Source organism: Mobula birostris, chromosome 13, assembly GCF_030028105.1.
Source record: "Mobula birostris isolate sMobBir1 chromosome 13, sMobBir1.hap1, whole genome shotgun sequence".
NCBI lineage: Eukaryota > Metazoa > Chordata > Chondrichthyes > Myliobatiformes > Myliobatidae > Mobula > Mobula birostris.
This window is the reverse complement of record NC_092382.1, coordinates 45,399,663-45,471,751: the sequence shown is the minus strand read 5'-3', so window position 1 is coordinate 45,471,751 and position 72,089 is coordinate 45,399,663. Positions and strand designations below refer to the sequence as shown.

At 45.2% G+C, this 72,089-nt stretch overlaps 2 protein-coding genes and 1 long non-coding RNA gene across 6 annotated transcripts; 1 reads left to right on the top strand and 2 right to left on the bottom strand.

Moving 5' to 3' along the window:
* Positions 1 to 23,457: 23,457 nt before the first annotated feature.
* Positions 23,458 to 30,822, bottom strand: LOC140206754 (uncharacterized). 2 transcript variants are annotated; one of them, XM_072274954.1, is made up of 2 exons: positions 30,120 to 30,822; positions 23,458 to 26,099 (listed from the first exon to the last, which is right to left on the bottom strand). In XM_072274954.1, exon 2 carries the CDS (start codon positions 25,779 to 25,781, stop codon positions 23,964 to 23,966), a length of 1,818 nt encoding a protein of 605 aa, XP_072131055.1. In that variant the 5' UTR covers positions 25,782 to 26,099; positions 30,120 to 30,822; the 3' UTR covers positions 23,458 to 23,963. The 2 variants fall into 2 exon arrangements, with proteins under 2 accessions (XP_072131055.1, XP_072131056.1); XM_072274955.1 differs by lacking the exon at positions 30,120 to 30,822 and adding an exon at positions 29,037 to 29,399.
* A 17,387-nt stretch (positions 30,823 to 48,209) lies between these two features.
* LOC140206760 (uncharacterized) lies at positions 48,210 to 50,458 on the top strand. The gene is made up of 3 exons (XR_011888381.1): positions 48,210 to 48,361; positions 49,136 to 49,244; positions 50,216 to 50,458. It is a non-coding gene; the product is annotated as an uncharacterized lncRNA (long non-coding RNA).
* Positions 48,913 to 70,437, bottom strand: LOC140206759 (uncharacterized). Of its 3 annotated transcripts, none has more exons than XM_072274963.1 (4): positions 70,353 to 70,437; positions 64,262 to 64,428; positions 54,474 to 55,346; positions 48,913 to 50,408 (listed from the first exon to the last, which is right to left on the bottom strand). In XM_072274963.1, the coding sequence occupies exons 3-4, from the start codon at positions 55,020 to 55,022 to the stop codon at positions 50,340 to 50,342; spliced, it is 618 nt and encodes a 205-aa protein (XP_072131064.1). In that variant the 5' UTR covers positions 55,023 to 55,346; positions 64,262 to 64,428; positions 70,353 to 70,437; the 3' UTR covers positions 48,913 to 50,339. The 3 variants fall into 3 exon arrangements, with proteins under 3 accessions (XP_072131064.1, XP_072131066.1, XP_072131065.1); XM_072274965.1 differs by having other exon boundaries at positions 54,558 to 55,346; XM_072274964.1 differs by having other exon boundaries at positions 64,262 to 64,424; positions 70,353 to 70,435.
* Positions 70,438 to 72,089: the final 1,652 nt, after the last annotated feature.

The following is a 72,089-nucleotide window of genomic DNA, read 5'->3' as shown; positions in this document are numbered from 1 at the left end:
CCATGCAGCTGTATTACCCCTTAGGCTTTCATCTTCCAGATCAATAAAAAGGAGGTGCATACTAGGTACAGGCAGATAGGAACAAATGGGGTACATGCGAGATACAGGAAATTCAAGTGAACACTTAGGAAAGAAATAAAAGAGGGCATGACGTTGCCCCGGCAGACAAGGTGAAGGAGAATCCTCAGGGACTCTGCAGATATGTTAAGAGCAAAAAGATTGCAAGGGACAAAATTAATCCTCTGGAAGATCAGAATGGTAATCCATATGAGGAGACAAAATAATAGGGGAGATTTTTTTTCTACAGCCGTATTTACTCAGGAGATGGACACAGAGTCTATAGAAGTGAGGCAAGGTAGCATCAACTTAATGGACCCTGTACAGATTACAGAGGTGGAGGTGTTTGCTGTCTTAAGGCAAATTACCATGGATAAATCCTCAGGGCCTGACAAGTTGTTCCCTCAGACCCTGCAGAAGACAAGTGCAGAAATTGTCGGGGCCTAAGCACAGATATTTAAATCTGGGAAAGTGCAGGGACCGGATAAATAAGTATTTGGATAAATCTAGACTGATTAAGGATAGGCAACATGGCTTTGTGCATGGTAGGTCATGTCCAACCAATCTTATAGAGTTTCTTGAGGAGGTTATCAGGAAAGTGGATGAAGACAAGGCAGTAGATGTTGTCTACATGGACTTTAGCAAGGCACTTGACAAAGTCTCATATGGAAGGTTGGTCAAGAAGGTTCAGTCATTCAGCATTCAAGATGAGATAGTAAATTGAATGAGACACTGTCTTTGGGAGAAGCCAGACTGTGGTAGCAGATGGTTGCCTCTCTGACTGGAGACCTGTGACTAGTGGTGTGCCACAGGGATCAGAGCTGGATCTGTTGTTGTTTGTCATCTATGTCAGATATCTGGATGACAGTGTGGTTAACTGGATCAGCAAAGTTGTGGATGACACCAAGATTAGTGGTGTCATGGACAGCGAGGAAGACTATCATGGCTTGCAGTGCGATCTCGACCAGCTGGGAAAATGGTTTGAGAAACAGAAAATGGAATTTAATGCGGATAAGTGTGACGTGTTGCACTTTGGTCAGACCTAGACTGGTCGGGCAGTGAGGAGTGCTGTAGAAGAAAGGGATCTGGGAATACAGGTCTATAATTTACCGAAAGTGGTGTCACAGTTATATAGGATGGAAAGAAGTATTTTGGCACATTGGCCTTCATAAACTAATGTACTGGCAACAATAGATGGATGTTATGTTGATTTGTAGAAGACATTGGTGAAGCCTAATTTGGAATATTGTGTGCAGTTTTGGTCACCTACCTAATTGAAAGATGTAAGAGAGTTTGAAAGAGTTCAGAGAAAATTCACAAGGATGTTGCCAGGTCTGGAGTACTTGGGTTATAAGGAATGATTGAACAGGACAGGGCTTTATTCCTTGGAACGTAGAAGATTGAGGGGAGATTTGATTGTGACAGAGGGGCATAGATAGGATAAATGCAAGCTGGCTTTCTCCACTGAGATTGGGTGGGACTACAACCAGAGGCCATGGGTTAAGGGTGAAAGGTGAAACGTTAAGGGAACATGAGGGAAACCTCTCCACACAGATGATCATCTGGGTGTGAAATGAGCAACCAGCACAACTGGTGCATGCAAGCTCAATTTCAACATTTAAGAGGTTTGTATAGGTAGGGGTATGGGCGTAGACAGTTTAAATAGGTCAACACAAACTAGGTGGGCCAAAGCGTCTCTTTCTGTGTTGTACTTTTCTATGATTGTGACAAGAACATGAAATAATACTAATACTCACTCTAATTCCTTTTAACAGCTGTGCAGACGAACCATACATCTGAGTAGGAGATATTTACATGGCGTTAAAATTGTGGCACTTTAAATTAACAGTTCATAAAAGAAAATCCCAGCTGCACGTCAACTAAGGCTATTTGCATGAGGCTGTTTCAGTTACTGTGGAGCCAGGCACCCATGCAGCTCAGTGGGAAGAGGGAATAATACCAATGGAGAGAGTCAAACTGAGCCAGGTCACAGATTGGAGATGGCGGAAATGCCCCATACTTATAGAGACAGGAAGAGCATCAGAGAGTTTGATGGTCATTCCAGATACCAGCACTGTGCCCATTTAGAAAATAATTTCTCTCTCCAACATTGGTTGAACCTCTCTGTAACAATGTGATGTCAGATCACACCTTGACAACTAAAGTGATCTCATCTGAAATGTTGTTCTTCACCCATTGATGGATTTTGTAAATCTTTTTACAGGTTAAAAATGACAAGGAATTTGTCTACAGGAATCTCGAACACAACACACCTGTTTTGCTGTCTTTGTCCAGACATTTAAGAAATGGAGCAAGGGATTCACTCAATCATCCTTCCCACTCAGACTATGGGGAGGGATTCACTCACTCATCTGACCATCTAGCACACCCGTCATTTTACACAGGGGAGAGGCCATTCTCCTGCTCAGGTAATGGGAATGGATTCACTCAGTCATCTCAACTGAAGGTACATCAGCAAGTTCACACTGGGCAAGGACATTCATTTGTTCTGTATGTGAGAAGGGATTCAGTCGGTCTTCTCACCTGTGGACACACCAGTCAGTTCACACTGGACAGAGGCTATTCATCTGCTGAATTTGTGGGGAAGGATTCATTCGGTCATTTGACCTAATGGCTCATCAGCGAGTGCATACCAGGAAGCGGACGTTCACCTGCTCAGACTGTGGGAAGGGATTCATTAAATCATCTCAGCTACTGAGACACCTGTCAGTTCACACTGGGCAGAGGGATTTCACCTGCTCAATCTGTGGGAAGAGATTCTCTCAGTCATCCACTCTACAGAGACACCAGTCAGTTCACACTGGGGAGAGCCCATTCACCTGCTCAGACTGTGGGAAGAGATTCACTCACTCTTCCAACCTACGGAGACACCAGTCAGTTCACACTGGGGAGAGGCCGTTCACCTGCTCAGACTGTGGGAAGGGATTCACTCGGTCATCGGACCTACTGAGTCATCAGTCAGTTCACACTGGGGAGAGGCCATTCACCTGCTCAATCTGTGGGAAGAGATTCTCTCAGTCATCCACTCTACAGAGACACCAGCGAGTTCACACTGGGGAGAGGCCATTCACCTGCTCAGTCTGTTGCAATACGTTCACTCAGTCATCCCACCTACAGAGACACCAGCAAGTTCACACTGGGGAGAAGCTGTTCACTTGCTCAGACTGTGGCAAGAGATTCACTCAGTCATCCACCCTATTGGCACACCAGTCAGTTCATACTGGGGAGTGGCCATTCACCTGCTCAGAATGTGGAAAGGGATTCACTCGCTCTTCCACCCTATTGGCACACCAGCGAGTTCACACTGGGGAGCGGCCGTTCAGCTGCTGTGAATGTGGGAAGGCATTCACACGACCGTCTCATGTACTGAAACACCAGCAAGTTCACACTGTGTAGAGGCCGATCACATGCTCAGACTTTGGGAAAGGATTCTCTCAGCCATCCCCACCAAATGTGCATCATTGAGTTCACACTGGGAAGAGGCCTGCTGTAAATGTGGGGAGGGATTCACTCAGTTATCTAACCTTGTGACACACTACCGGGTTCACACCGGGGAGAAAGTTTCAATAAGCTGCATGCTGCATATTTATCCATCACCATTGCTGAATGCAATTTCGAGAGTGACTGTCAGTGCTGAACTCTGCAATTATTGCTGCTGCTCACCACACGCAGTTCTGCATCCTGGTCACTGGGCATGGGAGGAGTTTCTTCTGCTGCACATTCACCTTTAATAGGACTGGAGTCTAATATTCTGGATAAGAGACCAATAAATCAGTCCTATTTTAAACACTATCTATGGTACTTAGTGAATTTATAACACACCTAGTGTACAGTAGAGAGTCAACTCAGGCCGGCTGGACCCTGCCAGTGATTCAGTTCCACAACAGTCCTTTTAAACCCTCCCCTGTTGTTCATCTCTCACTCTCCCTGTGGGATAGGTTCCAGTCACCACTCTGTGGGTGAAGAGGTTTCCCTTGAACTTCCTGCAGACTGAAGAAGTCGAAAAGAAGGGAATCAACAGCGGGGAGTGGCAACAAGTGACAGAGTAGCAACATTTGGAAGCTGATTGATGGAGAAAATCTTTCGGTTGTCTGACTGGTGACACAAACAATACCTGTGGTGAGGTGCTCCACTGGTCGAGGAACATGTGTGTTGGGAATGGTTTTATTTATTGACTGTTGTGATTTTATTTTTCATGTGTGTTATTTCTCTTCCTCCTTCTATCCAAGGTAGTGTTAATCTAAGTGGGTTTGAGTGTAAATAGACTTTTCTAAACTTTTCTAAAGTTCTTATTTATCTTTGTAAATTTTACTGATTGAAATGGGACCAAGATATTTTTATATAAAAAAATCAATGTTGGTATTGATGAAAGTGTTTATTGCCTTCGTTGTATTTGTTAACTATTGAGCTCTGTTTGGCAGAGTTTTTTTTTTAAGCCTTCAACTAAATTTTGTCAAAGGTTTTCACAATTTCGACCTACTTTCTATTTTCTTTGCTTGTTGATATTCCAGATACGTGGGTATCAAGAGTCCCGATGAAGGGTCTTGGCCTGAAATGTTAATTCCCATCCATAGATGCTGCCTGACATGCTGAGGTCCTCCAGCACTTTGTGTGTAGTTCTCTAGATTTCTAGCATCGGCAGGTCCTCTCATTTCCCAGATACTTGTATGTTTCTTGAAAGAACAAGCCAAGAACAAGCTGGTAGTGGTGTTGTGTGGATCTGTTGGTAAAATATTAAATGAAATTGTGGAAAGACGTGGCATAGGGTTGGAATGTGCAGCATCTGTGGGTAGAATTAAGGAACAGCTAATGTAAAAAAAAATCCCTGATGGGAATTGTATAGAGACCTCCAAACAGTAGTGAGTATGTGAGCCACAAATTACAATGGGAGATAGAAAATGTGTGGCAAAAGGGCAATGTTACAATAGTCATGGGGGATTGTCATGCAGGTGACTAGGAGAATTAAGATGGTGTTGGTCTCAAGAGCAGGAGTTCCTAGAATGCCTACAAGATGCTTTTTTAGAGCTGTTGGTGGTTGAGCCCACTTGGGGATCAGCTATTCTGGATTGGGTGTTGTAATGAAGCGGAATTAATTAGGTCACTTAAGTTCAAAGAACCCTTTGGGGCAAGTGATCTTAATATGATCAAATTCACCCTGACATTAGAGAAGGAGAAGCTAAAGTCCGATGTGGAATAAAGAGAATTACAGAGGCATGAGAGAAAAAATGGTCAAAATTGATTTGAAAAGAACGTGGGCAGGGATGAAAACAGAGCAGCAATGGCAGGAATTTCTGGAAGCAATTCGGAAGGCACAGGATCTATACAGTGGCATGCAAAAGACACATCACAAAGAGGAAGCAGTATTCCAAAGGTAAGGTGACAAAACCGTGGCTGATAAGGGAAATCAAAGACAACATAAAAACCAAAAAGAGGGCATAGAGCAAAAATTACTCAGAAGTTAGAGGATTGGGAAGCTTTTAAAAACAAACAGAATGCAACTAAAATAATTAAGAAGGAAAAGATGGAATACATAGGTGAGTTAGCCAGTAATATTAAAGAGGATACCAAATTTTTCTTCAGGTAGATATAGTGTAAAAGAGAGGTGGAAGTGGACCACTGAAAAATGATGCTGGAGAGGTAGTAATGGGGTGGGGGTGCAAGGTGATGGCAGATAAACCGAATAAGTATTGTACATCACTCTTGTCTGTCGGAGATACTGGCAGGAATATGGAAGTCCCAGATGTCAGTGGTCAGAATGTGTAAAGTTTCGTTACTCAGGAGAAAGTTCTGGGAAACAGAAGGTCTGAAGGTAAATAGATCACCTGGACCAGATGGTGAACACGGCAGAGATCTGAAAGAGGTGGCTGAAGAGATGTGGAGGCAATAGCAATCATGTTTTGAGAATCGTTAAGGAAATTATATCCTGATAAGTTTTTTTCCTTCACTACTCCCCCTCTCCCAGTTTCACTGATCACCTTCCACTTCTTCCACCCCTCTCACCCCCACACTCTTCATCTGAGGTCTCGGCTTTTATCCCCCAGTCCTGGTGAAGGGTCTCGGCCCGAAACATCGACTGTTTACTCTGTCCCATATGTGCTGCCTGGCCTTCTAGGTTCCTCCAGCATTTTGTGTATGTGTTGCTTGGATTCCCAGCATCCACAGATTTTCTTCTGTTTCTGATAAAAACAAAAGCGGGGTCATATAATACAGCAAGAAAATGGTGGGAAGTTAGAGGATTGGAAAGCTTTTACATAACCAACAGGAGACAACTGAAAAAAAAACACAGGAGAGACAAGATGAAAAATGAAGGTAAGTGAGCCAATGATATCAAGTTGTTCAGATATATAAAGAGTAAAAGAGAGGCAAGAGTTGATATTGTACCGCTGGAAGATGATGCTGCTGAGTCAGTAATAGTTAAGAAATAGCGGCTGAGTGTAATAAGTATTCTGTGTCAATCTTCACTGTGTAAGACACTAGCATTATAAGACCATAAGACATAGGAGCAGAATTAGGCCATTCAGCCCCATCGAGTCTGCTCCGCTGTTCTATCATGGCTGATCCTGGTTCTCACTCAACCCCATGCACCTGTCTCTTCGGCATCTCCTGTAATGCCCTGACTGATCAGCAAACTATTAGCTTCTGCCTTAAATGTACCCACAGACTTGGCCCCCACCGCCGTCTGTGTCAGAGAATTCCACAGACTCACTGCTCTCTGACTAAATAAAATCCTCCTTAACTACTCTAAAAGGTGGCTCCTCAGTTTCGAGGCTGTGCCCTCTATTATGGCTACACCCACCATACAAAAAGTCCTTTCTTCATCCACCCCATCCAGACCTTTCCACATTCGGTGGGTTTCAGTGAGATTTACCCCCCATCATCTGCATTTATTAAACATGTGTCAGTGCAGGAGTACAGGCCCAAGGCTGGCAAATGCTCCTCATATCTTAACCCCTTCGTTCCCGGAATCATCTTCTTGAACATCCACTGGACTCTCTCCAATGACAACACACCTTTTCTGAGATATGGGTCCCAGATACTCTTAAGTGCAGCCTAAGTAGTGTCTGGTAAAGTACCAGCATTATCTCCTTGCTTATATGTTCTACTTCACTTTCAATAAATGCCAGCATTGCATTTACCTTCTTTACCACAGACTCCACCTGTAAATTAACCTTCTGGGAGTCTTGCCCGACGTCTCCTATTTCCTTCTGTACTTCTGTTGTTTGAACCTTCTCCCCAATCAGATAATAGTTCACTATTGTTCCTTTTGCCAAAATGCATTATCCAATATTGTATTTCATCTGCCACCTTTTTGCCCATTCTTCAAATTTGTCTGTGTCCTCCTGCAATCGCATTGCTTCCTCAGCACTACCAACGCCTCCACCTATCTCTGTATCATCTGCAAACCTTGCCACAAAGCCATCAATTCCATTATCCAAATGATTGACAAACAATGTGAAAAGTAGCGGACTGAATACTGACCCCTGAAGACCACTAGTCACTGCTAGCCAAACAGAAAAGGCTCCTTTTATTCCCACTCTTGGCTGTCAGCCATTCCTCTATCCATGCCAGTATTTCTTCTGATTGTTATCCTGTTAAGCAGTTTCATGTGTGACACCTTATCAGATGCCTTCTGAACATCCAAGTAAATGATATACACTGTCTCTCATTTGTCCATCCTGCTTATGACTTCCTCAAAGAACTTTAACAGATTTGTCTGGCAAGATTTCCCTGTACAGACGCTATGCTGGCTTTGACTTATTTTATCATTAGTCTCCTAGTACCCCAAAACCTCATCTGTTATAATAGACTCCAACACTTTCCCAGCCAGAGGTTAGTCTAACTGGACTATAATTTGCTTTGTTTTGCCTTCCTCCCTTCTCAAAGAGTGGATTGACATTTGCAATCTTCCTGTCCTCCGGGACCATGGCAGAATCAAGTGATTCTTGGCAGGTCATGACCAATGCATCTGTTATCTCTTCAGCAACCTCTCTCAGGACTCTGGGATGTAGTCCATCTGGTCCAGGTGACTTATCCACTTTAAGAACCTGAGTTTGCCTAGCACATTTTCCTTTGTAATAGCAATGGCACTCACTCCTGCTCCCTGACACTCACGGATCTCTGGCACACTGCTGGAGTCTTCCACAGAGAAGATGGATGTAAGGTACCTATCAAGTTCATCTACCATCTCTTCCCCATTTCTATCTCATGAGCATCATTTTCCAGTGGCCCAATATAAACTCTCACCTCCCTTTCACAATTTTATAATGGTTTATATTTTTGTCTAGTTTGCTCTCATATTTCATCTTTCCCCTTCAAATAGCTTTTTGTTTAGTTGCTTGTTGTTGGATTTTAAAAGCTACCCAATTATCTAACTTCCGAATCACTTTTTCTACCTTATATGCACTTTCCTTGGCTTTTTTTTACAGTCCTTATCTTCCTTTGTCAGCCACGGTAGCCTAGCCCCGCTGTTTGAGAACTACTTCTGCGGGACATATCTGTTCGGTACATTATGAACTATTCCCAGAAACGTCAGCCATTTCTGCTCTGGCGTCATCCCCACGAGTATCCTTCTCCAATCCACCTGGAGAATCACCTCTCTCATGCCTGTGTAATTCCCTTTGTTCCATTGCGATACTACGCATGTGACCTATGCTTCTCCCTCACAAATTGCAGTAGGAATTCAATCATATTATAATCACTGCCTTCTAATGGTTCCTTCACATTAACCTCCCTAATAAGATCTGGGTCATTACACGACACCCAATCTAAGATAACAGTTCCCCGAGTAGGCTCAACCATCAGCTGCTCTAAAAACCCATTTCATAAGCACTCAATACATTCCCTCTCTTGCAATCTCACACAAATCTGACTTTCCCAATCCTCCTGCAGATTGAAGTCAATTGTATCATTAAATTTAATACATAAATGCCTAACATTCAGGAGTATCTGGGGCAGAAGTGAGGATACATGCTTTTACCAAGGACAGAAGGTGTTTTGGAATCTGAAAGGCCTGAAGGTAGATAAGACTCCTGGACCAGAACGTGAACACCCCAGGGTTCAGAAAGAGGTAGCTGAAGAGATTATGAAGGCATTAGAGTCATAGAACACCACAACACAGGAAAATGCCATTCGGCCAATCTAGTCTGTGCCAAAGCTGCCGAGTTTCAACAACTTCCATCTGGACCATGGCCCTCCATATCCTTCTCATCCATGGCCCAAAGCAAACTTCTCTTAAAGGTTGAAATCGACCCTACCATTTGCTCTGGCAGCTCGTTGCACACTCTCCCCGCCTCTGAACAAATAATTTCCCCCTTAGTTTTCTCTTAAAGTAATGAGTAATTATCTATACGAATTACTAGATTTTGGAACAGTTCTGGCAGACCAGAAAGTTGCAAATGTCACTCCACTCATTAAGAAGAGCGGGAGGAAGAAGAAAGAAAATTATAGGTCTGTTAGTCTGATCTCAGTGGTCAGGAATATGTTTGAGTGTATTAAGTGTGAAATTTTTGGGCACTGTAATTGGGGACGAATGATGATGGCAGTTATATACAGGACAAGGTCAGCAAGATTCCTTTAGAGGAAATCATGTCTGACAAATCTCTTGGAATACTTTGAGGAAATAACAGGCAAGATAGATAAAGCAGAGACGGCGCATGTTGGTTGCTCAGACTTTCAGATGATCTTTAACAAGGTACCCCATGCAAGGCTTATTGAGAAAGTAAGGAGGCAGGGGATCCAACAGGACATTGCTTTGTGGATTCAGAACTAGCTTGCCCACAGAAGAGAAAGAGTGGTTGTAGATGGGTCATATTCTGCATGGAGGTTGATGACCAGTGGTGTGACTCAGGGATCTGTTCTGGGACCCCAAATCTTCGGGATTTTTATAAATGACCTGGATGAGCAAGTGGAGGGATGAGTTAGTAAATTTACTGATAACACAAAGGTTGGGGGTGTTGTGGATAGTGTGGAGGACTGTCAGAGGTTAAAGCTGGATATTGATAGGATGCAAAACTGGGCTGAGAAGTGGTAAATGGAGTTCAACACAAATAAATGTGAGGTAGTTCATTTTGTTATGCCAAATATGATGGCAGAATATAGTATTAATGGTAAGACTCTTGGCAATGTGGAGGATCACAGGGATCTTGACGCCGAGTCCATAGGACACTCAAAGCTGCTATGCACATTGACTCTGTGGTAAAGAAGACGTACAGTGCATTGGCCTTCTGTGGGATTGAATTTAGGAGCCGAAAGGTAATGTTGGAGGTTTATAGGATCCTGAATAGACCCCACTTGGAGTTCTGTGCTCAGTTCTGGTCACCTCACTACAGGAAGGATGTGGAAACCATAGAAAGGGTGCAAGGATGTTGCCTGGATTGGGGAGCATGCCTAATGGGAATAGGTTGAGTGACCTCTGCCTTTTCACCTTGGAGCGACAGAGGATGAGAAGTGACCTGATAGAGGTGTATAAAATGAGAAGCATTGATCGTGTGGAGAGACAGAGGCTTTTCCGAGGGCTGAAATGGCTGTCTCAAGAGGACACAGGTTTAAGCTGGAGGATGAGAGGTGACCTGATAGGGGTGTACAAGATGATGAGAGGCATTGATCTTGTAGATTGTCAGAGCTTTTCCGAGTGCTGAAATGGCTGCCACAAGAGGACACAGGTTTAAGGTGCTGGGGAGTAGGTACAGAGGAGATTGTCAGGGGTAAGTTTTTTACACAGAGACTGGTGAGTGCATGGAATGGGCTGCCAGCAACGGTGGTGGAGACGGATACAATGGGGTCTTTTAAGAGACTCCTGGGCATGGAGTTTAGAAAAATAGAGGGTAGCCCTAGGTGATTTCTAAAATAAGGACATGTTCGGCACAGCGTTGCGGGCAAACGGGCTTCTATTCTGCTATAGTTTTTCTATGTTTCTAATTTCTATTCATATTTCTCTGTCCTCACTGAAAGGAACACTGAAACAGCAGGATGTGGCCATTCAGCCCCTCTAACCATCAACAAGATGACGACGTCTCTCCCATCTCAGCCATGTGTTTCTGTCCGATCCTCATTTCCTCGATCCCTTCAGTCTCCTCACATCTGCCCGTCTCTGTTTTATGTGAGGACGATCACTGAGTCTTCACCGCCCTCTGTGGTGGGGATTTACAGACACTCACCACCCTCGGAGTGGAGACATTTCCCCTCATCTCAGTCCCAGACAGTCCACCCCCTTTTTCAGAGACTGGGATCCCTGGTTCAACCGGTAATGATGTTGTGCATTTCAATGTGTTCATCCCTCGGTCCTCGATTCTCTAAATGAAAGGGTTATCACATTTGATCTTTCTTCATATGATGACCCCACCACTCCAGGGATCAGTCTGGTGAATCTTCATTGCACTCTCTATAACAAATACTCTCTAACCTCTTTGTTAATCCTCTATGGAATTAATTTCCATCTTCTGCAGCCCCGTGTTGCCCCAACCACTCACCTCCCACCCCTGTCACTATTTCCACCTTCCCACCTCCCCCTCACCTGGACCCACCTCTCACTCCCCAGCTCTTGCCCCATCCCCACCCCTCACCTCTTTTCTCGGACTATTTCCCGTCCACTCTCAGTCCAGAGGGAGGGTCTCGGCCCGAAATGTTGACGGTCCATTTCCCTCCACAGATGCTGCCCGACCCACTGAGTTCCTCCGGCAGTTTGTTCTTTGGTCTGTATAACCCGTGTTAGTGTGGGGAGCGGGATTTTACACCATATTCCCGGTACAGTCTCAACAAAACACAAATAATTGTCACTTTTCCCGGACCATCGGCCCCGCTTGCAGGGCAACAGTCTGCCGGTGTTTGCCCCCCAATGGGGTGAATCGCCACCACCGTGGGCTCAGACATTTCCACAGATGAGCCCCTCCTGTCCCCACCGGGACAAACATCCTGTCCGCCCCCTCTCTCACCGTCTTCATCCTCTCCCTCCCCGGGGAACCGGCATCAAACCGACGGGCCGAGCGGTCTCCTCCTACCTCTCAGCGATACATCAGACTCCGGCCGCAGGAGACGCTTCACAAACGTCCCAACTTCCCTCGGAGGGAAATGGAAATAAATCAGAAAGCGGGGCATTTACTTTGGGATTTGTTCCTCTTGAGATGTCAGCGGGGTAACGCCCTCTCGGCTGGTCCGCCTCCGCTATTGGGCGGAAACAATGATTGACATCGCCTCGGGCCAATGACTACAGCGCAGCGGAGGTGAGGGGTGGAGGGGTCTCGTGGTCGGTAGCTCAGCCGTTAAACTGTTTCAGCGCGAGCACAGCAGCGCGTGTGTGACGTCAGGTACGCGCGATGGGAAACCATGTGTGACGTCAGGCGGGTGGGGGAGCGCTGGTATTTAAAAGCACCTGAATGGACGTTTCTTATGATTTCAGTGGGACAACAACATTAATCTCGGGTTTCATCACTGAATCCAGTGTTGTGAGATGTAAAGTCCCCTGTTATGTGTCCGGCTGTGCCGTGTTGTTGGTGGAGTGGGCAGCGTGGTGTTTGTCTCGATTCGGGTCACAACACCAGAATTGCCAGCGGGGTCCACACACAGTGTATTAGTGACCAGAAAACCTCCCGTCCCTGCAGTCTCTGTCTCCTGGTAAACTCAACACCCTGACAATGTGGACCATAGATACCCCTTCCTCTCAGAGTCAGGGGATCATTCAGACAGCTGATCAAAGAGAGAAATTATATTTATTGGTCATTAAAGTTCATTGTGGATTATCGATACCCCTTCCTCACCCGCCCCGTTTTTGTTCCGATATTTCCCCCCTTCCTTCTCATTCCTGAAGGAGGGTTCAACTGGAAACGTTGACTGTCCATAGATGCTGCCCGGCCTGCCGAGTTCCGCCAGCATTTTGTTTGTGTTGCTCTGGATTTCCAGCATCTGCAGACTGGCGGTGCCGCGGCGAACCTCCTGCAAAACGCAGACTCGGTGCAGACCCCAGCCGTCGCCGGTGGTCCGCCTGTACGGGCGGCGGTGAGGAAGGGGCTGATCTCGGGTTTGTGTAAATCGAGGGCCGGTTGCAGTGGGAAATGTTCGAGTACAAGCTCTGCCTGACAGCCAGAGGCTCCGGGCTCTGCGGTCTTGCAGCCCCGGTTTTATTTTGTGCTGAGCTGGGATTGTGGAATCAGTTAGTTGTGGGTCCCCTAGCTGGGAGGGTGGATGTGGGTGAAGGGGATCTGACTACGTGTACGGTTGTGGGCTGAATGGTGGGAAGAATATGAATGAAATTTTATTTTTTGGTCAGTACAAACAACAAAAAACATCATTCTCAACGATGATTTCATAAAACAACAAAACCATAGGTATTCTTTAACACAGACCGAAAGGGTGTAGGCTGAAGCTACAGCTTATTACACCTACCCCTCTTACTAATACAAAAACATATTTGGTGTCAATCTTAACATCAAAATGAAAGCATTGATAATCTTTTAACCCAAAATCCAGTTCCAAGTATCATTAATTTACATTACTCCCGTTTATTTTAAATCATGTATTTTATATTTGTTCATTAAATTATTCTGATATATTTTTAAAAACTTTTTTAAGTGTGGTGCATGTTTTTAAATTCTCACTACAACTGTTCCATAGATTCACCTCTCCGACTGAAATACAATGATTCTTTTACATTTGTTCTTATCCTTTGATTTTGAAATATACACATTCCTCTCAAATCATGTTGACTTTCTCTCATTTTAAACCAGGGGTCACCAATCTTTTTCACATTGCGGACCGGTTTAATATTAACAATATTCTTGCAGACCGGCCGACGAGGGTGGGGTTGGGTGGTGTTAATCACGACCAGAATACAGGTGATAAGTCAACTATAAGTCACTTATAAGTGGCTAATACACTCAATTTCGTTTCTAAAAGGGTTTATGTAATGAATTTATTTTTAAACACACAGCACATATTTTCCTTGCATGAATATAGTGATAACTCAACTATAAGTCACTTATAAGTCAATAGCTTCATAACATTTTAAGTAACGTTTGGATATTAAACACACAGCACATATTTTCCTCGTATGAACATATAAAATCATTGCAACACACCAATATCGCTGAATCAGTGGGAGCCCTGGGCTTGTTTTCCTGCAACAAGACTGTCCCATCGAGGGGTGTTGGGAGACAGCGATACTCGAAGGGAGTTCCTTATGTCCAGTCTATTCTGCAATTTAGTTTTCGTTGCATTCATTGCAGAAAACCCCGCTTCACAGAGACATGATGTCGGAAATGGAAGCAACGTTTTCAGTGCTTTCGTGGCTATCTCAGGATATTCAGCCTTGACTTTGATCCAGAATGCCGGCAGGGATGTTATGTCAAACATACTTTTCAGCCCACTGTCACTTGCAAGCTCGAGGAGTTGATCTTCTTCCCGCGCTGACATGGATGATTCACTGGGAACATTCACAAATGGGACACGGATCCATTCCTTTGCACGTCTCGGGTCATTTGTGTTTGGGAAGTAACACTCGAATTCTGTCGCCAGCGAAGATAGGTGATCGCGCTCCAGCTGTGAGAGGGATGGTGCAGCCTCAGTCTCTCCCAACATCCCAGCTAATGTTGGGAACATGTCAAATATGCCCCTGTCCACTCACCGTCCCCCAGTTCCAGTTTGGCTTTGAAAGCAGACACTTTATCTGCCAACTTGAAGACAGTTGTCATTCTCCCTTGAAGTGACAAATTGAGTTCATTGAGCAGGTTGAAGAGGTCACACAGATAAGCGAGTTTTGCTCTCCACTCCTCGTCACTGAAGTGTGCTGCCAGTGGTGACTTTTTTCCTGAAAGAAATCTCTGTAGCGGCTCTCTTAACTCAAAAACCCTGGCCAGGGCTCTCCTCCTTGATAGCCACCTGACTTCAGTGTGTAAGAGAAAGCGTTTGTGTTCTGCATCCATTTCCTCGCAAAGCTGCTCAAACAGACGTGAGTTAAGGGCTTTTGCTTTGATGTGATTGATAACTTCAACAACGTCACTCAATACGCTGTTAAGATCAGGTGACATTTTTCGGCTAACCAGCATTTCGCTGTGTATGATACAGTGTGTAGACTCGGGTAGTGAAACCAGACAGCCGTCCAGTCACAGCTGCAGCCCCGTCTGTGCATATTCCAACACAGAATGATCAGTCCAGTTAGCCTGACATGCAGTCATTCAAAGACTTGAATAGTTCTGCCCCAGTTGTGTTAGTTGGCAACGGCAGTGCACATCGTCTTGAAATATATATCGCACATAAACCAGCAGTATTGCCTTGTTGTCGACATCGGTAGACTCGTCGACCTGGATAGCATACCATGGTGACTCGTTAAGCCGTTCCAACAGTTGTGCTTCGATGTCCTCCGCTATGTCATCGATTCTCCTTGAAACTGTGGTAGCTGAAAGAGAAACCTGTGCCATCTTGTTAGCTGCAGCTTCTCCCAACAGTTCACGGCACATGACCTTGGCAGCAGGCAGAATCAATTCTTCACCAACGGTGAAAGGCTTTTTAGCCTTAGCAATCCGGCTAGCCACTAAGTACGACACTCTCAGAGCGGCAGCATTTGTGGAGGTGGTGGCTCTCAGCACTTCCTTCTGTCCCACTTGCTCCTGTCCCGCTTGCTCACATTTTTTCCGCACAAAAAACTCAACGGGTTTGTCTTTAAGTGCAGGGTGCTTGGTCTCAAGGTGCCGAAGCAGTTTTGAGGGCTTCATTGCCTCATTAGACAGCTTGTCTCCACATACCACACACAGGAGGCTTGGAGCGTGCGAGTCTCCGGTCGCAATAAATCCGTGTTTTATGTACGACTTGTCGTATTTTCTGTTGCAGGAAGCTTTCTTTTTTTTTGCAGTCTCGGCCTCAGCTGTCTCTGCGTTATCATCATCGTTAGGCCTTTTCTGTCCCCGACCACCTCTTCCAAAGAAACTCCGAAGCAACGTTTGTTGTTTACTCATTGAGTAGCTGTAGGGCCTATGGGAAGAGACGGGGAAATATATATGCCAACTAACCAAAATTCTCCAAGCATTACATTCACAGGTACAACAGGCTTACAAGGAAGAGAACTACCCCACAGACAGGAGTGACTATCCCACCATAGAACCTGGGAATTTTGTCCTGAGCAAGAACTGGAAGCAAGGGAAACTGGGACCTCAGTGGAAGCGACCATATCAGGTGTTACTGACCACTCCCACGGCTGTGAAACTGAAGGGGCAATCTCGGTGAATACATCAAACAGACAAAAAACGTGTTACTGAAGGAACATTGTGGATGGACTCTCTCGGACTAAAGGAAAATGTATTGGTGTACGTGTTTATGTCTTTGAGAGGGCTCACCCCAGCATCCGGGGGCCCCCATGTTAACACCTTTCTGTCACACCTATGCCAAACAGGTGGAACTAGGGGCCTGCTGGGTTTGTGGTGAAATTCCCCAGCATGGTAAAACTATGGTTCCAATGTCAGTAATGTTACATGCTTAAGGAGATCTGTGTTTTTTGTGAGAATGCGGTAATGGTCTTTTGGAGGTCACCTGATGTGATTTTCCCGCCGATGTGAGGTCAGGTGATGACATGTGCCCCGTGACGAAATAAGGGTTGACTCAGGTGACGCAGTGGGGTTTTGAGTTTGTGGATTTCCAGGTAGAATGTGTTGTGCCTCCGTTTCTGTTACGTGTTTGTTTTTGTGACGCAGTTTCATTTTTAAAACAGAAGGTGTGTTCTCTTACAAGATATTGTATTTGAGCTGGGAATTTGTGGCTGGAAGTGCCAATTTACTCAATTCTGACAGTTTTGAAGGGAGAGTGAAGAATTCATCTAAGTGAAGGATCGAGAGAAGTCGACATCGGTTGTCAGTTTAATAAAGAATCGACCTTATTGAGTCTTCGTTGGAGAGAACCTGCATTGAGATAACTCTTGCAATAGCGCAATGAGTTCATGCACAAACGCTCTCTCTCTCTCTAAAAGGAATTTGAGGTCAGTTGATTTAAACTGTTTATTTTTGGCATCGGGAATCCTGTGGACAGAACCGGCAGTAAAGGTGCGTCGGTGAAGAAATCGTTCTCCAGAGAAGTCTCTCCCAATTGAATGTGTAAAACTGTTGGACTTTCGAAGTTATCGCTTTAAGAACTGTACCTGACTGTATCGCTTTAAGAACTGTTTTCAGCATTTAACACTTTAAGAACCAGAGTCGAGTGGCGAGCTGGTGAACAACTGCGTACCTGTTAACCTCCAGTTAAAGTTTTCCTTTGTCTTTACCTCCTTATCGTTTATACGTGTTTAATAAATGTTTGGTTGTTTTTATAAAACCTGTCTCGGTAAATATTCATTGTTGCCGGTTACGCAACAGTAATCCCACTGAACCAGAGTGAGGAACTCTCAGCCTGAGCTTTCTCAAATAACACCCAGGGAAGTGAGGTGAGGAACTGTGGTCCAGTCAGAGATAACTGTGGCTGTCAGTGTTCTGAGGGATGGTATCTCTCAAACAGAACTTCCTGTACTGGGAAACATGCATCCTGGCCATACTTGCAGGTGCCCAGCAGCGGAGAGGAATAACTGAGACTGAGCGATTTTGGATGATCGCTTTTCTCTCCTATGGAGTAGCCAGGAATTCACGAGAGATAATCAATTTGGCTACAGCACTTGAGGAGCTGGCCACAATACTGCAGGGGCCCTGACAGAATCACAGGCCCAAGTAACAGAAATATCCACTGAAATGATTGCAATCCGGCAAACAATCCCACAGAATCGTATGGCTTCAGATTTTATCCTGGCTGAGAAAGGGGGAACCTGTGCTATTATTTACACAGAATGCTGCACCTATATCCCTGATGAGTCTACTAACATTACATCCCTCTCTGAGCACACTGCCAAGGAGATTGACAGCATCAAGAAAGTAGGGCAGGATTTACACAGGTTCACTGAAGGGTCGAAATGGTGGTCTTCGGAGGTATGTTCGGTAATATGTGGGACGAGATATTGCATTATGGCCTAATAGTTGTACATATAATTGTTCTCATTACTGATGTCTGCTGTTTTTACCCACTGATAAGTCAATGCTGTACTCGGTTGCTTTCTCTGTAAAAAAATACTGCTTTGTTGATCATGTAATGATGAAAAGGAGGGAGTAATAAAGTATGTAAAAGGGTTAGCACTTCGTTAAACAATAGCAGCCTGTTTTTCTGAAAGAAACTGCTGATGATCAACAGATGTGCTGAGCCATGCTGAGCCATATTTCTCCTTGAGGGTAGCTAGCTAGGATTTCAGGATGCTTATCTCCCTGTGCACTCATGTGCAGAGATAGGACAACTTCAGTCTGTTCTGTGTGTGTAAGCCATTATGACTATTTTGTAATTTGTCTTTAGGGGCTGTCATGTAGTAAATAACTTTGGCTCCAGCCTGTCTTGTGTGTGGGGTATCTGGATGGATATACCTGTGGCATAAGCGGAATTGTTAGTCAGTTGGTGGATTGGTCGGGAACAGTCCTGGACTGAGTAAGCCCCGGGTGCTTGGAATAAAGAGTTTGTACTTATACGGTCTCTGAGTGACTTTATCCGGATTCGACTTCCACAGAATGGGAGTGGTTTTAAAGGGCTGGGCTGCTGGAAGCACATTACCAGACCTGGAATGATTGTAACTGGGTCTGAGAGAAGACCCTGCCTTCCTCCTGTAACCCTGAAGCTAATTAGCAATCATGAATATATTAATCTGTCATAAATATACCCAAATGACAGCCTCACCCAACCTCTGTGGCAACAACTTCCACAGATCAGACATACTTTTGCCAGAAAAAATTTCTCATCTCAGTTTTTAAGGTAAGCATCTTTATTCTGAGACTCTGCTGTCAGATTAATATCTAATGGAAACATCCTCTCCATGTCCACTGTATCCAGGCTTTTCAGCATTTCGTAGGTTTGCTTAACCATACATCCCTCCACCACCCCCACCGTCCCTCTGAACTCCATTGAGCACAGGTGCAGAACCATCAAATGCTCCTCAGACATAAAGCTGATCATTGCTGAAATGCCATGTGGTGATTGGTAAGTTCGTGGCCTAAGGTGGAAGGAGTCAATTTTAGAAAACCTAGCATTTTTCAATTATCTGAAACAGAAATACCACAAAAGTTATTAACTCCAAACTTTCTGCATAATCACTCAAAGAGTTGAACTACACGTGGATGTAACGAGAGCTGTATAACTTTAGGCCTTCCAACTTAGGCCACGAACTTATCAATCACCCCTCGTACAGCTCCGGCACCAAAAAATTGCCACTGCACCCCTGCTCCGGCCGTCCGGCAAAGCTAGCGCTGATTTCCCAATGCCCTAACCCAGATTTACACAACCCTGAGGGTATCCAACTCACCGTCGCCCAAACAGCACACACCGGCTATAGCTGCTGTCGGCACTGCGCATGCGTATAGCAGGAGGTTCTCCGCAGCACCACCGGTGGCCGGAGGTCTGCTCATCCCACCAGTGACCGGAGGTCCATGCAGCGCCACCAGTAGCCGGAGGTCCATGCAGCGCCACCAGTAGCCGGAGGTCTATGCAGCGCCGCCAGTGGCCGGAGGTCCATGCGGCGCCACCGGTGGCCGGAGGCGGGATGGACGACGGAGAGGTAAATCACAAACAGGACAAAGTCTGCAGATGCTGGAAATACAGAGCAACACACATAAAATGCTGGCGGAACTCAGCAGGTTGGGCAGCATCTATGAACAGCCGACGTTTCCAGTTGAACCCTCCTTCAGGACGGAGATGGAATGGGGGAAAAATCTGAATAAAATCGGGGCGGGCGAGGAAATGCCGAGCTGGAAGGTGATAGGTGAAGCCAGGTAGGTGGGAAAGCTCAAGAGCAGAAGAAAATATGATCTAATAGGAGAGGAGAGTGGAGAATAGGAGAAAGGGAGGGAGCAGTGGACCCGGAGAGAAGTGATCAGCAGGTGACAGGACGTGAAAAGTCAGAGAGGAAGAGAGGGAGTGGGAGGGAGAGGTGAGCGGGAGATTTGTTCACCGGAAGGAGAAATCGATATTCATGCCATCAGGTTGGAGGGTACTCAGACGGAATATAAGGTGCTGATCCTGGACCCTGAGGGTGGCCTCATCTTGGCACAAGAGGAGGCGATGGGTTGACACGTCGCAACCGGAATGGGAATCGGAGTGAAAATGTTTATACACCGGGAAGTCCCGCTCGGAGCAGATAGTTCAAAGGTTAACTTATTATCAAAGCAGGTATCCATATACAACTCTGAGTTTTTGTTCTTCTCCAGAGAGCCACGAAACAAAGAACATGAAAGTCGTTCAGAGAGAAACATCAAGCTTCCCCAGCATGAAAAAAATAACGGCATCCCAATGGTTCACCTTCAAAAAAATCCGTCTCACCGCACAAAACGCAACAATTAATATTGACCCCCCCCAAAAAAAAACAACCCTACCCCGCACAACTGCGGAGGAGCTAAATATAATTCCTCTCTTTGATCACTGTCTCAATGATTCCCTGACTCTGAGAGGAAGGGGTGTCTATGGTCCACATTGTCAGGGTGTTGAGTTTACCAGGAGACAAAGACTGCAGGGACGGGAGGTTTTCTGGTCACTAATACACTGTGTGTGGACCCCGCTGGCAATTCTGGTGTTGTGACCCGAATCGAGACAAACACCACGCTGCCCACTCCACCAACAACACGGCACAGCCGGACACATAACAGGGGAGTTTACATCTCACAACACTGGATTCAGTGATGAAACCCGAGATTAATGTTGTTGTCCCACTGAAATCATAAGAAACGTCCATTAAGGTGCTTTTAAATACGATCGATCCTGCCAGAGGTGATGTCACACAGGCGCACCCACGCGCCTAACATCACACATGGGCTCCCCACACCGGGATCTGCCCTCACGTGCGCTGTGTCTTACGTCACCCACGCGCTGGTGAGCTCGAGCTTTATCGGTTTAATGGCTGAGCTGCTAATCGCGTAACCACGCCCTCCTGCACCGCTGAAAACCAACGCTTCAGGAGCTGCTCTATTCCCATTGGTGGACAGGAATGTCGATCAGTGTTTGCACCCAATAGCAGAGGCGGACCAGTCGAGAGGGCGTTACCCCTGATGAAATCGTATTCCACGCCGACGGCGGACTCACTGTTCGAGCGGAACAAATCCCAAAGTAAATGTCCCATTTTTTGATTTACTTCTAATTCCCTCCGAGGGAAGTTGGGGCGTTTGTGAAGCGTCTCCTGCGGCCGGAGTCTGATGTATCGCTGAGAGGTAGGAGGAGACCGCTCGGCCCGTCGGTTTGATGCCGGTTCCCCGGGGAGGGAGAGGATGAAGACGGTGAGAGAGGGGGCGGACAGGATGTTTGTCCCGGTGGGGACAGGAGGGGCTCATCTGTGGAAATGTCTGAGCCCACGGTGGTGGCGATTCACCACACTGGGGGCAAACACCGGCAGACTGTTGCCCTGCAAGCGGGGACAGGACTGGAGTTGGGACGGTGGGTGAGGAGAGGAGATTTCGGATAGTGGGGGTAAGATCTCGAAAGATGATTGCTAATGCCTCCACATCCCTTCAGCCACTTCTTTCAGATCTCTGGGGTGTTCACCATCTGGTCCAGGTGATTTATTTACCTTCAGACCATCTCTGTTTCCCAAGAAACTTCTCCCGAGTAACGTAACTTTACACATTCTGACCACTGACATCTGGGACTTTCATATTCCTGCCAGTGTCTCCGACAGATAAGAGTGATGTACAATACTTATTCAGTTCATCTGCCATCACCTTGCACCCCCACCCCATTAATACCTCTCCAGCATCATTTCCCAGTGGTTTGATATCCACTTCTGCCTCTCTTGTACACTAAATGTACCTGAAGAAAAAATGGCGTTCTCTTTAATATTACTGGTTAGCTCACCACTGTATCCCATCGTTTCATACTTATTTATTTTAGTTGCATTCTGTTGGTTTTTAAAAGCTTCCTAATCCTCTAACTTCCTAGTAATTTTTGCTCCATGCTCTCTCTTTGGTTTTTATGTTGTCTTTGGTTTCTCTGATCAGCCACGGTTTTGTCACCTCACCTTTAGAATACTGCTTCCTCTTTGTGATTTGTATATCCTGTGCCTTTCAAATTGCTTCCAGAAATTCCTGCCATTGCTGCTCTGTTTTCATCCCTGCCCGTGTTCTTTTCAAATCAATTTTGACCAATTCTGCTCTCATGCCTCTGTAATTCTCTTTATTCCACATCGGACTTTAGCTTCTCCTTCTCTAATGTCAGGGTGAATTTGATCATATTAAGATCACTTGCCCCTAAGGGTTCTTTGAACTTAAGTGACCTAATTAAATCCGGTTCATTACAACACCCAATCCAGAATAGCTGATCCCCAAGTGGGCTCAATCACGAGCTGCTGTAAAAAAGCATCTTGTAGGATCTCTACGAATTTCTCCTCTTGAGACCAACACCATCCTAATTTTCCTAGTCACCTGCATGACAATCCCCCATGACTATTGTAACATTGCCCTTTTGGCATGCATTTTCTATCTCCCATTTTATTTTGTGGACCACATATTTACTACTGTTTGGGGGTCTCCATACAATTCCCATCAAGGATTTTTTTTTTTTTTTTTTTTTTTTTTAACATTTGCTGCTCCTTAAATCTACCCACAGATTCTACACCTTCCGACCCTATGCCACTTCTTTCTAATGATTTTGTTTAATATTTTACCAACAGAGCCACACAACCCCACTACCAGCTTGTTCTTTTAAGAAACATGTAAGTATCTGGGAAACAAAAGGACCTGCAGATGCTAGAAATCCAGTGAACTACACACAAAGTGCTGGAGGAGCTCAGCATGTCAGGCAGCATCTATGGATGGGAATCAACATTTCGGGCCAAGACCCTTCATTGGGACTCTTGACACCCACATATCTGGAATATCAACAAGCAAAGAAAATAGAAAGTAGTGCAAAATAGAGAAAACCTTTAAGAAAATTTAGTTCAAAGTTTTTTTTTAAAAAACTGCCAAACAGAGCTCAATAGTTAACAAATCCAACAAAGGCAATAAACATCTTCATCAATTGACTTTTTTTTGAAATAAAAAAAATATCTTGGTCCCATTTCAATCAGTCAAATTTACAAAGATAAATAAGAACTTTAGAAAAGTTTAGAATAGACTATTTACATTCAAACCCACTTAGATTAACATTACCTTGGACAGGAGGAAGAGAAGTAACACACACGAAAAAAAAAAATCACACAACAGTCAGATAAAACTTCTAAGTATATACTTTCATCAAAAATGAACAGGATTCAGAACTCCAGGTGTGTGTATGCAGTCGTGATAAGAAATACAGACCAGAAAACTTAAATGAGAGGCCAACTCAGAAAAAGGAATCATCACAATGGAAGAAAACATTAACCAGTGGAATGAGTATGACCCTTCATGGGAGACATCCCAACCATCTGAGCAGACAAGATAGTGACAAGGAAGCGTGGAGCACCTGACTGAGAGTTGGAGAACTCTTCCCAGTGTCACGTACACACAACCCAGTAAAAGTATCAGCAGCAATAGAACACACGTTACGTGGTATCTTATGGTGTTGTTTCACTAAGTACCGGAGACAGAGTTTAAAACAGAACTGATTTATTTGTCACAGATCCAGAATATTAAACTCCAGTCCCATTAAAGGTGAATATGCAGTAGAAGAAACTTCTCCCATGCCCAGTGACCAGGGTGCAGAACTGGGTGTGGTGAGCAGCAACAATAATTGCAGAATTCATAAACTTAAAACTTTTCTGACTACAGTAGTGTGTCATAAAGTTACATACATGACTGAACACCTTCCACAGTCACAGCAGGTGAACAGCATCTCCGCTGTGTGAACTTACTGGTGTCCCTTAGACCAAATAGATGGGTGAAACCCTTCCTTCAGTCTGAGCAGGTGAATGGCCTCTTTCCAATGTGTACTGCCTGGTGTGCCAATAGGTCGGATGACCGAGTGAATCCCTTCCCACACACTGAGCAGATGAATGGCCTCTCCCCAGTGTGAACTCGCTGATGTAGCTTCAGGTGGCATGATTGAGTGAATCCTTTCCCACAGTCTAAGCAGGTAAATGGCTTCTCCCCAGTGTGAACTGACTGGTGTGCTTGTAGGCTAGCTAACTGTGTGAATCCCTTCCCACACAACGAACAGGTGAATGGCCTCTCCCCAGTGTGAACTCTCTGATGCACCTTCAGTTGAAATGACCGGGTGAATCCCTTCCCACAGTCTGAGCATGTGAACGGCCATACTACAGTGTGGACTGACTGGTGTCTCTGGAGGGTGGATGAGTGGTTGAATCCTTTCCCGCAGTCTGGGCAGTTGAACAGCCATTTCCCTGTGTGGGATGCCAGGTGTGTCTGCAGGCTGGATAACTGAGTGAATCTCTTCCCACAATCTGAGCAGGTGAACAGCCTCTCCCCAGTGTGAACTGACTGATGTGTCAGCAGGTGAGATGACAAAGTGAATCCCTTCCCACAGTCTGAGCAGGTGAATAGCCTCTCCCCAGTGTGAACTTGCTGATGTACCTTCAGTTGAGATGACTGAGTGAATCTCTTCCCACAATCCGAGCAGATAAATGGCTTCTCCCCAGAGTGAACTGACTGATGTGCTTGTAGGCTAGCTAACTGTGTGAATCCCTTCCCACAGTCTGAGCAGGTGAATGGCCTCTCCCCAGTGTGAACTCTTCGATGAACCTTCAGTTGAAATCTCCCAATGAATCCCTTCCCACAGTCTGAGCAGGTGAATGGCCACTCCCCTGTGTGAACTGACTGGTGTCTCCGTAGGGTGGATGAGTGAGTGAATCCTCTTCCACAGTCTGAGCAGGTGAATGGCTTCTTTCCAGTGTGGGCTGTCTGGTGTGTCTGTAGGCTGGATAACTGAGTGAATGTCTTCCCACAATCCGAGCAGGTGAACGGCCTCCCCCCAGTGTGAACTGACTGGTGTCTCAGTAGGTTAGATGATGAAGTGAATCCCATCCCACAGTCTGAGCAGGTAAACGGCCTCTCCCTGGTGTGAACTGACTGGTGAGCCAGAAGGTTGGATGATTGAGAGAATCCCTTCCCACATTCTGAGCAGGTGAATGGCCACACTCCAGTGTGAACTGATTGGTGTGTCTTTAGGCCAGATGACCTAGTGAATCCTTTCCCACAGTCTGAGCAGGTGTACGGCCATTTCCCAGTGTGAACTGACTGGTGTGCCTGTAGGTGGGATGACTGAGTGAATCCTTTCCCACACTCTGAGCAGGTGAAAGGCTTCTCCCCAGTGTGAATGCGCTGATGTTCCTTCAGTTGACATGACCGAGTGAATCCCTTCCCACAGTCTGAGCAGGTGAACAGTCTGTCCGCAGTGTGAATTTGCCGATGCACCTTCAGTTGAGATGACAGAATGAATCCCTTCCCACAGTCTGAGCAGGTGAATGGCCTCTCCCCCATGTGAACTCGCTGATGTACCTTCAGTTGAGATGACAGAATAAATCCTTTCCCACAGTCTGAGCAGGTAAACGGCCTCTCCACTGTGTGAACTGCCTGGTGTGCCTGCAGGTTGGATGAGCGAGCGAATCTCTTCCCACATTCTGAGCAGGTGAACGGCCTCTCCCCAGTGTGAACTGTTTGGTGAGCTAGTAGGTTTGATGAGCGAGTGAATCCCTTCCCACAGTCCGAGCAGGTGAATGGCCGTTCCCTGGTGTGAATTCGCTGATGAGCCATTAGGTCAGATGATCGAGTGAATCCTTCCCCACAAATTCAGCAGGTGGCCAGCCTCTGCCCAGTGTGAACTAATTGATGTGTCCGCAGGTGGGATGACTGACTAATTCCCTTCCCACATACAGAACAGTGAGTGGCCGTGCCCCAGTGTGGAATTGCTGATGGACTTTCAGTTCAGATGACTGAGTGAATCCATTCCAACAGTGTGAGCAGGAAGGATGATTGAGTGAATCCCTCGATCCACTTCTTAATGGACAAGAAGGGCAACACTGGCGTGTTGTCTCTGAGATTCTGGGAGACAAATTCCTTGCCGTTCTTAACCTGTGAAAAGATTTACAAAATACATCAGTGGGTGAAGGCAACATTTCAGATGAGATCACTTTAGTCACCAAGATGTGATCTGACATCACACTGTGCTTGGGCCCTGACGATTTCTGCACTTGTCTTCCGCAGAGTCCCAGGGAACAACTTGTCAGGCCCTGGGAATTTATCCACGCTAATGTGCCTTAAGACAGCAAACATCCCCACCTCTGTAATCTGTACAGGGTCCATGAAGTTGATGCTGCTTTGCCTCACTTCTATAGACTCTGTGTCCAACTCCTGAAAAATAGAGATGCAAAAAAAAAAAAAAAAAAAAAAAAAAAATTAAATCTCCCCCATCTATTTTGTCTCCTCACATAGATTACCATTCTGATCGTCCAGAGTGGGCATGTTTCTGTACTGACCTTCTCCATGTTTCTGTGGCAGAGAAGCTGGCCAAACTTGACTGGAAGGGGAAACTGGTAGGCGTGACAACAGAGCAGCAATGGCTGGAGTTTCTGGGAGCAATTCGGGAGCTGAGTGATTGATACATCCCAAAGAACTGGAAGCATTGTAAAGGCAGGAGGACACAACCATGGCTGAAAAGAGAAGCCTAAGCCAACATAAGAACCAAAGAGACGGCAAACAAAAGAACAAAAAGTATTAGGAAGCTTTTAGAAAGCAACTGACGACAACTAAAAAAAAAATGTCAGATGAGCTCACGGCATGAAATTATGATTATTGTAGTCATTAATGAATCTTGGTCGCACCCAACAGTCTGAGGCATTTAGAGGAACAAAATATCCGGGGCCTCGATATCCCTTAAAAACCAAGGTTCCCTGCACCAGTTAACTTTCAACTTTTACTTTGACAGGCACATACAAACTCTACACCCTCAAAACTTCACTTCTGAAGGCCTCCCACTTACCAAGTACTCCTTTGTCAGAAAACAGCCTGTCCCAAACCACACTTGTCAGATCCTTTCTGATACCATCAAAATTGACCTTTCTCCAATTGAGAATTGAACCCATGGTTCAGTCTTCACTTTTTCTATATTAACTTGGAATCTCCTGACATTATGATCACTACATACAAAGTGTTCCGATACACTAATTTCTGTTACTAGCCCTGGATTATTTTCTAATAGTTTATTGCACACTTCTATGTCGGGAATTCTACATGCTGACTTCGGGCACATTTGACAAACTCTACCCATCCAGTCCTTTTATATACGGGAGCCCCAGTAATCTTTGGGAATTTAAAATCGCTCACTATATGAAGCATTCTTTCTTGGCATAGTCTGTGATCTCTCCACAAATTTATTTCTCTGAATTCCTCAGATTGCTGGGTGCAAACAAGTCCCAGTAATGGCTACAATATCACATTCCATGCCCTGAGGTCTCTGGTGTCAAGAAAACAACCTCTCTCTCATTGTCACAAAAACAAAGGAGCTGATTGTGGACAACAGGAAGAATGGAGACAGGCTAACCCATATTTGCACCAATGGATCTGGGGTTGAGAGGGTGAACAGCTTTAAGTTCCTCGTCAGACACATCACAGAGGATCTCATGTGGTCTGTACAACAGTGCCTCTTTCACCACAGACGGTTGTAAGAAGTTTGAAATGCAGCCCCAAATCCAAAGAACTTTCTGCAGGGACACAATTGAGAGCATCCTGACTGGCTGCATCACTGCCTGGCATGGGAACTGTACTTCCCTTAATCACAGACTTTGTAGAGTGGTGTGTACAGCCCAGCACATCTGTAGTTGTGAACTTCCCATGACTCAGGACATTTACAAAGACAGGAGTGTAAAAAGGGCCCGAAGGATCATTGGGGACCCGAGTCACCCCAACCACAAACTGTTCCAGCTGCTACCATTCAGGAAACAGTACCGCAGCATTAAAGCCAGAACCAACAGGATCCGGGACAGCTTCTTCCACCAGGCCATCAGACTGCTTAATTCATGCTGATACAATTGCATTTCTAAGTTATAGTGACTGTCGTGTTCTATTATAACTTAATAAAAATTGCATGTTGCACATTCAGACGGAGATGTGACATAAAGATTTTTACTCCTCATGTATGTGAAGGATGGAAGTAATAAAGTCAATTCAATTCAATTCACCCTCTCCACTATCTGTTCTGTCATTCTGGCTCCCATTCCCACTACAACTTCAGTTTAACCCAGCCTGTCTCCACCACACTAGCACCAGCAAGCCTTACCACTACGACATTAGTCCCCTTCTAGTTCTGGTACCCGAACTACTGAACCCACATCACCCCTTTGACTTTCCTCTGCCAGATAACCACCCACCCCACCTCCTCCAACAGTTTCTAAAGTGGTAGAACAGAGAACACAGAAAACCTACAGCACAATACAGGCCCCTCTGCCCACAAAGCTGTGCCGATCATGACCCTGGCTTAGGACTACCTGGGCTTACCCATAGCCCTCTATTTTTCTAAGCTCCATGTAGCCATCCAGGAGTCTCTTAAAAGACCCTATTGTTTCTGCCTCCACCACCACCGCCAGCAGCCCATCCCATGCACTCACCACTCTCTGCATAAAAAAAAAACTTACCCCTGATGTCTCCTCTATACCCACTTCCAAGCACCTTAGAACTATGCCCTCTCGTGCTTGCCATTTCAGCACTGGGAAAAAGCATCTGATTATCCACATGATCAATGCCCCTCATTATCTCGTACACCTCTATTAGGTCACCTCTCATCCTCCGTCACTCCAAGGATAAAAGGCCGAGATCACTCAACTTATTCTCATAAACCATGCTCCCTAATCGACACAAAGTCCTTGTAAATTTCCTCTGCACCCTTTCTATGGTCTACCTGTTGTTGTGTGGGATGGCCACAAGAGTACTGTACACTGCGATGGCTATTTAACCTCATTCCCCTTCCTGACTCTCACCCAGTTTCATGTGTCCTACACCTTGGGTGTAACTCACCTCTGTTCAATGTCATATCAATCACCCCTCCGACTGCTGATGAATCCAGAATTCATTCATTCCCAGCTCCAACTCCTTAAACTGGTGACACAACATGTGCACACTGAATGTTATATATGGAGGTTCTCATTTTAACAGCTAGCAAATCATGGTCAATAATCATTTTTATCTGCTCTGGGTTTGATTGACTTCATCTGCACTCTCACACAACCTATGTAGCAGGCCTGCAGTGGGTAATGAAGAATTTTCTCAACAGAGCATTTGAACACCGTCCATACGTGATTTGCTTGCTAACTGATGCTATAAAAAGTCATTTTTTTTCAAATATCGCTCCATTTCTTCCCACTTGCAAATTCTCCAGCAACTTTTGCATCACCACAATACACACAGGTAACACCAGTTTCTGTTTTGTACATAAATATTTCCCCTGAACCCTCCCCCAGGTGACTGACAGTGGTAAACTCATTGATGGCAATGTCAATGAATATGAAGGGAAGGCAGTAGTCTGTCCCATTGGAGTCTGGCACATTTGTGATGTGAGAGCTACTTGTTGCCCAGTGCAAAGCTGTTTGATATCATTATGTACCCAGACAGAGTGGGTCAAAACATGTTCTTACGGGTGGAAAAGTCCAGAACAAGAGGAGGTAGAACAAGCAAAACACACAAAATGCTGGATGAACTCAGCAGGGCAGGCAGCATCTATGGAAAAGAGTACTAATGCTGAGTTCCTCCAACAATTTGTGTGTGTTGTTTGGATTTTCAGCATCTGCAGATTTTCTCTTGTTTGTGATTGGAAGTAGAACAAAGGTGATTTTCTCAACAGCTGATGTAAAATATTTTGTTCCCTTTCTCCGAGTTCCCAGTCCTTGCATTTAGACAGCTGGAGCTCAGCTCTGTCTGAGAGATCTATCGGTTCCCACTCCCTCATCAGCCGGAAGCTCCCCGGGGCCCGTGTACGGAGCGTGGGGCTGAGAGAGAGGGAAGAGAGCAGGACTGTCCCGGGATTGCGGGCTACGATATCTGGATCTCACAACAATTGTCCCGAAGTCGGTGTTAAAATCCCGCCCGGAGATTCTCTCTCACCTCTTGCCGATCCTCCCGAGGCCTTTGTGTATTGCGCGCATGGGTGATATTCGGGAAAAGCGCAATCCTGACGCCTGCGCATTTGATCGGTGCTTCAGCGACGGCTAAATTTACAACTCCCGGCTTTATGGGTAATCAGGGCACCATTAAAAGTTTCCGCAAGCACCGCTTCCATGTCCACACCTCAGTTTTTTTTGTGTGTATAGAAAACTCAGCAGCTATTTTAACACAGAAAGCGGCTCCCATAAACAATATACTCAATAGAAACTTGTATTCCGTGTATCTAATACCGAAGTACAACCCTCTTAGGCAGAGTGGCGGGCAACTGGAGTCTCTGCCTGTGGTGGGAAACCCCACCGGTCACGTGATCCCATTTGCCCCCTTCCATTTGACCGCGGATGGGCAGCATCTGCGCGTATGTTTCCGAGGCCCCGCCCTCCGGATGATGTAACACTGACGCCGCGCATGCTCACTGCATCCAGATGGGTGGTGTTTTCCTTTGCGCTCAGTGCTGAAGCCGATTCATCTGCGGCAGCGGGATCGGGAAAGGTCGGGATCGCTGTTTGCGGGCCGAAGTTTTCATTTTCCCATCGGTGAGTATTGAGCCCGATCCCGAGCGAGGAGATCTGATGTGGGCCGTGATCCCCGTACTGAGGGCCAGTTACTCATTTAGTACCCAGTTATCTGGGCTCGTCAGAAATGCGTAGACTTCACTGAATCTGCGTTGAACGATCCAAACCAGGAGCCCAGGCTGTCTGTTTCCACAGAATTGCAATGGGAGTCCCGTCAGCCGGTCACGTGAGGCTGTTTTACCGCAGATCTGCCCCGCCCTCCGCTTTGTGACGTAGGATCACGTGGTGTGCCAGCCGTGGGGGTGGTGTGTGAGTGGCAGATTCAGCTGTTGACTCTGTGAGGCTGGGTCCTGGTGTATCACAGTTTTTGATCCAAGTAAAATGGACCGGGGCTTCGAGCTGCCCGAGTTTATGAGGCGCTGAGTTCTGGGATCAGATCTTTGTTTCTGGGGTTCCTTTGGAAACAATGACTGCTGATCTGAGGAGAGACTCGAGGAAATCTGCAGATGCTGGAATTTCAAGCAACACACATAAAAGTTGCTGGTGAACACAGCAGGTCAGGCAGCATCTCTAGAAAGAGGTACAGTTAGGACAAGGGTCTCGGCCCGAAACGTCGACTGTACCTCTTCCTAGAGATGCTGCCTGACCTGTTGCGTTCACCAGCAACTTTTATATGTGTTGCTTGTAACCTGAGGAGAGGATGCGTTCTCATTCCATCCTCACAGGTAGTGGCTGCTCTGTGTTTGCATCAGTAGAAATAAAATAGACCAGTGTTCAAACTGTGTTTGGAAATTGCCCCTCACTGTCACCTGTCTATCAGGCAGTGGAAATAAAACATAAACCCAAGATGCAGGAGATCTGCACTAAAAACTGAAAATGTGTGAGGCCATTCTGATAAAACGTTATTAACCTGAATCATTAAGTTTGTTCCTCTCCCCACAGCTGTTCCTTACCTGCTGAGTGTTTCTGGTAATTCCAGTTTTTTTATGAAACTCACTGGTTTATATTTCCTGAAATGAACCTGTTTTAAGCTGGGAATGGAAATGGCTCATTTTGACATAATAGAACAGTAAAGAAAGCACAACTTTTCCCTGGTACCAACTTGTCTGTTATTCCTGGAAATGTGTTCAGTACAGTTGTTGCTGACAAGGTTTACAAGAATAATCTCAGGAATGATCGGCTTTATGTATTGTCACGTACCCCGTGATGGGTTAAAGATCCAGCAGAAATGGAAAACACTTTGAAGTCCAGTATTGCTATTAACTAATATTATTTATTAGTAACTACACAATACAGTAATATAAATGCAGCTATGTCAAACAGGTTAGCAATGAATATATATATATAGGAATATATAAAAACCAAGCTTCTTCAAGTCTAGGGGTAAATAGATCATCTTACAATGATGAGTAAAGTTCAGTTCAGTTCGTGGTATTGAGTTGAGTAGTGATGGAGAGAGAGAGAGGAAGAGATTTGAGTCTTCAGGTGAGCTGATGCTGTTGATCTTCCCGTTGTCTTCTGAAATCCTTTTGAAGTCACTGACTGTGACCACAACAAAGGGGGCCGTTCTTATGTGGTGGAATTATCAACCCACGCGAGGGTTGGACACACAAGTAGCTCCCCACCGGTCACACCCTTTTCACACTGCAAGAGCCGCTGATCGATTCTCCAAAACCCACCTTTTCTATGGGCACAACAAAGCTCATTCAGTGTCCAAAACCATTGTGTCTGTAGGTCTATCATCTGACCTTCTATTTATCTCACCGCACTGAATACCAACTGCCTATCAAGTAGCTCCTCCCTTCTCCCTGTAAGAATACAGAAGCTGAGAGTGTCCCTGCAAAAGTGTAAACATGCTGCTGAAAAACCATAACATCATCTCAAAGCAGTCTTTGTCTCTCTCTCTCCTTCTTTCTCTCTCTTTTAACAAGGTGTCTGGTGTTGAATACCCCTCTATCTCTCTTTTCAAAAGCACAGTTCATAGGGGTAATTCAGGACCCCCGTCACAGTATGAGGAGCATTTGATGGTTCTGGGCCTGTGCTCAATGGAGTTCAGAGGGACGGTGGGGGTGCTGGGGGGATGTATGGTTAAGTAAACCTACCGACTGCTGAAAAGCCTGGATACAGTGGACATGGAGAGGATGTTTCCATTAGATATTAATCTGACAGCACAGTCTCAGAGTAAAGATGTTTCCCTTTAAAACTGAGGTGAGAGAATTTTTTTGGCATAAAGCTGTCTGATGTGTGTACGGGTTTCAGGTTACCAACCATTCCCTCTTTTCCCAGGTGTGTACAATTATGTTCCCATCATTAAAGGCTTGGTCTCCTGCGAAAGTGCTGTAGCAGGCCACAAATTGCTCCCAATAGTTTGGTCCCGATTCCCCAGGCTTAGGTTTTTATTAAAGTACCTTAGTGATATCTACAGGTTGGTGGAGAGCCCTTTCCAATGCTTGAATTATCTGGTCTGTCTGTTCATTCTCATTATGGTTTCCCGCCTGTAACTCCTGATAGGTTTGGTATCTCAATTCTGCCTTCTATTTCCGCCCCTCATCAGCTGAGAGAATCATGCAGCAGAGACTGAATAAATCTTGCGGGGTCACATTGAACACTTGTATAGTACTGCGGACATACTGAGCAAACTGTGCTGGTCTTTCTTTTCTCTGTGGGGCCTGATTCATGATCATTATCATTTCTTTAGGCTTCCAGGGTGCATACACAGGAATCACTGAGGGCTGTCCCTCCTCCTGCTCGTGGACTGGGCATCATTCGGGTCGGCAATTGTCTTTGTGGAGCCATTAACTCTGGGGTTTTATTGGATTCTTCCCTCCCTGTCTCAGTATAATCCTCGGTATTCCCTTTCTGGATCTCAGGGTATAGGGACCTCCCCTCCCCTGATGCCGCTGTTTTACCTGAGCCGCCACCGTATCTGAGTACTGGGAGAATTGGGGTTCGGGAGCACGGGTGCACGGGTCGGTATGCCAGACATGTGTTCGGGATCCCTTGTTTCCCTATCAGTTAGAACTTTAGACTGACGTTCCTGCCCTTCCCTCCTATGTAAGCCAGCCTTGGTTTGCTTACGTTGTTTTTCCTGCTCTCGTTTTCAACGCCCATCCACCATTCACACTCCGGTTTTAGCCTCTCCCAACCTTTGGCATTCCTTCTGCAGTACATACCTTTGTCCGTTTGTCACATGCATTATTCCTCCAACTTGCTAATAATATACTGTTCCTCTTTACATCTGCCTTTTCCTTCCATTCCCTTTTCAACAACTTCCACTTCTTTCCACAGTTCTTTTTCCATATCAAATTTACTGCTTTTTCTCATGAGGTAATATCCCACCACAGTCTGCTTGGCACTCCCGATATTGGGATCCTGTTTGTGACGCCGAATGTTGAAGTTAAATCTGAATAAAACTTGAGAGACCAGCTTCTTATCATCACCACAGTTTATTGTGTATTCTGCTGCAGGAGTTTGAGACCCAGTTGTCAAAGGGAAGGCAGGTAAGCACTGCCACCAACTGACAAGAGGAATGAGTTAGTCAGGTTACAGCCATATATTTATACATAGTAAGCCCCATACCTTACTGTTGGTAGATGTTATTTGAACTGGTACAGCCACCATGTCTGTTGGTGCAAAACTTAATTAATTAGATAAGAGAGCTCATAAGGTTTTAGTTACAGAAGGATGTACCATCCAGTCCTTATCCGTTGTTCCCTTTGTAAGGCCCTGACTTAATTACAGACAGATGTTCATTCCTGTCCTTATCAGTGAGTCCTCCTCCCTTTACTCAAACGAGGGTACAATGTATAATGTTATCAACTAACGAAGGTACAATGTACAATGTTATCATCTCTCAGTGTGTCTCTCTGCAAGCCGCAGAGAACTGGTAATGAGCCTGTCATAGCTAACTGCTGATGACAGAGTTTACTTCAGTTCAACATTCCTGTTCAGTCCCAATTATTCTTTTAGCCAGAGGTTACATAGGTTCGAAATGATTTTTTAATATATCCTCAATTCTCAGGAGGATTCAGGGAAAATATTTATGTCCAATACAGAAACTAGTGTTACCTGTGTGTATTGTGGTGATACAAAAGTTGCTGGAGAATTCACAAGTGGGAAGAAGTGGAATGATATTTGGAAATCTGACTTTTTAAAGTGTAATTTAGCAAGCAAACCACAGATGGACAATGTGCAAAAGCTCTGGTGAGAAAATACTTCATCACCGGTTACAGGCCTGCTACATAGGTTGTGTGAGAGTGCAGATGAACTCGATCGAACCCAGAGGAGATCAAAGTTCCTATCGACAGTGATTTGCCAGCTGTTAAAATGAATACCTCTCTATATAAAATTCACTGTGCACATGTTGTCACTGGGTAAAAAAATGCACGGTACAAGATTTATGTATACGCTGGTCATTAAAAAAATTAGAGGGGACATTGGTGGGAAGGTGGGGAAACCTCCAGTGTCCCTGATGCCCTCACCTACAAGAAGTTCATCCAGCTGCAGCTTGTAACCCTGTACTTTAAAGAGTTGGAACTTGAAATGAATGAATTCCAGATCATCCAGGAGTTGGAGGGGGTGATAAATATGACATGAAGAGAGGTGAGTTGCACCCAAGGTGCAGGACACAGGAAACTGGGTGAGAGTCAGGAAGCGGAATGAGGTTAAATAGCCATTGCAGAGTACTCTTGTTGCTATCCCACACAACAACAGGTAGACCACTTTTGAAGCTTTTGGGGAGATTACCTGGCAGAAAAAATTCAAAGAGAGGACAGCGGATTCGTTAGTTAGGGGAACAGAACGAGAGGGGACTAATACCCTAGTGGTTAGCCTTGCTAGTGTTAGTGGGGGGGAGGAGGGGTGATGTGGTTAAAATAGTTGTAGGAGGAATGGGAGCCAGAATGACAGAACAGATAGTGGAGAGGGTGAATTCAATTGACTTTATTACATACATCCTTCATATACATGATGAGTAGAAATCTTTACGTTATGTCTCCATCTAAATGTGTAATTTAGAGTCATTTATAATAAATAGTTTTTTCATAGGACATTCAATATAACATAGAAATGCAATTGTATCAGCATGAATTAATCAGACTGATGGCCTGGTGGAAGATGATGTCCCGGAGCTTGTTGGTCCTTTTGCTGTGGTACTGTTTCCTGGATGGTAGCAGCAGGAACAGTTTGTGGTTGTGGTGAATTGGGTCCCCAATATCCTTCGGGCCCTTTTTACACCCCTGTCTCTGTAAAAGTTCTGAATAGTGGGAAGTTCACATTTACAGATTCGCTGGGCTGTCCGCACCACTCTCTGCAGGGTCCTACGATTAAGGGAAGTCCAGTTCCCATACCAGGCAGTGATGCAGCCAGTCAGGATGCTCTCAACTGTATCCCCTTAGAAGGTTCTCAGGATTTGGGGCCCAATCCCAGACTTCTTCAACCATCTGATGTGAAAGAGGTGTTGCTGTGCTCTTTTCAAAACACAGCCATGTGAGATCCTCGGTGATGTTTATGCCGAGGAATTTAAAGCTGTTCACCCTCTCAACCCCAGATCCATTGATGTCAGTAAGAGTTACCCTGTCTCCAGTCCTCCTGTCGTCCACAATCAGCTCCTTTGTTTTTGTGACAATGAGGGAGAGGTTGTTTTCTTGACACCAGTCAGATGTTGTTCAGACCTCAGACAGGGTCAGCAATCAAATGGCTGAGCATGGTGCGATGAATGTGCTGAGCTGAATATATCATAATGCAAGAAGCATCATAGGAAAGCCAGATGAGCTCAGGATAGGGAATTATGATATTGTAGCCATCATTGGGATTTGGTTGCACCCAACAGTCTGAGGGATTGAAAGGAACAAATTTGTAGAGAGTTCGCAGACCATGCCAAGAAACAAAGGTTGATTCAGTAAGTTATTTTAACTTTCTATATTTTGACTGGGACTCCCATACTGTAAAAGGACTAGATGGTTTTGAGTTTGTCAAATGTGCCCTTAATCAGTTAGTAGAATTCTCGATGTAGAAATGTGCAATAAGCTGTTAGGAAATGATCCAGGGCTGCTGACAGAAATTATTGATCATAATGCCATGAGATTCAAAGCAAATATGGAAAAAGAGAGGTCTGGATCACAGGTTGAGATTCTAAATTGGATGGTATCAAAGGATCTGACAAGTGTGGTTTGGGATAGGCTGTTTTTTGGCCAAGGAATACTTGGTATTTGGGAGGACTTCAGAAGTGAAATTTTGAGGGTGTAGCATTTGTATGGGCCTGCCAAATTAAAAGTTGAAAGGTAACTGGCGCAGGGAACCTTGGTTTTCAAGAGATATTGATGCCCTGGATATTTTGTTCCTCTAAATGCCTAAGACTGTTAGTCAATGCCGAAAAAACATTTAAGCTGTCTAATGCAACTACCTGCACCGGGACCATCACCCTCCATACCCCCACCATCCAGGTACCTATCAAACTTCTTTTAAATGGTGAAACCGAGCTCATATTCACCACTTGTGCTGGCATCTCATTCCACACTCTCACGACCATTTCAATAAAGAGCTTTTCCACATGTTCCCGTTAAATTTTCACCTTTCCCACTTACCCATGACCTCTGGTTGTCATCCCACCCAACCTCAGTGGAAAAAGCCTGCTTGCATTTACCCTATCTATACCCTCATAATTTTGTATACTTCTAACAAATCCTCAAAGCAATGTATAATTTCCTTGTTTATGTTTAGAGCCTTTTTCAGGTGTATAAGATGATAAGGGGCATTGATCGTGTGGATAGCTAGAGGTTTTTCCCCAGGGCTGAAATGGCTAACACGAGGGGGCATAGTTGTAAGCTGCTTGGAAATAGATACCAAGGGGATGTCAGTGGTAAGTTTTTTTACACAGAGAGTGGTGGGTGTGTGGAATGCACTGCCAGCTATTTGTGTGAGAGTGTTTCAATTACTGTGGGGCCAGACACCCATGAAGCTCACTGAGAACAGGGAATAATACCAATGGAGAGAGTCAAACTGAGCCAGGTCACAGATTGGAGATGACAGAAATGCCCCATTCTTATAGAGATAGGAAGACCATCAGAGAATTTGATGGTCATTCCAGACACCAGCACTGTGCGCAGTTAGAAGATGATTTCTGTCTCCAACTTGGGTTGAACTTCACTGTAACAGTGTGATGTCAGATCACACCTTGACAACTCAAGTGATCTCATCTGAAATGTTGTCCTTCACCCACTGATGGATTTTTTAAATCTTTTTACAGGTTAAACACGACAAGGAATTTGTCTATGGGAATCTTGAACCCAACACGCCAGTTTTGCTGTCTCTGTCCAGATATTTATGAAGTGGAGCAAGGGATTCACTCAATCATCCTTCCTGCTCAGATGTGGGGAGGGATTCACTCAATCATCTGACCGACTGACATGCTCGTCATTTTACACGGGGGGGAACCCGTTCATCTTGCTCAGACAGTGGGAATCAATTCAGTCAGTCATTTCAACTGAAGGTACATAAGCAAGTTTGCACTGGGACAAGGCCATTCACCTCTTCTGTGTGTGAGAAGGGATTCAGTCGGTCTTCCCACCTGTCGACACACCAGTCAGATCACACTGGGCAGAGGCTGTTCATCTGCTGAATTTCTGGGGAAGAATTCGCTCAGTCATCTGACCTAATGGCTCACCCGCGAGTTCACACCAGGGAGCGACCATTCACATGCTCAGACTGTGGGAAGGGATTCACTTGGTCATCTCAACTGAAGGTACATCAGCAAGTTCACACTGGAGAGAGGTTGTTCACTTGCTCAGACTGCGGGAGGGGATTCACTCGGTCATCCGACCTACTGGTACACAAGTCAGTTCACACTGGGGAGTGGCCATTCACCTGTGCAGACTGTGGGCAGGGATTCAGATCGTCATCTGAACTGAAGGTACATCAGCGAGTTCACACTGGAGAGAGGCCATTCACCTGCTCAGACTGCGGGAAAGGATTCACTCAGTCATCTCGACTTAAGGTACATCAGCGAGTTCACACTGGGGAGAGGCCGTTCACCTGCTCAGACTGTGGGAAGGGATTCACTTGCTCATCCCAACTGAAGGTACATCAGCGAGTTCACACTGGAGAGAGGCCATTCACCTGCTCAGACTGTGGGAAGGGATTCACTCAGTCATCTCATCTGAAGGTACATCAGCGAATTCACACTGGGGAGTGGCTGTTCACCTGCTCAGACTGTGGGAAGGGATTCACTTGCTCATCCCAACTGAAGGTACATCAGCGAGTTCACACTGGGGAGAGGCCGTTCACCTGCTTAGTGTGTGGGAAGGGATTCATTCTGTCATCTTCCCTACTGACACACCAGTCAGTTCACACTGGAGAGAGGCCATTCACCTGCTCAGACTGTGGGAAGGGATTCACTAAGTCATCTAATCTGAAGGATCATCAGAGAGTTCACACTGGAGAGAGGTCGTTCACCTGCTCAGACTGTGGGAAGAGGTTCATTCAGTCATCTAAACTGAAGGTACATCAGCGAGTTCACACTGGAGAGAGGCCGTTCACCTGCTCAGTTTGTGGGAAAGGATTCACTCAGTCATCCGGGCTACAAACACACCAGTCAGTTCACACTAGGGTGTGGCCATTAACCTGCTCAGACTGTGGGAAAGGATTCACTTTGTCATCTCAACTTAAGGTACATCAGCAAGTCCACCATGGGGACAGTCCGTTTACCTCCTCAGACTGTGGGAATGGATTCACTCAGTCATCTAATCTGAAGGAACATCAGCGAGTTCACTCTGGGGAAAGGTCGTTCTCCTGCTCAGACTGTGGGAAGGGATTGACTCAGTCATCTAACCTTGTAATACAATACCAGGGTCACACTGGGAGAAATTTTCAATAAGCTGCATGCTGCATATTTATCCATCACCATTGCTGAATGCAATTTCGAGCGTGACCGTCAGTGCTGAACTCTGCAATTATTGCTGCTGCTCACCACACCCAGTTCTGCACCCTGGTCACTGGGCATGGGAGGAGTTTCTTCTGCTGCACATTCACCTTTAATGGGACTGGAGTTTAATATTCTGGATAAGAGACCAATAAATCAGTCCTATTTTAAACACTCTCTATGGTACTTAGTGAATTTATAACACATTTAGTGTACAGTAGAGAGTCAACTCAGGCCGGCTGGACCCTGCCAGTGATTCAGTTCCACAACAGTCCTTTTAAACCCTCCCCTGTTGTTCATCTCTCGCTCTCCCTGTGGGATAGGTTCCAGTCACCACTCTGTGGGTGAAGAGGTTTCCCTTGAACTTCCTGCAGACTGAAGATGTCGAGGAGAAGGGAATCAGCAGCGGGGCATGGCAACGAATGACTGAGTAGCAACATTTGGAAACTGATTGACAGAGAAAATCTTTCGGTTGTCTGACTGATGACACAAACAATACCTGTGGTGAGGTGCTCCACTGGTCGAGGAACATGTGTGTGTTGGGGAAGGTTTTATCTATTGACTGTTGTGATTTTTTTTTTCACGTGTGTTATTTCTCTTCCTCCTTCTATCCAAGGTAGTGTTAATCTAAGTGGGTTTGAGTGTAAATAGACTTTTCTAAACTTTTCTAAAGTTCTTATTTATCTTTGTAAATTTTACTGATTGAAATGGGACAAAGATATTTTTATATAAAAAAGCTAATGTCGGTATTGATGAAAGTGTTTATTGCCTTTGTTGTATTTGTTAACTATTGAGCTCTGTTTGGCAGGGTTTTTTTAAGCCTTGAACTAAATTTTGTCAAAGGTTTTCACAATTTCACACTACTTTCTATTTTCTTTGCTTGTTGATATTCCAGACACGTGGGTATCAAGAGTCCCAATGAAGGGTCTTGGCCTGAAATGTTAATTCCCATCCATAGATTCTGCCTGACATGCTGAGGTCCTCCAGCACTTTGTGTGTAGTTCTCTAGATTTCTAGCATCTGCAGGTCCTCTCGTTTCCCAGATACTTATATGCTTCTTGAAAGAACAAGCCAAGAACAAGCTGGTAGTGGTGTTGTGTGGATCTGTTGGTAAAATATTAAATAGAATTGTGAAAAGACGTGGCATAGAGTTGGAATGTGCAGCATCTGTGGGTAGAATTAAGGAACAGCAAATGTAATAAAAAATCCCTGATGGGACTTGTATAGAGACCTCCAAACAGTAGTAAGTATGTGGGCCACAAATTACAGTGGGAGATAGAAAATGTGTGCCAAAAGGGCAATGTTACAATAGTCATGGGGGATTGTCATGCAGGTGACTAGGAGAATTAGGACGGTGTTGGTCTCAAGAGCAGGAGTTCCTAGAATGCCTACAAGATGCTTTTTTAGAGCTGTTGGTGGTTGAGTCCACTTGGGGATCAGCTATTCTGGATTGGGTGTTTTAATGAAGCGGAATTAATTAGGTCACTTAAGTTCAAAGAACCCTTAGGGGAAGTGATCTTAATATGATCAAATTCACCCTGACATTAGAGAAGGAGAAGCTAAAGTCCGATGTGGAATAAAGAGAATTACAGAGGCATGAGAGAAAAAATGGTCAAAATAGATTTGAAAAGAACGTGGGCAGGGATGAAAACAGAGCAGCAATGGGAGGAATTTCTGGAAGCAATTCGGAAGGCACAGGATCTATACAGTGGCATGCAAAAGACACATCACAAAGAGGAAGTAGTATTCCAAATGTAAGGTGACAAAACCGTGGCTGATAAGGGAAATCAAAAACAACATAAAAACCAAAGAGAGGGCATAGAGCAAAAATTACTCAGAAGTTAGAGGATTGGGAAGCTTTTAAAAACAAACAGAATGCAACTAAAATAATTAAGAAGGAAAAGATGGAATACATAGGTGAGTTAGCCAGTAATATTAAAGAGGATACCAAATTTTTCTTCGGGTAGATATAGTGTAAAAGAGAGGTGGAAGTGGATATCGGACCACTGAAAAATGATGCTGGAGAGGTAGTAATGGGGTGGGGGTGCAAGGTGATGGCAGGTGAACTGAATAAGTATTGTACATCACTCTTGTCTGTCGAAGATACTGGCAGGAATATGGAAGTCCCAGATGTCAGTGGTCAGAATGTGTAAAGTTACTTTAGTCAGGAGAAGGTTCTTGGGAAACAGAAGGTCCGAAGGTAAATAGATCACCTGGACCAGATGGTGAACACGGCAGAGATCTGAAAGAGGTGGCTGAAGAGATGTGGAGGCAATAGCAATCATGTTTCGAGAATCGTTAAGGAAATTATATCCTCATAAGTTTTTTCCTTCACTACTCCCCCTCTCCCAGCTTCACCGATCACCTTCCACTTCTTCCACCCCTGTCACCCCCACACTCTTCATCTGAGGTCTCGGCTTTTATCCCCCAGTCCTGGTGAAGGGTCTCGGCCCGAAACATCGACTGTTTACTCTGTCCCATATATGCTGCCTGGCCTTCTAGGTTCCTCCAGCATTTTGTGTATGTGTTGCTTGGATTCCCAGCATCCACAGATTTTCTTCTGTTTCTGATAAAAACAAAAGCGGGGTCATATAATACAGCAAGAAAATGGTGGGAAGTTAGAGGATTGGAAAGCTTTTACATAACCAACAGGAGACAACTGAAAAAAAAACACAGGAGAGACAAGATGAAAAATGAAGGTAAGTGAGCCAATGATATCAAGTTGTTCAGATATATAAAGAGTAAAAGAGAGGCAAGAGTTGATATTGTACCGCTGGAAGATGATGCTGCTGAGTCAGTAATAGTTAAGAAATAGCGGCTGAGTGTAATAAGTATTCTGTGTCAATCTTCACTGTGTAAGACACTAGCATTATAAGACCATAAGACATAGGAGCAGAATTAGGCCATTCAGCCCCATTGAGTCTGCTCTGCTGTTCTATCATGTCTGATCCCGGTCCTCACTCAGCCCCATGTACCTGTCTCCTCGACATCTCCTGTAATGCCCTGACTGATCAGCAAACTACTAGCTTCTGCCTTAAATGTACCCACAGACTTGGCCCCCACTGCCATCTGTGTCAGAGAATTCCACAGATTCACTGCTCTCTGACTAAATAAAATCCTCCTTAACTACTCTAAAAGGTGGCTCCTCAGTTTCGAGGCTGTGCCCTCTGTTATAGCTACCCCCACCATACAAAAAGTGCTCTCCTCATCCACCCTATCCAGACCTTCCCACATTCGGTGGGTTTCAGTGAGATTTACCCCCCATCATCTGCATTTATTAAACATGTGTCAGTGCAGGAGTACAGGCCCAAGGCTGGCAAATGCTCCTCATATTTTAACCCCTTCATTCCTGGAATCATCTTCTTGAACATCCTCTGGACTCTCTCCAATGACAACACACCTTTTCTGAGATATGGGTCCCAGATACTCTTAAGTGCAGCCTAAGTAGTGTCTGGTAAAGTACCAGCATTATCTCCTTGCTTATATGTTCTAATTCACTTTAAATAAATGCCAGCATTGCATTTGCCTTCTTTACCACAGACTCCACCTGTAAATTAACCTTCTGGGAGTCTTGCCCGACGTCTCCTATTTCCTTCTTTACTTCTGTTGTTTGAACCTTCTCCCCAATCAGATAATAGTTCACTATTGTTCTTTTTGCCAAAATGCATTATCCAATATTGTATTTCATCTGCCACCTTTTTGCCTGTTCTTCAAATTTGTCTGTGTCCTCCTGCAATCACATTGCTTCCTCAGCACTACCGACGCCTCCACCTATCTCTGTATCATCTGCAAACCTTGCCACAAAGCCATCAATTCCATTATCCAAATGATTGACAAACAATGTGAAAAGTAGCGGACTGAATACTGACCCCTGAAGACCACTAGTCACTGCTAGCCAAACAGAAAAGGCTCCTTTTATTCCCACTCTTGGCTGTCAGCCATTCCTCTATCCATGCCAGTATTTCTTCTGATTTTTATCCTGTTAAGCAGTCTCATGTGTGACACCTTATCAGATGCCTTCTGAACATCCAAGTAAATGATATACACTGTCTCTCATTTGTCCATCCTGCTTATCACTTCCTCAAAGAACTTTAACAGATTTGTCTGGCAAGATTTCCCTGTATAAAAGCTATGCTGGCTTTGACTTATTTTATCATTAGTCTCCTAGTACCCCAAAACCTCATCTGTTATAATAGACTCCAACACTTTCCCAGCCAGAGGTTAGTCTAACTGGACTATAATTTGCTTTCTTTTGCCTTCCTCCCTTCTCAAAGAGTGGATTGACATTTGCAATCTTCCTGTCCTCTGGGACCATGCCAGGATCAAGTGATTCTTGACAGGTCATGACCAATGCATCTGTTATCTCTTCAGCAACCTCTCTCAGGACTCTGGGATGTAGTCCATCTGGTCCAGTTGACTTTTCCACTTTAAGAACCTGAGTTTGCCTAGCACGTTTTCCTTTGTAATAGCAATGGCACTCACTCCTGCTCCCTGACACTCACGGATCTCTGGCACACTGCTGGAGTCTTCCACAGAGAAGATGGATGTAAGGTACCTATCAAGTTCATCTACCATCTCTTCCCCATTTCTATCTCATGAGCATCATTTTCCAGTGGCCCAATATAAACTCTCACCTCCCTTTCACAATTTTATAATGGTTTATATTTTTGTCTAGTTTGCTCTCATATTTCATCTTTCCCCTTCAAATAGCTTTTTGTTTAGTTGCTTGTTGTTGGATTTTAAAAGCTACCCAATTATCTAACTTCCGAATCACTTTTTCTACCTTATATGCAGTTTCCTTGGCTTTTTTTTACAGTCCTTATCTTCCTTTGTCAGTCACGGTAGCCTAGCCCCGCTGTTTGAGAACTACTTCTGCGGGACATATCTGTTCGGTACATTATGAACTATTCCCAGAAATGTCAGCCATTTCTGCTCTGGCGTCATCCCCACCAGTATCCTTCTCCAATCCACCTGGAGAATCACCTCTCTCGTGCCTGTGTAATTCCCTTTGTTCCATTGCGATACTACGCATGTGCTCCTCCCTCACAAATTGCAGTAGGAATTCAATCATATTATAATCACTGCCTTCTAATGGTTCCTTCACATTAACCTCCCTAATAAGATCTGGGTCATTACACGACACCCAATCTAAGATAACAGTTCCCCGAGTAGGCTCAACCATCAGCTGCTCTAAAAACCCATTTCATAAGCACTCAATACATTCCCTCTCTTGCAATCTCACACAAATCTGACTTTCCCAATCCTCCTGCAGATTGAAGTCAATTGTATCATTAAATTTAATACATAAATGCCTAACATTCAGGAGTATCTGGGGCAGAAGTGAGGATACATGCTTTTACCAAGGACAGAAGGTGTTTTGGAATCTGAAAGGCCTGAAGGTAGATAAGACTCCTGGACCAGAACGTGAACACCCCAGGGTTCAGAAAGAGGTAGCTGAAGAGATTATGAAGGCATTAGAGTCATAGAACACCACAACACAGGAAAATGCCATTCGGCCAATCTAGTCTGTGCCAAAGCTGCCGAGTTCCAACAACTTCCAACTGGACCATGGCCCTCCATATCCTTCTCATCCATGGACCAAAGCAAACTTCTCTTAAAGGTTGAAATCAACCCTACCATTTGCTCTGGCAGCTCGTTGCACACTCTCCCCGCCTCTGAACAAATAATTTCCCCCTTAGTTTTCTCTTAAAGTAATGAGTAATTATCTATACGAATTACTAGATTTTGGAACAGTTCTGGCAGACCAGAAAGTTGCAAATGTCACTCCACTCATTAAGAAGAGCGGGAGGAAGAAGAAAGAAAATTATAGGTCTGTTAGTCTGATCTCAGTGGTCAGGAATATGTTTGAGTGTATTAAGTGTGAAATTTTTGGGCACTGTAATTGGGGACGAATGATGATGGCAGTTATATACAGGACAAGGTCAGCAAGATTCCTTTAGAGGAAATCGTGTCTGACAAATCTCTTGGAATACTTTGAGGAAATAACAGGCAAGATAGATAAAGCAGAGACGGCGCATGTTGGTTGCTCAGACTTTCAGATGATCTTTAACAAGGTACCCCATGCAAGGCTTATTGAGAAAGTAAGGAGGCAGGGGATCCAACAGGACATTGCTTTGTGGACTCAGAACTAGCTTGCCCACAGAAGACAAAGAGTGGTTGTAGATGGGTCATATTCTGCATGGAGGTTGATGACCAGTGGTGTGACTCAGGGATCTGTTCTGGGACCCCAAATCTTCGGGATTTTTATAAATGATCTGGATGAGCAAGTGGAGGGATGAGTTAGTAAATTTACTGATAACACAAAGGTTGGGGGTGTTGTGGATAGTGTGGAGGACTGTCAGAGGTTACAGCAGGATATTGATAGGATGCAAAACTGGGCTGAGAAGTGGTAAATGGAGTTCAACACAAATAAATGTGAGATAGTTCATTTTGTTAGGCCAAATATGATGGCAGAATATACTATTAATGGTAAGACTCTTGGCAATGTGGAGGATCACAGGGATCTTGACGCCGAGTCCATAGGACACTCAAAGCTGCTATGCACATTGACTCTGTGGTAAAGAAGACGTACAGTGCATTGGCCTTCTGTGGGATTGAATTTAGGAGCCAAAAGGTAATGTTGGAGGTTTATAGGATCCTGAATAGACCCCACTTGGAGTGCTGTGCTCAGTTCTGGTCACCTCACTACAGGAAGGATGTGGAAACCATAGAAAGGGTGCAAGGATGTTGCCTGGATTGGGCAGCATGCCTAATGGGAATAGGTTGAGTGACCTCTGCCTTTTCACCTTGGAGCGACAGAGGATGAGAAGTGACCTGATAGAGGTGTATAAAATGAGAAGCATCGATCGTGTGGAGAGACAGAGGCTTTTCCGAGGGCTGAAATGGCTGTCTCAAGAGGACACAGGTTTAAGCTGGAGGATGAGAGGTGACCTGATAGGGGTGTACAAGATGATGAGAGGCATTGATCTTGTAGATTGTCAGAGGCTTTTCCGAGTGCTGAAATGGCTGCCACAAGAGGACACAGGTTTAAGGTGCTGGGGAGCAGGTACAGAGGAGATTGTCAGGGGTAAGTTTTTTACACACAGACTGGTGAGTGCATGGAATGGGCTGCCAGCAACGGTGGTGGAGACGGATACAATGGGGTCTTTTAAGAGACTCCTGGGCATGGAGTTTAGAAAAATAGAGGGTAGCCCCAGGTGATTTCTAAAATAAGGACATGTTCGGCACAGCATTACGGGCAAAAGGGCCTCTATTCTGCTGTAGTTTTTCTATGTTTCTAATTTCCATTCATATTTCTCTGTCCTCACTGACAGGAACATTGAAACAGCAGGAGGTGGCCATTCAGCCCCTCTAACCATCAACAAGATGACGGCGGCTCTCCCATCTCAGCCATGTGTTTCTGTCCGATCCTCATTTCCTCGAACCCTTCAGTCTCCACACATCTGCCCATCTCTATTTTATGTGAGGACGATCACTGAGTCCTCACTGCCCTCTGTGGTGGGGATTACAGAAATTCACCACCCTCGGAGTGGAGACATTTCCCCTCATCTCAGTCCCGGACAGTCCACCCCCTTTTTCAGAGACTGGGATCCCTGGTTCAACCGGTAATGATGCTGTGCATTTCAATGTGTTCACCTCTCAGTCCTCGATTCTCTAAATGAAAGGGTTATCACATTTGATCTTTCTTCATATGATGACCCACCGTCCAGGGATCAGTCTGGTGAATCTTCATTGCACTCTCAATAACAAATACTCTCTAACCTCTTTGTTAACCCTCTATGGAATTAATTTCCATCTTCTGCAGCCCCGTGTTGCCCCAACCACTCACCTCCCACCCCTGTCACTATTTCCACCTTCCCACCTCCCCCTCACCTGGACCCACCTCTCACTCCCCAGCTCTTGCCCCATCCCCACCCCTCACCTCTTTTCTCGGACTATTTCCCGTCCACTCTCAGTCCAGAGGGAGGGTCTCGGCCCGAAATGTTGACGGTCCATTTCCCTCCACAGATGCTGCCCGACCCACTGAGTTCCTCCGGCAGTTTGTTCTTTGGTCTGTATAACCCGTGTTAGTGTGGGGAGCGGGATTTTACACCATATTCCCGGTACAATCTCAACAAAACACAAATAATTGTCACTTTGCCCGGACCATTGGCACCGCTTGCAGGGCAACAGTCTGCCGGTGTTTGCCCCCAATGTGGTGAATCGCCACCACCGTGGGCTCAGACATTTCCACAGATGAGCCCCTCCTGTCCCCACCGGGACAAACATCCTGTCCGCCCCCTCTCTCACCGTCTTCATCCTCTCCCTCCCTGGGGAACCGGCATCAAACCGACGGGCCGAGCGGTCTCCTCCTACCTCTCAGCGATACATCAGACTCCGGCCGCAGGAGGCGCTTCACAAACGGCCCAACTTCCCTCGGAGAGAAATGGAAATAAATCAGAAAGCGGACATTTACTTTGGGATTTGTTCCGGTTTAAAGCCAGAACTGCGGCAGGGGACAGGGGTAACGCCCTCTCGGCTGGTCCGCCTCCACTATTGGTTGTAACCAGTGATTGACATCGCTTCGCACCAATGGCTCTGCAATCAGTCCAATTCCTCGGTTGACTGTTCGGGGGCGGGGGCGCAGCTCGAGCTCAGTCGCCGTTAAACCGAAAAAGCTCGAGCACAGCAGCGCGTGTGTGACGTAAGGCACCGTGCTTGTGACAGCAGATGCAGATACGGGGAGACCATGGGTGAGGTCAGGCGCGTGGGGGGGCTGCTGTGTGACGTCACGTGAGGGGGAGCGCTTCAATTTTAAACACCTTTTGTTGGGTCCGATCTGGAACAACAAAATTAAATTCGGGTTTCATCGGGAGCGGATCCGGTGTTGTGAGATGTGTCCGGCTGTGCCGTGTTGTTGGTGGAGTGGGCAGCGGGGTGTTTGTCTCCGGGCTCTCCTCAGCCCCGGTTTTCACTTTGCGACCGAGCCCGGGCCGTGGGTCAATTCCTTGTGGTTCTGCAGGGGGTTTGGGGCGAAGGGACAGTCTGTCTGTCTGTCTGTCTGTCTGTGTGGGTCGGGGTTATGAGTGGGTCCCGGGACAAATTAACTTGTAAACACCGGACCATCTGGTGAATTGGATCAGACAGCTTCGCTCGCCTGTCCTTTCAGGAAACAACAATTCTCTCTGCATATTAATGACTGTCTAAACTTGCTGTGAACAAGATTCTGTGTTACAAGATTGTGAGTTACAGAGTCTAGGACAGCTGTCACCGTCATGGGCTGCGAGTGCAGACAGGGATTGGGGTCACTGAGCTGTGCATCAGAGAAGGACACGGGTTTGTACAGCCTCCTGTGGGGTAGAAATGTCCACACGGTGAATTCGGATCTGCTGGCACATCGGGAGTCTGAAAGGGAAAGGGAATAGGGAAGGGGCTGAGCAGAGAGTTTTTAACAGGGGAACCTGTTCAGGGGTGGAGGGGTACAGGAGCTGTCTGATCGTTTTGATTGTTTTTTTATAATCTCACAGATGGTGACTGAGGAAGAAGTTTGTTGACGGAGGATACCCGGAGGCGACCAGCTCAGATACGGGATCAGGAATTGAATTGAATTAACTTTATTTCTTACATCCATGAGAAGTAAAAATCTTTACATTACGTCTCCATCTAAATGTGCAACGTGCAATCATAGTAATTTATAATAGTTTATAATAAATAAAACAGACAATGTAATATAGAGTACACTCAAGTCAGCGTGAGTTCATCAGTCTGACGGCCTGGTGGAAGAAGCTGTCCGGGAGCCTGCTGGTCCTGGCTTTTATGTTGCGGTACCGCTTCCCGGATGGTATCAGGAGAGTGACAGTGATGTGATTTTCTGTGTCACTGGTACAGACAGTCATCTCAAGTGAGGAGTTTGTGTGGAGATGCAGCTTCCCTGGAGGTGGAGGAAAGAGGACACACCAACAGGTGGAAGCAGCTGTGGGAAGACATGGTTTGTCAGGTCTGAAGATGAGCTGAATGTACCATAACCTTCAGACTGAATCAGAAAACCATTCTGAGGGTATTTGAAATGTCAGAATCAGGGGAGATGTGATCACATGTGCAGAGGGCAGGGGTTGTGTCTCCATCAGAACCTCAGTGAGATGGTTCAAGTTACAATGTGCAGGAATGAAAACACAGTGTTGGGTGCTGGATTTAATCATTGATTCTGACACAGTGAGAGGGCTAGTTTCGTTGTAAGGAGGCAACATTACTGTCCCCTTACTGTCTTTCCTCTCCACCCCATCCTCCCTCTCACCCCCACATTGGACATAAGTTCAGGGTGAAAGTGAATACTTTGAGGGGAGTCTGAAGGGGAATTCTTCACTCAGAGGTTGGTGGGAGTGTGGAATGAGCTGCCAGCAGAAGTTGTGGATGTGGGTTCGATTTAGACACTAAAGAGAAATTTGGGTGATGAGATGGATGGGAGGTGTATGGAGGCTATGGTGCAGGTAGTTGGAATTAGGCAGTAAAAACATAAACAGGTCAGCATTGACTAGAAGGGCCGAAGGGCCTGTTTCAGTGCTGCTGGGCTCTGTGACTGTCATAATATTCTGATTTGTAATTTCCAGAGTCAGTGCTTTGCTGCTAATGACTGAACCCAGAAATTTACCCAAACAAGAACTGAAAGACTCGTAGAATTGAAAGACTGCAGAAAGCGTTTACAAGCTGTGATCCTTGCCAAGGGGGATGTTACTAAGTACTGACCATGCAGGTTGTCCAAACTTTTGCTTCGGGCCCTTTTCCTTTCTTGCTATTTTGAAACTGTAAAAGATGGAAATAAAAATGTAATCCTGCTTAAAATATTAAAGAAATGTGCCATATTTAACTTTGTGCCTTTTGGAAATCAGGTCATCTTTTACTCGCTTAGCTATTCACAGTAACAGAAATTTAACCAGGGGTGCCCAAACATTTGCATGCCACTGTATATATCCTGTGCCTTCCGAATTGCTTCCAGAAATTCCTGCCATTGCTGCTCTATTTTCATCCTGCCCATGTTCTTTTCAAATTAATTTTGACCAATTTATCTCTCATGCCTCTCTAATTTTCTTTAATTCCACATCTGACTTTAGCTTCTCCTTCTCCAATGTCAGGGTGAATTTGATCATATAAAGATCACTTTCCCTTAAGGGTTCTTTGAACTTAAGTGTCCTCATTAATTCCGCTTCATTACAACACCCAATCCAGAATAGCTCATTCCCAAGTGGGCTCAACCACCAGCTGCTCTAAAAAAGCATCTTGTAGGCATTCTAGGAATTCCTCCTCTTGAGATCAACACCATCCTAATTTTCCTAATCACCTGCATGACAATCCCCCATGACTATTGGAACATTGCCCTTTTCGCATGCATTTGCTGTCTCCCATTGTAATTTGCGGACCACATACTTATTACCGTTTGGAGATCTCTATACAATTTCCATCAGGGATTTTTTTTACATTTGCTGTTCCTTAATTCTACCCACAGATTCTACATCTTCCAACCCTATGCCAACTATTTCTAATGATTTTATTTACTATTTTAGCAACAGATCCACACAACCCCACTACCAGCTTGTTTTTGGCTTGTTCTTCCAAGAAGCATGTAAGTATCTGGGAAACAAGAGGACCTGCAGATGCTAGAAATCTAGAGAACTACACACAAAGTGCTGGAGGAGCTCAGCATGTCAGGCAGCATCTATGGATGGGAATCACCATTTCAGGCCAAGACTCTTCATCGGGACTCTTGATATCCACGTCTCTGGAATATCAACGAGCAAAGAAAATAGAAAGTAGTGTGAAATCAGGAAAACCTTTGACAAAATTTAGTTCAAGGCTTAAAAAACCCTGCCAAACAGAGCTCAATAGTTAACAAATACAACGAAGGCAATAAACACTTTCATCAATATCGACATTGACTTTTTTAAAGTGAAAATATCTTTGTCCCATTTCAATCAGTAAAATTTATAAAGATAAATAAGAACTTTGGAAAACTTTAGAACTATTTACACTAAACCCACTTAGATTAACACTACCTTGGACAGAAGAAGGAAGTGAAATAACACACATTAAAAAAAAATCACACAACAGTCAGATAAAACTTCTATGTACGAGGGGTGATTGATAAATTCATGGCCTAAGGTAGAGGGAGATGAGTTATACAGCCCTCGTTACATGCACATGCAGTTCAACTCTTTGAGTGATTATGCAGAAAGTTTGAAGATAAGAACTCATCAGGGGTAATTGACAGGTTTGTGCCCAAGGTAGAAGGAAATGAGTTATTAACTTCAAACTTTCCGCATAACCACTCAAAGAGCTGACCTGCATGTGCATGTAACGAGAGCTGTATAACTCATCTCCTTCCAGCTGAGGCCATGAACTTATCAATCGCCCATCTGTGGACACTTTCTGGAGGTCCAAGATCCGTGTGCTCCACGACTGCTGGACTAAGTGTGTAGGAGGGGACTATGTTGAAAAATAAATGTGCTCGGTTTTCTAAAACTGACTCCTACCCGAGGCTGCGAACATATCAATCACCCCTCGTATATATTTTCATCAAAAATGAACAGGATTCAGCACCCCCTGTGTGTATATGCAATCGTGTAAGAAATACAGACCAGAAAACTTCAATGAGAGGTCAAATCAGAAAAATGAAACATCACTATGGAAGTATGACCCTCCATGGGAGAGATCCCAACGATCTGAGCAGACGGGATGGTGACAAGGAAGCATCGAGGACCTGACTGAGAGTTGGAGACCTCTTCCCAGAAACAGAGGGGGTCCTTCCAGAAATACAGGACAAGGTGGTTAACAAAAGGAAAAAAAATCAAAAACACATGAAATAGAAACAAACAAGGCAGCAAGTGCAGAAAATGCCAAGAGAAACCAGACACAATCCAACACATTTCAGGATCCTGCAGCAGTTTAACTCAATCTGATTACTTACAAAGGTACAATCAAGTGGCAAATATCATTCATCAAAATCTTGCTTTAAAATACAAACTCATGAACGCTCTCCATCAATTCGTAAAGGTACCATAAATTCAAGCCAGATCCAGAAAATCTGACAAATTATATGATAATCAACACATTATTTCAGATAGGACAATCCATAATAACCATCCGGATATAATACTACAGGATAAACAAGCAGGAACAACTCTCTCAATAGATAAAACCATTCCCAACACACCCTCACCACGGGTATTAACCGAATTATTTTCTCTGTCAATCAGCTTCCAAATGTTGCTACTCTGTCATTCGTTACCACACCCCGCTGCTGATTCCCTTCTCCTCATCATACGTTCTTACCCTGACCATCGTCCAGAGCCCCAAACTCTGCCCTGTGCAGACCCGCCGCTGGTTTCTGACCCTGCTCCACTGAACATCCAACTGGTGGTTTCCCATTCTGCTTTCAGTCTTTAGAGGACAGTGGTGTTTTCTAACAACCCTATACAAGCAGAGAAAATGACCCATAATGTGGAAATCAGCCATCAATAAGGACGTTAACTACCAATGTTATTCTTCCTCAGCCCAGAGATTTGAGGGGCGAAGTACATCTCAGACAGAACTGCAGTCAGCTCGACTTCTTCAGTCTGCAGAAAATTCAAGGGAAACCTCTTCACCCACAGAGTGGTGACTGTTTGGAACCCATCACCGCAGGGAGAGCGAGAGATGAACAACAGAGCAGGATTTCAAAGGACCGTCGTGGAACTGAATCACTGGCAGGGTCCAGCCGGCCTGAGTCGACTCTCTACTGTACACTAGGTGTATTATAAATTCACCAAGTACCGGAGACAGAGTTTAAAATAGAACTGATTTATTTGTCTCAGATCCAAAATATTAAACTCCAGTCCCATTAAAGGTGAATATGTAGCTGATGAAACTCCTCCCATGCCCAGTGACCAGGGTGCAGAACTGGGTGTGGGGAGCAGCAGCAATTATTGCAGAGTTCAGCACCGGCAGTCACTCTCGAAATTGCATTCAGCACGGTGATGGACAAATATCCAGCATGCAGCTTAATCAAACTTTGTCTCTAGTGTGAACCCGGTAGTGTGTCACAAGTGTAACAAGCTGTAAGGTTTCACTGCTAAAGTAACGGCCTCTCTGTAATGTTTCACTGCTGAGGTAATAGTTTCTCTGTAGCAGCAATGTTTAGGTTACGACTAGAGATAACAGGGTTTTGGAGTGCGAGGCTATCCAATGACAGAAATGTTCTTCCTTGTGAGCCTGGAAGAGAGATTTCATGGTCTTTTGCTGGGGAGAGATGAGAAGACGTGAGTGGAGAGAGTGGGCCCATTTTCTTTTTTTTTGCTTTCTTTACTAACCCTACAGTCAAAGTAAGAATTTTAAATCTCATTCATTTAATCACATATTGTGTACTGTTTGTTATTTTGGGGTACTGATTTGTAACAGCGGACACATCACACAGCATCCACCAAAACGAGATTTCATAAGTTTTGCCCGGCTGATGGGCTATCACCCCCTATATTAAGCTGCTAGCCGAAGCGAGAGTTACATAAGGTTACATTACTGAGTGAATCGCTTCCCACATTCACAGCAGGTGATCAGCCTCTACCCACTGTGAACTTGCTGGTGTCTCTGTAGTTGAGATGATCGAGTGAATCCCTTCCCACACACTGAGCAGGTGAACGGCCTCTCCCTAGTGTGAACTGACAGGTGTGTCAGTAGGCGAGATGATCGAGTGAATCCCTTCCCACAGTCTGAGCATGTGAATGGCCTCTCCCTGGTGTGAACTGACTGGTGTGCTTGTAGGCTAGCTAACTGTGTGAACCCTTTCCCACACTCTGAGCAGGTGAATGGCCTCTCCCCAGTGTGAACTCGCTGATGTACCTTCAGATGAGATGACGAAGTGAATCCTTTCCCACAGGTTGAGCAGGTGAATGGCCTCTCTCCGGTGTGAACTTGCTGATGTACCTTCAGTTGAGATAATTCAGTGAATCCCTTCCCACAGTTTGAGCAGGTGAACGGCCTCTCTCCAGTGTGAACTCGCTGATGCACCTTCAGATGAGATGATTCAGTGAATCCCTTCCCACAGTCTGCGCAGGTGAATGGCCTCTTCCCAGTGTGAACTGACTGGTGTCTCAGTAGGTGAGAAGATTTAGTGAATCCCTTCCCACAGTCCAAGCAGGTGAATGGCCACTCTCCGGTGTGAACTGACTGGTGTCTCAGTAACTGAGATGACAAAGAGAATCCCTTCCCACAGTCTGAGCAGGTAAACGGCCTCTCTCCAGTGTGAACATGCTGATGTATCTTTAGTTGGGATGACCGAGTGAAGGTCTTCCCACAGTCTGAGCAGGTGAATGGCCTCTCCCCAGTTTGAACTCGCTGGTGAGCCATTAGGTCAGACGACTGAGTGAATCCTTCCCCAAAATTCAGCATATAACCAGCGTCTGCCCAGTGTGAACTGACTGGTGTGTCCACAGGTGAGAAGACCAACTGAATCCCTTCTCACACACAAAACAGGTGAATGTCCTTGTCCCAGTGTGAACTTGCTGATGTACCTTCAGTTGAGATGACCGACTGATCCATTCCTACTGTCTGAGCAAATGAATGGGCTCCCCACTGTGTAAAATGACGGGCGTGCCAGCAGGTCAGATGATCGAGTGAATCCCTTGCTCCACTTATTAAATGTCTGGACAGAGACAGCAAAACTGGTGTGTTGTGTTCGAGATTCCCGGAAACAAATTCCTCATCATTTTTAACCTGCAAAAAAGATTTACAAAACCGATCAATGGGTGTAGGACAACATTTCAGATGAGATCACTTGATTTGTCAAGGTGTGAACTGACATCACACTGTTACTGTGAGGTTCAACCCAAGTTAGAGGGAGAAATCATCTTCTAAATGGGCACAATGCTGGTATCTGGAATGACCATCAAATTCTGATGCTCTTCCTGAATGAATAGGGCATTTCTGTCATCTCCAGTCTGTGACCTGGCTCAGTTTGACTCTCTCCATTGGTATTATTCCCTGTTCTCAGTGATCTGAATGGGTGTCTGGCCCCACAGTAATTGAAACACTCTCACACAAATAGCTGGCAGTGTATTCCACACGCCCACCACTCTCTGTGTAAAAAAACTTACCCCTGACATCCACTCGGTATCTATTTCCAAGCAGCTTACAACTATGCCCCTCGTGTTAGCCATTTCAGCCCTGGGAAAAAACCTCCGGCTATCCACACGATCAATGCCCCTCATCATCTTATACACCTGAAAAAGGCTCCAAACATAAACAAGGAAATTATACATTGCTTTGAGGATTTGTTCAAAGTATACAAAATTATGAGGGTATAGACAGGGTAAATGCAAGCAGCTTTTTCCATGGAGGTTGGGTGAGATGACAACCAGAGGTCATGGGTAAGTGGGGAAGGTGAAATTTTAACGGGAACATGTGTAAAAGCTCTGTACTGAAATGGTCGTGAGAGTGTGGAATGAGATGCCAGCAGAAGTGGTGAATATGAGCTCAGCTTCACCATTTCAAAAAAGTTCAGATGGGGGTAGGGGTATGGAGGGCGATGGTCCTGGTGCAGATTGGTGCATTAGACAGCTTAAATGGTTTTTTTTGGCATTGACTAGATGGGCCAAATAGCCTGTTTTCTTACTGAACTTCTCCATGTTTCCATGACAGAGAAGCTGGCCAAACTTGTTTGGAAGGGATACAGTAGGAGTGACAACGGAGCAGCAATGGCTGGAGTTTCTGGGAGCAATTGGGGAGGTGAGTGATCGATACATCCCAAAGAAGTGGACGCATTGGAAAGGCAGGAGGACACAACTGTGGCTGAAATGAGAAGCCAAAGCCAACACCAACATAAAAGCCAAAGAGAGGGCAAACAAAAGAGCAAAAACTATTGGGAAACTTTTAGAAACCTACTGAAGACGACTAAAACAAAGTCGGATGAGCTCAGGCGTGGAATTATGATATTGTAGTCATTAATGAGTCTTGGTAGCACCCAACAGTCTGAGGCATTTAGAGGAACAAAATATCTGGGGTTTCAATATCTCTTGAAAACCAAGGTTCCCTGCACCAGTTACCTTTCAACTTTTATTTTGGCAGGCACCTACAAACTCCACACACTCAAACTTTCACTTCTGAAGGCCTCCCACTTACCAAGTACTCCTTTGCCAGAAAACAGCCTGTCCCAATCCATACTTGTCAGATCCTTTCTGATACCATCAAAATTGACCTTTGTCCAATTTAGAATCTCAACCCGTGGTCCAGACCTCCCTTTTTCCATATTTGCTTTGAATTTCATGGCATTATGATCACTAATTTCTGCCACCAGTCCTGGATCATTTCCTAACAGCTTATTGCACACTTCTACGTCGGGAATTCAACGTACTGATTAAGGGCACATTTGACAAACTCAAACCCATCTAGTCCTTTTACAGTATGGGAGTCCCAGTCAATATATGGAAAGTTAAAATCAGTTACTGAATCAACCTTTGTTTCTTGGCATGGTCTGCCATCTCTCTACAAATTTGTTCCTCTAAATCCCTCGGACTGTTGTGTACAACCAAGTCCCAATAATGGCTACAATATCATAATTCCCTGTCCTGAGCTCATCTGGCTTTCCTACAATGTGATATACACAGCTCAACACATTCATTACACCACACTCAACCATTTGATTGCTGACTCTGTCTGAAGTCTCAACAACATCTGACTGGTGTCAAGAAAACAACCTCTCTCTGATTGTCACAAAAACAAAGGAGCTGATTGTGGACAACAGGAGGAATGGAGACAGGCTAACCCCTATTGACATCAATCGATCTGGGGTTGAGAGGGTGAACAGCTTTAAGTTCCTCGGCATAAACATCACCGAGGATCTCACATTGTCTGTACATACCCGCTGTGTGGTGAAGAAAGCACAACAGCTCCTCTTTCACTTCAGATGGTTGAAGAAGCTTGGGATGGGGCACCAAATGCTCAGAACTTTCTAGAGTTACACAATTGAGAGCATCTTGACTGCTGAATTAAGGCCTGGTATGGGAACTGTACTTCCCTTAATCGCAGGAACCTGCAGAGAGTGGTGCGGACAGCCCAGAGCATCTGCAGATGTGAACTTCCCACTATTCAGGACATTTACAGAGACAGGTGTGGAAAAAGGGCCCAAAGGATACTGGGGACCCAATTCACCACAACCACAAACTGTTCCTGCTGCTACCAGCCAGGAAACGGTACCACAGCAAAAGGACCAACAGGCTCCGGGACATCATCTTCTACCAGGCCATAGACTGATTAATTCATGCTGATACAACTGCATTTCTGTGTTATATTGACTGCCCTATGTACAAACTATTTATTATAAATTACTCTAAATTACACATTGCACATTTAGATGGAGACGTAACATAAAGATTTCTACTCCTCATGTATATGAAGGATGTATGTAATAAAGTTAATTCAATTCACCCTCTCCACTATCTGTTCTGTCATTCTGGCTCCCATTCCCCCTACAATTTATTTCAACCACATCATCTCTCCCCGCGAAATAGCACGAGCAAGCCTTACCCCTGCACTAGGATATTAGTCCCCTCTTGTTCTGTTCCCCTAACTAACGAATCCCCTATCACCCCTTTGACTTTCCTCTGCCAGGTAATCCACCCCAACAGTTTCTAAAGTGGTCTACCTGTTGTTGTGCGGGATAGCATCAAGAGTACTCTGCGATGGCTATCGAACCTCATTCCCCTTCCTGACTCTCACCCAGTTTCCTGTGTCCTGCACCTTGGGTGTAACTCACCTCTCTTCATGTCATATCTATCACCCCCTCCAACTCCTGGATGATCCAGAATTCATCCGTTTCAAGTTCCAACTCCTTAGAGTGCAGGGTTACAAGCTGCAGCTGGATGCACATCTTGTAGGTGAGGACATCAGGGACACTGGAGGTCTCCCCACCTTACCACCAATGTCCCCTCTAATTTGTAATGGCCAGTGTGCACATAAATCTTGTACTGTGCATTTTTTAACCCAGTGACAACATATGCACAGTGAATTTTATATAGAGAGGTATTCATTTTAACAGCTGGCAAATCACTGTCGATAAGAACTTTGATCTCCTCTGCGTTCGATCAAGTTCATCTGCTCTCTCACACAACCTATGCAGCAGGCCTGTAACAGGTAGTGAAGAATTTTCTCACCAGAGCTTTTGCACATTGTCCATATGTGGTTTGCTTGCTAAATTATGCTTTAAAAAGTCAGATTTCCTAATATCACTCCACTTCTTCCCACTTGTAAATTCTCCAGCAACTTTTGCATTGCCACAATACACACAGATAACACCAGTTTCTGTATTGAACATAAATATTTCCCCTGAATCCTCCAGAGGAATTGAGGATATATAAAAAATTCATTTTGAACCTATGTAACCACTGGCTAAACGAATAATTGGGACTGAATAGGATTTTTTTTAACTGAAGTGAACTCTGTCTTCAGCGGTTAGATAAGACAGGCTCATTACTAGTTCTCTGCAGCTTGAGGAGAGACACACTGAGAGCTGATAACATTATACATTGAACTCTCATTAGTTGATAACATTATATATTGTAAACACGAGGAATTCAAGCAACACACGTCAAAGTTGCTGGTGAATGCAGCAGGCCAGGCAGCATCTCTAGGAAGAGGTACAGTCAACGTTTCGGACCGAGACCCTTCGTCAGGACTAACTGAAGGAAGAGCTAGTAAGGGATTTGAAAGTGGGAGGGGGAGAAGGAGATCCAAAATGATAGGAGAAGACAGGAGGGGGAGGGATGGAGCCAAGAGCTGGACAGGTGATTGGCAAAAGGGATATGAGAGGATCATGGGACAGGAGGTCCGGGGAGAAAGACAACGCTGTTGGGGGGGGAACCCAGAGGATGGGCAAGGGGTATAGTCAGAGGGACAGAGGGAGAAAAAGGAGAGTGAGAGAAAGAACGTGTGTATATAAATAAATAACGGATGGGGTACGAGGGGGAGGTGGGGCATTAGCGGAAGTTAGACAAGTCAATGTTCATGCCATCAGGTTGGAGGCTACCCAGACGGAATATAAGGTGTTGTTCCTCTCATCTGAGTGTGGCTTCATCTTTACAGTAGAGGAGGCCGTGGATAGACATATCAGAATGGGAATGGGATGTGGAATTAAAATGTGTGGCTGAATGTGTGATGGTTTTGCTGAACACCTACGCTCTGTCTGCCAGAGAAAGCAGGATCTCCCAGTGGCCAGGATTTCACCCTGGACACTGGGTACTACTCCCTTGCCAGGTGAACATTTTTCATGTCTATAAGTTGATTTTATCGAATTGCCCAGAGTACATTGCTATAGATATTGCTTAGTTATTATAGACGTGTTTAGTAGATGGATTGAAGCTATTCCAACTACCAGTAATGCTGCTATGACTGTTTTGAAGGTATTATTACAGGAAATAATTCCCAGGTACGGCCTGCCAGAGATGCTGAGCTCTGACAATGGCCCACACTTTGTGGCGAAAGTAAACAAAGAGGTATGTAACAAACTAGTTACCAAACACCAGTTCCAGCGTGTACACCACCCACAGGCTGCTGGCATAGTGGAGAGAACCAAAGGCAAGTAAATTGGCCGAACTAACGGCGGAGACTGGACTCACTTGGTTGAAGGTCCCACCATCACCCCTATTCCACATGAGGGTTACCCCACAGGGGAAAACAGGGTTGTCACCAGCTGAAATCATTTATGGATGGCCCATGAGGACACCCTGGGGACCAAGACATTGTGTACCATTGCTCCCAGAAAGTCTACCAGCAAAGTTGGATATGCATACCCCTGGAGAAGAGATGGGGAAATACATATGCCAACTAACCAAAATTCTCCAAGCATCACATTCACAGGTACAACAGGCTTACAAGGAGGAGAACTACCCCACAGAGAGGAGTGACTATCCCACCATAGAACCTGGGAATTTTGTCCTGATCAAGAACTGGGATTGAGGGAAGCTCAGACCTCGATGGAGAGGACCATATCAGGTGTTACTGACCACTCCCACGCTGTGAAACTGAAGGGGCAATGTCGGTGGATACATCAAACAGACAACAAACGTGTTACTGAAGGAACTGAGTAGAATGACTCTCTCGGACTAAAGAAAAATGTATTGGTTGATAGTGGTGTTTGTGTTTATGACTTTGAGAGGGCTCACCCCAGCATCCGGGGGATCCCATGTTAACACCTTTTTGTCTCTCTGTCACACCTACGCCAAACAGATAGAACTGGGGTCCTACAACAGGAATTCTGCAGATGCTGGAAATTCAAGCAACACACATCAAAGTTGCTGGTGAACGCAGCAGGCCAGGCAGCATCTCTAGGAAGAGGTGCAGTCGACGTTTCAGGCCGAGACCCTTCGTTAGGACTATCTGAAGGAAGAGTGAGTAAGGGATTAAACTGGGGGCTTGCTGGGTTTGTACCAAAATTCCCCAGCATGGTAAAACTACGATTCCAATGTCAGTAATCCCGCTCAACCAGAGTGAGGAACTCTCAGCCTGGGCTTTCTCAAATAACACCCGGGGAAGTGAGGTGAGGAACTGTGGTCCAGTCAGAGATGACTGTGGCTGTCAGTGTTTTGAGGGATGGTATCTCTCAAACAGAACTTCCTGTACTGGGAATCATGCATCCTGGCCATACTTGCAGGTGCCCAGCAGCGGAGAAGCTGAGACTGAGCGATTTTGGATGATCGCTTTTCTCTCCTATGGAGTAGCCAGGAATTCATGAGAGATAATCAATTTGGCTACAACACTTGAGGAGCTGGCCACAATACTGCAGGGGCCCTGACAGAAACACAGGCCCAAGTAACAGAAATATCCACTGAAATGATTGCAATCCGGCAAACAGTCCCACAGAATCGTGAGGCTTTAGGTTTTATCCTGGCTGAGAAAGGGGGAACCTGTGCTATTACTGACACAGAATGCTGCACCTATATCCCTGATGAGTCTACTAACATTACATCCCTCTCCGAGCACACTGCCAAGGAGACTGACAGCATCAAGAAAGTAGGGCAGGATTTACACGGGTTCACCGAAGGGTCGAAATGGTGGTCTTCGAAAGCCTGTTCGGTAATACGTGGGGTGAGATATTGCATTATGGCCTAATAGTTGTACATATCATTGTTATAATTACTGATTCTGCTGTCTTTACCCACTGATGAGTCAATGCTGTATTCGGTTACTTTCTCTGTAAAACTCGGTTGCTTTGTTGATGATGTAATGATGAAAAGGAGGGAATGATAAAGTATGTAAAGGGTTAACAATAGCAGCCGGTCTTCATGAAAGAAACTGCTGGTGGCGAACAGATGATGAACACGACAGACCAACTCAATAACTACTTTGGTTCTGTCTTCACTGAGGAGGACATAAATAATCTTCCGGAAATAGCAGGGGACAGAGGGTCCAGTGAGATGGAGGATCTGAGGGAAATACATGTTAGTAGGGAAGTGGTGTTTGGTAAATTGAAGGGATTAAAGACAGATAAATCCCCAGGGCCAGATGTTCTGCATCTCAGAGTGCTTAAGGAAGTAGCCCAAGAAATAGTGGATGCATTAGTGATAATTTTTCAAAACTCTTTAGTTTCTGGAATAGTTCCTGAGGATTGGAGGGTGGCTAATGTAACTCCACTTTTTAAAAAAGGAGGGAGAGAGAAACCGGGGAATTATAGACTGGTTAGCCTAACGTCGGTGGTGGGGAAACTGCTGGAGTCTGTTATCAAGGATGTGATAACAGCACATTTGGAAAGCGGTGAAATGATCGGACAAAGTCAGCATGGATTTGTGAAAGGAAAATCATGCCTGACGAATCTCATAGAATCTTTTGAGGATGTAACTAGTAGAGTGGATGGGGGGAACCAGTGGATGTGGTATATTTGGATTTTCAAAAGGCTTTTGACAAGGTCCCACACAGGAGATTAGTGTGCAAACTTAAAGCACACGGTATTGGGGGTATGGTTTTGATGTGAATAGAGAATTGGTTGGCAGACAGGAAGCAGAGAGTGGGAATAAACGGGACCTTTTCAGAATGGCAGACAGTGACTAGTGGGGTACCGCAAGGCTCAGTACTGGGACCCCAGTTGTTTACAATATATATTAATGACTTGGACGAGGGAATTAAATGAAGCATCTCCAAGTTTGCGGATGACACGAAGCTGGGCGGCAGTGTTAGATGTGAGGAAGATGCTAAGAGGATGCAGGGTGACTTGGATAGGTTAGGTGAGTGGGCAAATTCATGGCAGATGCAATTTAATATGGATAAATGTGAGGATATCCAGTTTGGTGGCAAGAACAGGAAAACAGATTATTGTCTGAATGGTGGCTGATTAGGAAAAGGGGAGGTGCAACGAGACCTGGGTGTCATTATACACCAGCCATTGAAAGTGGGCATGCAGGTACAGCAGGCAGTGAAAAAGGCGAATGGTATGCTGCCATTTATAGCAAGAGGATTCGAGTACAGGAGCAGGGAGGTACTACTGCAGTTGTACAAGGCTTTGGTGAGACTACACCTGGAGTATTGTGTGCAGTTTTGGTCCCCTAATCTGAGGAAAGACATGCTTGCCATAGAGGGAGTACAAAGAAGGTTCACCAGATTGATTCCTGGCATAGCAGGACTTTCATATGATGAAAGACTGGATTGACTAGGCTTATACTCGTTGGAATTTAGAAGATTGAGGGGAACCTTATTGAAACGCATAAAATTATAAAGGGATTGGACAGGCTAGATGCAGGAAGATTGTTCCCAAGGTTGGGGAAGTCCAGAATGAGGGGTCACAGTTTAAGGATAAAGGGGAAGCCTTTTAAGACCGAGATGAGGAAAAACTTCTTCACGCAGAGAGTGGTGAATCTGTGGAATTCTCTGCCACAGGAAACAGTTGAGGCCAGTTCATTGGCTATACTTAAGAGGGAGTTAGATATGGCCCTTGTGGCTAGAGGGATCAGGGGTTATGGAGGGAAGGCAGGTACAGGGTTCTGAGTTGGATGAGCAGCCATGATCGTACTGAATGGTGGTGCAGGCTCGAAGGGCCGAATGGCCTACTCCTGCACCTATTTTCTATGTTTCTAGATGTGCTGAGACATGCTGAGCCATATTTCTTCTTGCGGGTCGCTAGCTAGAGTTTCAGGATGCTTAACTCCTTGGGCAATCATGCGTAGAGATAGGACAACTTCAGTCTGTTTTGTGTGTGAAAGCTATTATGAGTATTTTGTAATTTGTCTTTAGGGGCTGTCATGTAGTTAATAACTTTGGCTCCAGCCTGTCTTGTGTGGAGGGTATCTGGATGGATATACCTGTGGTGTAAGGGGGATTGTTAGTCAGTTCGTGGATTGGGTGGGAACAGTCATAGACTGTTCCTGTTTGAGCGACTAACTGAGTAAGCCCCGGGTGCTTGGAATAAAGAGTTTGTACTGATATGGTCTCTGAGTGACTTTATCTGGATTCCACTTCCACAGAATGGGAGTGGTTTTAAAGGGCTGGGCAGCTGGAAGCACATTACCAGACCTGGAGTGATTGCAACTGGGTCTGACAGAGGCATAACTTCTTCTGGGCACATTCAGTCTCACTCCAACTATTTCCTACCATCCTTTGTACAGTTATGTAATGTCTAAAGGACCAGTGTTTGAGTAAATGAGACTCACCAAACTTTCTCCTGATGAATCACTGGATTCTCCGAGTCAGATGGGTTCTCTCCAGTTGATGCTCTCAGTCCTCGGGCTGGTTCACTTGTTGCTGTTCCCTCGTCTTCAGTCGTGGTTTGCTTCCAGTTGGGGTTTTTCTTCCAATGAATCTATCACTGCAGATCTAACTTTAACATGAAAGATAATGAAGCACATTAACAATAAAATGGAGAACCAAACATTTCTGCTTCATGTTTCTAAGAACAAAACACACAGAAATTTAAACATTGAAAATAAATATAATGATCTCAGTGAACAATCTTTTACTTTCTCTCATGCGTCACAAAACGATATGGGATAAGAAGGAGCCATCATTCAGTCATGGTAAGACATAAGACACAGGAACAGAATTAGGTGATTCAATCCATCTGGTCTGCCTCACCACTCAACCACGGCTGATTTTTATTCCAACACCATATTCCTGCCTTCCTCCTGTAACCCTGAAGTTACTCATCCTTTACTCAGTTTAGCAGTCATTGCTTCCAAAGGAACTCCAGAAACAAACATCTGATCCCCGACCAGAAATAGTTGCTCAACACCTCATAAACTCAAGCAGCTCGATCCCCGGGTCCAATTTACCTGAGTCAAAATCTGTGATATCCCAGGCCCCAACCTCACAGAGTCACACAGCTGAATCTGCCACTCACCGACCCTGAGAGACTCACACATTGGTCCCCACATCTCACACTTGGTAGTGCAATCCGGGATTTCCCCACAACTGATGTCCAGCTGCTCGAAATTTCTGCTTTATTGCAGAAGGATGACCATCCAGCCCCACCTGTAGAAGCACTAACCAAAGTCAAAGCCAAAACACCAACAGTTCCATATGCCTGGAACGTAGATCACAGGATTACTGCCCAAGCACCAACTCTCACAGTACTCTTAGCTGCCAGTAAAATGCTGCAGTCTGTCAGCCAGTCACAGTTCAGAAACTAGCACCTCCACACCAATACACAACAGAACCGGTACCTGATGACCCTCTGGCATTCCAGCTAACAAAAGCTGAACTGGAAATAACTCAGCAAGGCCAAAGGTGTAAAAGAACACTTCACAATGAAGACAAAGGTTAGAAGAAAGATTGCTGATATATAACATTGAGGTGGTGGGATACAGGGTGGACCGAGGTTGACCCAGATGGTTGATGCATATCACTGAAGCGGGGGGGAGGGGGTTCGGAGACTGGACAGAGGTTGAACAAGATGGGCAGGGATGAGCAGATAGAACCAGGTGGGAGAAGGGATCAAGGACAATCACTGATGATCCTCCAGCAATACACAGATATTGAATTAATCGCACATACTACTGTATAAAAGATCCTAAAATGACAAAGTTAGAACAAACAATAAGAATTTTGGCATATGCCCTTGACCCTCACCAAATTTTTATCAACACACCATAGAAAGTTTCCATCCAGACACTTCATGCTTTTGTATGGCAACTACCCTTTCCGTGACTGCGAGGAACAGCAGAGAACTTTGGATACAGGTCAGCACATCACAGAAATCATTCTCCCCACTAGTCTTCCCAGTCCCTCGGTAAAGCAGGCAGTGAAATCAAAGATCCCCACAGCCTGGGATGTTCACCTTTCTCACCCACCCCAGTCGGGGAGAAGACATGACAGCCATAAAGCTTCAGGACAAATGCGAGAAGCCTCAGAAAGCGAGGCAAGTTGGGGGAAGTTAATGGGACTCAGTGGCCAACATCAGATTTCCCCAACACAACATGGAGGAAGCATTACCACCAATCCGGGGACTTTGAGCACACACCACATGATTTTGCGTCACAAAGCAGAGGGCAGGGCAGATCTGCGGGAAACAGCCTCATGTGAGCTGTGGGCGGGACTCCCATTTCAATTCTGTGGAAATAGACAGCCTGGGCTCCTGGCTTGGATTGTTCAATGAAGACTAAGTGAAGTCTACACATTTTTGACAAGCCCAGATAACTGGTACTAAGTGAGTAATTGGCCCTCAGTTCAGGGTTCACGGCCAACATCAGATCCACTTCAGCACCACCCAGCCGGAGACTGTGAGCATGCGCGAAGAGCTTGTTATATCTGCAGTTAAATGCCAGGGGCAAATGGGATCACGTGACTGGTGGGGTCTCCCATCACCCCAGGCAGAGCACTCCAGCTACCCACTATTCATGTGGAAAGAAACAAACTTGCCGCTCACATCTCTTCTCACCTTAAATGTGTTAGACATTTCAACCCCCGGGAAAAACATACCATCTGTCTACTCTGTCTACTCCACTTGTAATCTTATAAACGTCCATCTAGTCTCACCCCAGCCTGCGCCGCCCTGGAGAAAACAACACAAGTTTGTCCAACCTCTCGCTATAGCTCATGCCCTCTAATCTAGATAATATCCTGGTAAACCTCTTTTACACTCTCTACTATTATTCTGACATTTCACATTCTTAAAATAAAGTACTGATCCTAACTGACATAAGACAGAGAATGTTTTCTTCAATTAAATGTCAGGAATTGTGTATAACTGAGTATTTGGCTGTGGTGTATGTAAACTTCTGACTTCAACAGTAGCCATGAATATGAAAAAGAAAATTTGCTAGCATATCAAACAGAAAAAATGGCAAATTTTCTGTTCTCATTGATCAATCAACAAGCCTGAGCATTAAGACCGCCCAAATAGTTTACTTGAAACGTGATAAGGAAGGTGATCCCCATTTTATGTTTTTAGATCTAATTGAACTGCCTGATCAGAAAGCTGCAACTATTGTTAAGCATCTTTTGAATTGTCTCATGAACCATGGGTTTGATGACTTTTACTTGAAACAGAACCTTGTAGCATTTGCTAGTGGTCGGGCGAACATAATGCCTGGTGTCAAATCTGGTGTTGCGACAATTCTCAAGGAACGTTATCCTGATGTGACAAATTGGCACGGTCTTAATCACAGATTAGAACTTGCAGTAGGTGATTCAGTGAGAGAAGTTCAATGAATAAATCATTTTCAATCATTTATGGACAAATTCTACTCTGTTTACAGTAGATCACCTCCAAATCAAAAGGAACTGTCTGAATGTGCCTCTCAACCAGAACAACAAATTTGCAAAACAGGCTGTGTTCTGGGCACCAGGTGCGTGGCTAGCTTGTTTCGAACAGTTTCAGCAGTGCGGGAAAATTATGAAGCACTGTGTTTTCACTTTGAAAAAGCAATGAAGAATGAAACAGGATCTGGGAGTGACAGAAAAACCTATGAAGGTCTGTTGAAAAGATTCTTCAGGACAGTTTCCATTGGACTTCGCTCTAACGTATGACACGTTGCATGAACTTGGTTTACTGTCAGAGTGTTTACAGAAACACACTACTATGACTGTTTATGCAGACAAACTGACCCAATGGATCAGAAGATCACTGCATGGACTGAAAGACCAACCTGGTACAAAAACTCTAGACGCTCAAGAGGCAGTTGAAAAGGGGAAGTTTGGAGAAATTACCTTAACAAGCAACAACAAAATTGTCTCCATTAACTATCGACAATTTCTTGCTCGTCCTATAAACGACTTGCAGCATCTTATGTTCACGGCAACATCCTTGAAAGGTTCTCAAACTTCTAAAGCTCAAAGTATGTATTAATTCCCAGCCAAATGAAATGTGTGTCCTTGATAAAGATAACTGGCCAGCTGAAATACCGCTTAATTTTTTTTTCAAGCTAAGTTGTATTTTATTGTCATTTCGACCATAAACTGCTGGTACAGTACACAGTAAAAACGAGACAATGTTTCTCCAGGACCCTGGTGCTACATAAAACAACACAAAACTACACTAGACTATGTGAGACTGCACAAGGCTACCCCAGACTACATAAAAACAACATTAAAAAACTGCACTAGACTACAGACCTGCACAGGACAACATAAAGTGTGCAAAAACAGTGCAGGGCAGTACAATAATTTATAAACAAGACAATAGGCACAGTAGCGGACAAATAACAATATAATAATAAATGATGTGAATGTCAGTCTAGACTCTGGGTATTGAGGAGTCTGATGGCTTGGGGGAAGAAGCTGTTACGCAGTCTTGTCGTGTGAGCCCGGATGCTTCGGTACCTTCTGCCTGATGGAGAATTATGGAGAAGCTGCAATATCATCTCTCTGTAAGAGGCTTAAGCTTTCTTCTTCCTCTGTAATAAATGCCTTCAGGGATTATGTGGAGAATCGTGGACACCGCATCCCCCAAGATTTACGCCCATTACTGAGCTGTTCACAAGTTATTCCTATTAGTACTGCTGAGTGTGAGAGAGGATTCAGTCACATCAACTTGATAATAACAACACACTCAAGGACTCTCATAGATCATGTATCAGCACTTATGTTTGTTAAACTACACAGACCTCCTCTAGTTCAGTGGAATCCTGAGCCGTATGTCACAACATGGCTGCAGTACCACAGATCAGCAGATGATACCAGGACAAGAGTTGCTTCAGACCCCCGAATACATATTACGCCTGACCCTTTGAGGAAATTATTTTGAAACTTCTCATTGGTGGCATTTGGTAAGTAGGTAATTACTTTTAAATTGGTAAAACACATGATTGGTTTCTTTTTCTTTACTCGCTTGATAATTATATTTTATGATAATTAGTGAGTGCAACTGAGTAATACTTTGTCATATTATTAAGTATTATATGTTTTATTGTACCAGTTATACACTGAAATGTACTGATAGGCTATACTATTGTTAATGTTTTAACTATCAGTATATTTCTGTGGAGCTCTGGAATTGATATATTTCTTTCATCTTGGTTTACCATTATACCAGCGCCAAAGAAGAAGAATGTGGGCTGCCTTAAGGACTATTGCCCAGCAGCACTACATCGACAGTCATGAAATGCTTTGGGAGGTTGGTTATGACTGAAATGAACTCCCGCCTCAGCAAGGACCTGAACCCACTGCAATTTGCCTGTCGTCACAATAGGTCAACGGCAGATGCAATCTCCATGGCTCTTCACACGGTTTTAGACCACCTGAACAACACAAGCAGCTATGTCAGGCTGCTGTTCATCGACTACAGCTCCGCATTTAATACCATCATTCCCACTATCCTAATTGAGAAGTTGCAGAACCTGGGCCTCTGTAATTGTATTCCAGTCAGCTCCATTTTGGGTACTAGCCTACAAAGTATCCGGACATCTTTAGGAAACGGTGTCTCATAAAGACACCATCCATTACAAAGGACCTCCAGCACCCAGGGCCTGCCCTTTTCTCACTGTTACCATCAGGTAGGAGGTTCAGAAGCCTGAAGGCACACACTCAGCGATTCAGGAACAGTTTCTTCCCCTCAGCCATCCGATTCCTGAATGGACTTTGAAAGCTTTGGACATTACCTCACTTTTTAATATACATCATTTCTGTTTTTACACATTTTTAACAATCTATTCATTATGCATAATGATTTACTTTTTTATTTATTATGTTTTAATTTATTTCTTATCTATGCCAGAATATGTATCGCATTGAACTCCTGTTGCTAAGTCAACAAATTTCACGCCAATTGACTGTGATAATAAACCTGATTCTGACATTATAAGAAGCCCTATATGTATATATATACCACACTCAATTTGTTTACCTGTTCATTACTCGATTGGGGCAAGGACGTTGTCCAGTACATGAAATCAGCAGGTACACAAACTGGGTGAGACATATATATACAGAGAGGATCTAGGAAATGGCAAGTATTTTGTCAGCTCCGGCACCTAAAACAATTAGCACTGCACCCCTGCTGAAAGGACATCCCACTTTCTAACAACCGCCCCCTTTCAGGCCTAGGGTCCCACATCTTTCCGACCACTCACCCCACACCCACAGTCCACCCGTAACCTCTACCCACACACAGACAGATCCCCTTCACCCCAAACCCCCTCCCAGCCTGGGAACCACAACTGACTGATCCCACAGCCCGGGCTCGGGCGCAAAGCTAAAACCGGGGCTGCGGGACCGGAGAGCCCGGAGTCTGCAGCCGTCCGGCAGAACTCGGTCCCGGCCCTTTCCAACTGCAGCAAACCCCCGATTTACACAAACTCCATTACTCACCTCCCCGACAGCAGAACCGCCGGCGACAACTGTGATGGGCACCGGGCCGACGTTCAGCAGGATATTCGCCGCAGCACCACCCGTGGACGGAGGTCCGTGCAGCGCCGCCGGTGGCCGGAGGTCCACGCAGCGCCACCGGTGGCCGGAGGTCCATGCAGCGCCATCAGTGGCCGGAGGTCCGTGCAGCGCCTCCAGTGGCCGGAGGTCCGTGCAGCGCCTCCAGTGGCCGGAGGTCCATGCAGCGCCACCAGTGGCCGGAGGTCTGCACATCGCCGCCGGTGGCCGGAGGTCCACGCAGCGTCACTGGTGGCCGGAGGTCCTTGCAGCGCCGCCGGCGGCCGGAGGTCCATGCAGCGCCGCCGGCGGCCGGAGGCGGGAGGGACAACGGAGAGGGAGATCACAAACACGACAAACTGCAGATGCTGGAAATCCAGAGCAACACAAACAAAATGCTGGCGGAACTCAGCAGGCCGGGCAACATCAATGAACATTCGACGTTTCCAGTTGAACCCTCCTTCAGGACTGAGATGGAATAGGGGAAATATCTGAATAAAATCGGGGCGGGCGAGGAAATGCCGAGCTGGAGGGTGATAGGTGAAGCCAGGTAGGTGGGAAAGCTCAAGAGCAGAAGAAAATAGAATCTAATAGGAGAGGAGAGTGGAGAATAGGAGAAAGGGATGGAGCAGTGGATCCAGAGAGAAGTGTTCAGCAGGTGACATGACGTGAAAAGTCAGAGAGGAAGAGAGGGAGTGGGAGGGAGGGGTGAGGGGGAGATTTGTTCATCGGAAGGAGAAATCAATATTCATGCCATCAGTTTGGAGGGTAACCAGACGGAATATGAGGCGCTGATCCTGGACCCTGAGGGTGGCCACATCTTGGCACAAGAGGAGGCGATGGGTTGACACGTCGCAACCGGAATGGGAATCGGAGTGAAAATGTTTATACACTGGGAAATCCCGCTCGGAGCGGATAGTTCAAAGGTTAATTTATTATCAAAGCAGGTATCCATATACAACTCTGAGTTTTTGTTCTTCTCCTGAGGCCACGAAACAAAGGAAGAACATGAACCCCGTTCAGAGAGAAACATCAAGCTCCCCCAGCATGAAAACAAGAACGGCATCCCGATGGTCCACCTTAAAAAACACCCGTCTCTCTGCACAAAACGCAACAATAACATCGACACCCCCCCCCAAATAAAAACAACCCTACCCCGCACAACTGCGGAGGAGCTAAATATAATTCCTCTCTTTGATCAGCTGTCTGAATGATTCCCTGACTCTGAGAGGAAGGGGTATCTATGATCCACATTGTCAGGGTGTTGAGTTTACCAGGAGACAGAGACTGCAGGGACGGGAGGTTTTCTGGTCACTAATACACTGTGTGTGGACCCCGCTGGCAATTCTGGTGTTGTGACCCGAATCGAGACAAACACCACGCTGCCCACTCCACCAACAACACGGCACAGCCGGACACATAACAGGGGACTTTACATCTCACAACACTGGATTCAGTGATGAAACCCGTGATTAATGTTGTTGTCCCACTGAAATCATAAGAAATGTCCATTCAGGTGCTTTTGAATAAGAGCGATCCCCCACAGGTGACGTCACACAGGCGCACCTACGTGCCTGACGTCACACATGGGCTCCCCACACTGGCATCTGCCCTCACGTGCGCGGTGTCTTACGTCACCCACACGCTGGAGAGCTCGAGCTTTATCGGTTTAACGGCTGGGCT

Coding starts and splice junctions, on each gene's coding strand:
- LOC140206754 (XM_072274954.1), bottom strand. CDS start 25,781: ATGGCTCATCAGCGAATTCACACCAGGGAACGGCCATTCACCTGCTCG.
- LOC140206759 (XM_072274963.1), bottom strand. CDS start 55,022: ATGCTGAATTTTGGGGAAGGATTCACTCAGTCGTCTGACCTAATGGCT. Junction 50,409..54,473: donor CTTCGTCATCTCATCTGAAG/GTACATCAGCGA, acceptor CATCTTTTACAG/TTTCAAAATAGCAAGAAAGG.